General features: G+C 44.6%; 3 protein-coding genes and 1 long non-coding RNA gene across 4 annotated transcripts in view; 1 reads left to right on the forward strand and 3 right to left on the reverse strand.

The window, feature by feature from the left end:
• Positions 1-6,649: 6,649 nt before the first annotated feature.
• Positions 6,650-9,871, reverse strand: LOC123047123 (zinc finger BED domain-containing protein RICESLEEPER 2). Its single transcript, XM_044470616.1, has 5 exons — positions 9,584-9,871; positions 8,586-9,320; positions 7,186-8,456; positions 7,022-7,086; positions 6,650-6,917 (listed from the first exon to the last, which is right to left on the reverse strand). The coding sequence occupies exons 2-5, from the start codon at positions 9,293-9,295 to the stop codon at positions 6,885-6,887; spliced, it is 2,079 nt and encodes a 692-aa protein (XP_044326551.1). The 5' UTR covers positions 9,296-9,320; positions 9,584-9,871; the 3' UTR covers positions 6,650-6,884.
• Positions 9,872-10,805: 934 nt separating this feature from the next.
• Positions 10,806-11,905, reverse strand: LOC123047124 (uncharacterized). Its single transcript, XR_006422797.1, has 3 exons — positions 11,309-11,905; positions 11,136-11,236; positions 10,806-11,048 (listed from the first exon to the last, which is right to left on the reverse strand). It is a non-coding gene; the product is annotated as an uncharacterized lncRNA (long non-coding RNA).
• A 5,618-nt stretch (positions 11,906-17,523) lies between these two features.
• Positions 17,524-24,112, reverse strand: LOC123047125 (crossover junction endonuclease EME1). Its single transcript, XM_044470617.1, has 11 exons — positions 23,503-24,112; positions 22,533-22,693; positions 22,375-22,440; positions 22,129-22,282; positions 21,919-22,022; positions 20,559-20,725; positions 20,057-20,120; positions 19,867-19,985; positions 18,942-19,031; positions 18,179-18,293; positions 17,524-18,087 (listed from the first exon to the last, which is right to left on the reverse strand). Exons 1-11 carry the CDS (start codon positions 24,014-24,016, stop codon positions 17,932-17,934), a joined length of 1,710 nt encoding a protein of 569 aa, XP_044326552.1. The 5' UTR covers positions 24,017-24,112; the 3' UTR covers positions 17,524-17,931.
• Positions 24,113-71,608: 47,496 nt separating this feature from the next.
• The window catches only part of LOC123042430 (uncharacterized), a 1,280-nt gene continuing 799 nt past the window's right edge, over positions 71,609-72,089 (forward strand). Inside the window, exon 1 of the mRNA XM_044464884.1 lies at positions 71,609-72,089. This exon is cut by the window's right edge and continues 120 nt beyond it. Within this exon, the coding sequence (XP_044320819.1) occupies positions 71,702-72,089 (388 nt within the window). The 5' untranslated portion in view covers positions 71,609-71,701.

Consider the following 72,089-nt stretch of genomic DNA (forward strand, 5'->3'; position numbering starts at 1 on the left):
GTTTAAGAAAGGATAAAATTTCCGGTTCAAATTTAAGCCGGAGGAAATGTCAACATTCAAGATGGCGGCTTATCTAGGGGCCTAATGGTATGGGGATAATTATGGCAGATTCCTTAAGTCGCCACAAGCATCATTGACAGTTCAATTATATAAGCCGCCATGGGCGGTCAAGATTATCAACTAAAGCATTATCTTTTAAGCCGGTGATAAGAGTCGCCATGGCTAGGGGAATCTAAAAGATACAAATTTTTGCCTAAGTGTGGCACAAACAAGTTTCACAAAGTACAGTTGCTATTTGGGATCAAACAGCTGTTCAAAAAAGAAAATATTCTAGACCTAATAACAGAGTACAGATGGGTTCATTAGTTCTAGAAGGCCTCTTTGCAGTATAAAGGGATCTGCTGATATCAAAAATGCGTGTGAAACAGTTATCGCATAAGTTTTACACTATTCTTGGATCAAAGGAGGCTGCAGTATAGAGCTATGAAGAACCAAGATGAATAGCAAAGAACGCAAGAAAAATCTACGAACCCTAATGCAGATCTGGAGCAGGGGAAGAAGAAAAGCTTACGGCTGCAGGGGTATTGCGGAGGTTCGCCACCGTTTTTCTGGACAGACTCAGGTCAATGCAGCGGCCAAAGTCGACAAAGACGAGGGGCGCGGCGGCGACGGCGGAGCTCGAGCAGCAGAAGGGTGCGCGAGGAAGAAGATGTGGAAAGAAGAAGAATGAGAAAGGACCCGATCAGGTCTATTTATAAGGGAAAACTGATGACTGGGCGCAAAAAACGAGGAGGCCAAAGACATAAGTTATCCAACTACAAGGACGTCTCGATTTTCAAGATGGTCTTTAAGATAAGGATCCGTTGAGATATATTGGATAAAGCATAAATTGATGATAGATGATGTCATGGTGGGTTATCCCAAATCCGGCGGATGACGTCACGGCGGGTTAAAGTTATCACACAAGCAGGGAGCATAAGATTTTTCTTAAGTGTTGAAGATTGACATGAACCGGTTCAAATCAATCTGGGGCCTAATGTTGGGGATATAACTATTAGGCATGACCCGCCCAGGAGGGTGTTGGGGAACGTAGTAATTTCAAAATTTTCCTACGCACACGCAAGATCATGGTGATGCATAGCAACGAGAGGGGAGAGTGTGTCCACGTACCCTCGTAGACCGAAAGCGGAAGCGTTAGCACAACGTGGTTGATGTAGTCGTACGTCTTCACGGCCCGACCGATCAAGCACTGAAACTACGGCACCTCCGAGTTCTAGCACACGTTCAGCTCGATGACGTCCCTCGGACTCCGATCCAGCCGAATGTCGAAGGAGAGTTCTGTCAGTACGACGGCGTGGTGACGATCTTGATGTTCTATCGTCGCAGGGCTTCGCCTAAGCACCGCTATGATATTATTGAGGTGGACTATGGTGGAGGGGGGCACCGCACACGGCTAAGAGATCCAAGGGATCAATTGTTGTTGTTCCTAGAGGTGCCCCCCTGCCCCCGTATATAAAGGAGCAAGGGGGAGGGGGCGGCCGGCCTAGGAGGGGCGCGCCAAGGGGAGTCCTACTCCCACCGGGAGTAGGACTCCCTCCTTCCTTGTTGGAGTAGGAGAAGGGGAAAGAGGGGGAGAGGAAGAAGGAAAAGGGGGTTGCGCCCCTTGTCCAATTCGGACCAGAGGGGGGGCGCAGGCCTCCTTCCTTTTGGCCTCTCTCCTCTATTCCCGTATGGCCCAATAAGGCCCATATACTCCCCGGCGAATTCCCGTAACTCTCCGGTACTTTGAAAAATACCCGAATCACTCGGAACCTTTCCGAAGTCCGAATATAGTCGTCCAATATATCGATCTTTACGTCTCGACCATTTTGAGACTCCTCGTCATGTCCCCGGTCTCATCCGGGACTCCGAACTCCTTCGGTACATCAAAACTCATAAACTCATAATATAATTGTCATCGAAACCTTAAGCGTGCGGACCCTACGGGTTCGAGAAAAATGTAGACATGACCAAGACATGTCTCCGGTCAATAACCAATAGCGGAACCTGGATGCTCATATTGGCTCCCACATATTCTACGAAGATCTTTATCGGTCAGACCGCATAACAACATACGTTGTTCCCTTTGTCATCGGTATGTTACTTACCCGAGATTCGATCGTCGGTATCTCAATACCTAGTTCAATCTCGTTACCGGCAAGTCTCTTTACTCATTCCGAAATACATCATCCCGCAACTAACTAATTAGTTGCAATGCTTGCAAGGATTATAGTGATGTGCATTACCGAGTGGGCCCAGAGATACCTCTCCGACAATCGAAGTGACAAATCCTAATCTCGAAATACGCCAACCCAACATGTATCTTCGGAGACACCTGTAGAGCTCCTTTATAATCACCAAGTTACGTTGTGACGTTTGGTAGCACACAAAGTGTTCCTCAGGTAAACGGGAGTTGCATAATCTCATAGTCATAGGAACATGTATAAGTCATGAAGAAAGCAGTAGCAACATACTAAACGATCAAGTGCTAAGGCTAACGGAATGGGTGAAGTCAATCACATCATTCTCCTAATGATGTGATCCCGTTAATCAAATGACAACTCTTTTGTTCATGGCTAGGAAACATAATCATCTTTGATAAACGAGCTAGTCAAGTAGAGGCATACTAGTGACACTATGTTTGTCTATGTATTCACACATGTATTATGTTTCCGGTTAATACAATTCTAGCATGAATAATAAACATTTATCATGAAATAAGGAAATAAATAATAACTTTATTATTGCCTCTAGGGCATATTTCCTTCAGAGGGGCCGGGTCACACCTATGATGAAGCCCACGAAGACACTTGAAGATGACGGCTCACTTAAAGGCCCAAGGCCCAGAGGCGATTTAAGGCCTGTAGAGATAAACCGCCATGTATGCATAACTTGTATTGTAAGAAAGGAATAGAGAGACCAAGCCGGGCGCTGTTTATGAACCGGCCGGGACTCTGTGAGCCGCTGGGCGTCGACCTTTGTATATAAAGGGACGACCCGGTGGCGGTTCAGGGCAAGTAACATCAGATCAAGAACTAGGTCAAGCGGATTCGCTCCCTGGTTATCGATTCATAAGCAATCCCACCCAAAACTGGATCGGAGGCTTTTACCTTCACCGCAAGGGGCCGAACCAGTATAAACCTCATGTCCTTTGTCCCGTTTAACCCCTTTAAGCTTCCTAGTTGCGATGGCTCCACGACTAAGTCCTTACGCTAGGACATCTGACGTGACAATTTCACGACAAACCTTATGGCCAATTGATGTCCAGAGGGTGTTTGCGATCCCCCTCCCCACGTATAACATGTCAGATTTCATAGCTTGGAGGTTTACAAAGAATGGACTGTTCACGGTTCGTTCTGCTTATATGGAGGAATGGAAAAAAGCAACATGGGAGGAAATTGCAACATTCTAATGGCATGGGAGGAATAAATGTCAATACTATTTGGAACAACATCTGGAAATTATCTTGTCCGGCAAAAGTGAAGATTTTTATTTGGCGTACCTTACACGGAACCCTCCCGTGGCGTGTTACACTTGCTAATAGACATATGAAAGTTTCGTCCACCTACCCATCATGTTCGAACGGGCCTGAAGATACTAAACACTTGTTATTTATGTGTCAAAAGGCAAAAGAGGTGTGGGAGAAGTTGGGATTGCACGAAGCCATTAAAAAAGCTCGTGCGGTCGATCGTGCGGGAGAGGCAGTACTCGAATTTTTACTTCTTATGCCGGAGCACGAGCTATCTACAGTGGGCATACAGAATGTTCGCGAACTGGTCGCTATAACAACCTAGTATTTATGGTGAGAAAGACGTTCGCTAGTCCATCAGTGGAAGACCCAAGATACATACCAAATTTTGATGGGAGCACGTGCTATAACGACAAACTATGTTATTGCCCAATCCTCTAAGGCAACAAATAGAATAGAGAGATGGACAAGGCCCCCTCTAGGTTTTGTGAAATTAAATGCCGATGCTTCGTTCGATCAAGACATGCTTAGGGACACAGCGGGAGCTGTACTTAGAGATGGTAAAGGAAGATTTATTGTTGGAGGGAATTGGAAGATGGATTGGTGCGCAGATGTTTTAACAGCGGAAGCCATGGCACTACGTTTTGGCATATTACTTGCACAAAAGGCGGGAAGCAACCGACTTGTTAACTCCAACAACTTGGAAGTAATTGACACAATGAAGAATGGAGGACATACAGCAGAAGCGGCGGCGGCTATGTTTGATGATTGTTATTTTATGGCTTGTGATTTTTTGTTAGTTAGATTTGAACATTGTAATAGGGAGGCAAATAAAGTAGCTAATGAAATTGCTAGAGTACCTAAATTTTCTGAGACGAGGGATTGGTTTGAGGAACCTATGAGTGATATTGTAAAATTTTTTATAGACGATGTAACCATTATTACTAATAAATAAAAGGATGCTTCATTTTAAAAAAAAAAACTAAAGTTGCACCCAAACGACACGTTGTGATCAATCCATTATTGGCCCTCGGGAGTGCACGCAATTATCGCCTCACCTCTCGAGCACAGGAAGGGACGGAGACCAACATCAGCCTGTTCACATTCCTAGAACGTGGGCAGTTACACCAGAATACGAAAGACGAGGAGACTCACACGGGCTCATTTCTGATGTCTGCATGACTGCATATATACAGATAACATGTGTCGGAGTCTGAAGTGTACGCTCTTGGTCCATATTTCCAATCCTCCTCCTTCCACTTGCTGGTTCGTTCATTTGCCATGTCGTTCGCCGGCATATCCTTGATCCGCGACGGCAAACTATGGCCTTCCGGGTCGGCTGCCAACGACGCCCGCGCTGCCAGTGGGTACCACCTTCTTGTGATCGAAAGCTACTCATGCATCAAAGGCATCCCTAAAGGCAATCACATCAAATCTGGCCCTTTCAGAGTGGGAGGGTATCTCTGGTCTCTTGTGTACCATCCTAACGGTTCGTCGTTGGCCAGGGCCGGCTATGCATCTGCTTCCCTCGCCCTCGCTCAGGATGTCGCCAAGCCTGTAAAAGCGCAGTACGGGATTAGTTTCATTGGCCAGTTCGACGAGCAGGAGTCAACACACATTCGTTCACGTCAAGTACGTGACTTCCGTGGCAAATCTTGTGGTGTGTCCTATTCCAATTTCATAAGCAGGGATGACCTAGAAGACTCGGAACATCTCAAGGACGATAGCTTCATCCTCCGGTGCGATATCGTCGTCATCGAAAACGTCGTCAACACCAAGGGAACCGGCGCCGCTTCGCCATACGTTACGGTGCCGCCGTCCGACATGCACACGCACTTCACCCATCTCCTTACCGCCAATGAAGGCACAGACGTGAAGTTCAAGGTTGGCGACCAGACCATCACCGCACACCGGTCCGTCCTCGCGGCCCGATCTAGAGTCTTCAAGGCCGAGCTCTTCGGCCCGATGGAGGGCACGGCGACCACCAGCGCCATACACATACAGGACATGGAGCCTGGAATTTTCAGGGCAATTCTTGCATTCATTTACAGTGACTCTGAACCGGAGATGGGGAAGGGAGATGGTGAAGATGCGATGTGGCAGTGGACGCAGCTGCTTGTCGCGGCGGATAGGTACGATCTGCAGCGGATGAAGCTCATGTGTGAAGCTAAGATATGCGGGTTCATTGGCGTCAACACCACGACCACCATCCTGGAACTAACCGAGCAACACCGTTGTGACGGGTTGAAGAAGGCGTGCTACGACTTTCTAGGCGCACCAGGGAACCTGAGGGCTGTCGCGGCCACTGATGGTTTCGAAGACCTGATCATGAGTTACCCCTCCGTCTTGAAGGAGCTGATCGCCATGCTTGCGCCCTAGTTCATGGCTTCTAGATTTCAGTATCATCTGGTCCATCCGAATTGAAATGAAAGGAAAAATAAACCATCTAGATTTCAATATCATTTGGTATCTCATGGTAGAGTTGTTTTGATGAAACGTCGACTGCTGCAAGTCATCTTGCTTAGTTTCATTTCCCGTATGATGAGATGCAAGATGAGTTTTTATCTGTATTTAGTGATGATGCAAATGATGTGTGCTGTCAAATCTCAAATGGGTAGAATGATCTTCACCAATTCGTAAATGCAGCAATCCTGCAGCACACATCTAGCTAGGTTTACATAAACACCCACACTGTCTCAGGTTGATTTCATAATGCAAGCTTGGTGATGGCCGGGCTATTTTCTTCTAGTTGGTTTTTTGCATACCCCGGGGGAGGAGCTTTTGGTCTTACGCTGGCCAAAATCCCGCAGCTCCGCCCTGGTCCCCGGATGCCAACTCCTGCCAGGACCATCGACGAGCGAACATGAGAGGTTGGACGGCCCGGAGGCCTGGCGGGCAACGCCGAGCAGCCACACTGGCAAGCCCGAGCAAGCACTAGAGCTGGCGGCCGTTCTGGACGCTGGAGCCAACAGAGACGAGACACGGGCCAAAAACTACGACCAAAATGTTTGGATCAGGGCAAGCTTCCAACAAACACTGATGCAGTGAGCCATGGCATCAATTGCAGCTTCCAACTAATGGAGTGGGAAGTCCCTACCAGCATTGATATCTACAGCAGCAGCCTGAAAGCCAAACAACACATTTGGGGCAAAACATAGCAATTCGGATATTTAGCATTTCAGACAATAGCAAATAAGCACGAGTGCGGAACACGTCAATTATCAGTCTCAGTTTCTCACAAAATGACATCGCACACCATCAAATGAGCACAAGTACAGCCGTGAGACAAACATCAAGTGCATCGCAATTCTCATTTATAAATAAAGGACGACAGCAGCTTCTAGGCACCATCTTCGGTTCTTCGCCTCTTGGCAGACTAGTCTTCAGTTATCATAGATTCAGAGTCATTCTTGAAGGAAACATATCAAAAGCACAACAATTAAAATCATGGAAGTAAAAAATAACAAACATTGCAGCGTATACAAAACCAGTGTGAGGAGCGGAATATGTTACCATCATCTCTTCATCGTCGTCAAGAACACTCTGAAATACTGCACAGAGGGTCGAATTGCCGTCCCCTAATGCAAAGATACAAGCGATTTAGGAACAATCATTAACAAATGGCTACAGTGAAAAGTGAAGTAAACAAATGATCGAAATTCAAGAGGATCAATTACCTATCATGTCAGCACGGGACCAAGCTTTCATACACATGAGAGCTTCTACCATGCTTGGCGCAAGTTGGCCACGATGTGGACTAAGCAGTCTGCCATTGGTATTAAAGGCTGATTCTGATATCACCGCTGACGCAGGGATAGGCAGTATATCACGAGCAATTCTTTGCAAAGTAGGATACTTTGCACCCCCATACTTCCACCAAGTTATGATGTCTTCATCTGGTATTCTACGGATAATTTGCTCTTCCAAGTACAAGTCTAATTCTGTCTGCACTGGAGAAGCACCGATAGTAGGCCGTGAGGACATGTATCGATCAAATATGTCCATAATGTCTATTTCTCCACCAGCTTCTGCAGCAGCAGTGCTAACAGGCTCTGATGTAGCCACAACCCCATCAGCTTCTTGATATTGTTTCAGCAAATCAGCCATCAGCTTCCTTGTTTTTTCAACCTCCACAGCTGCATATTCCGTTCCATAGAGAGAACCAAAAATAGCTTGCAACATATGAAGCTTGTACCTTGGATCAAGAACAGTTGCAACAGACATAAGATCAAGTACATCTTTCCAATATTTGTCAAATTTCCACTTCATTTCCTCAGACATTGTTTGCACAAGCTCATTGTCACTAGCAACCCATTTCCGTATTGCCAACTGAATGCAACATATTTTACGGAAGAACATATTTGCAGTAACATATTTAGTGCCTGAAAACGACTCGCTGACATCATAGAAAATTTTAAGCCTGTCACAAACTTCCTTAGCAAACTTCCAATCATCTTTGGTTGGACAACAACTAAATGATTTCTCACGTGTCTTTAGTGTTTCAAAAATCTCGATGTATTCTAATGCAATAGTTAGCATTCTGTAGGTTGAATTCCATCTGGTTTTACAATCAAGAAACAACCTTTCCTTGTATTCAATGTTCAGAGTCCCTGCCATTTTTTCAAATTTCTCATGTCTCCCAGGAGTAGCTGACCAATATGCAACACTATCACGAACCCGCTCTATGCCCTTCTCCATGAGATCCATGCCATCTTTCACAATCAGATTAAGCATATGTGCGCCACAGCGCATATGCAGATATTTACCCTCCAATAGAAGAGATCTCAAATCCAACTTATCTGGCAAATGTTCCATACCTTCATCATTCGGTGTGCAATTGTCCAGAGTCACCGTCGACATCTTTCTCTCGAGATGCCACTCAACAAGGGACTCATGCAGTGCTTGACATATGACTGTGGCATTATGTGGGACAGGCACATAAACAAACCTAAGACAAGAGCAAAGCAAACATTTCAGATTGATAAGATAGTTTTACACTGATTAAAGCAACATCCCAGATTGCAATGAATGAACAAGCATTTCAGATTTATAAGGATTAGAAAAGAATGTTTTTTACCTCAACATAAAGCTCTTGAGTTGCCAAGATTCATCGAGGAAATGTGCAGTGACTACCATGTAACCTCTCTTCTGATGTTCTGCAGTCCACATGTCCGTAGTAATGGCAACTCGACCTTTAAAGTTTGCAAAATACTTCACCATCTTATCCTTCTCGGCTGCATACATACCCAAGATATCTTTTCTAATGTCATTTCTTGATACCATCTGAAACGTTGGTTGTAATGCATAACACAGCTTTTGAAAACCCGCATGATCGACGATAGACAGAGGGTAATCATGGGCACAGATCATCATCGCAAGCTGTTTCCTGGCAACAGCTTGATCAAACAGAACATCCTCCCAATCGGCTTCCCCATCGTCAAAAGCCTTTGACAACCTTGATTCCTGTGGGGCTGCCAGTGCCTGCCAATCAGCACACGACATCAGGTGGTCCTCCAGGTGTGAAGTGCCACCGGCAGCTTCTGCAGGAAGAATTTCGGCGCAATAGATGCAGTCGGCTTTCCATTCCCCGTCAACAAACACGTTCTCAAAATCGCTCCATATGAATGATGGAAGCTTTCTTCTCTTAGTGCCAACTCTGACAGACCCATCAGCGGCACCTTGTGATGCTTCGGCGCTAGTGTCCAGCGTAGCATCTGGAGTTGTTGAATGTCCAGCCAAATCTGAGCTCCGTGCTGCCGGTGCGGCGCTAGTTTCAGAAGATGCCATGCAAACTTGCTCTCAGATATCAACCCTACAAAGAACACATTTAGTAGTGAAGGTTGGTGCTAACACGAATAGGAATCAGACCTAAAAATCGGAAAACAGGAAACGTAAATAAATGGCGTACATTGGCTTCATAGCAGAGGAATCAGATCGATACAAACATGAAGCATACTGATATTATTACCACAAATGTACTTGTTCTATCAAATCGTATCGGATCAGGCTAAAATGTCCTCAGTTAGTAGCACTAATATCAGATCGATGCAGGTGTGAAGGGATGGGGGGACTCACTGTGGACTCCTCCAGTCCGGTACTCGCGGATTGCCGACCGTCGGCGGCGTCCTGCTCCGCCGCGCGCCGCCGCGGCCCTCCTGTGCGGCTGTGCCCCCCGGCCGTGTGCCCTGCTCCACGTCCGGTGGAAAATGAATGGGCGTGGCCGGTGGGCTTCGGCCCTTGCGGCGGCGCTCGTCGGATGGGGAAGGGGAAAAGAAAGAAGAGAATGGGGAGAGACAGAGATGGGTGGCGGCGCGGCGAAACTGGGGGGACTGCCGCGGTGCCGCCCTTGCTGGAGCACTATACGACGAGTCGACGATACATCTCTTGGGGTCCACATGTCATACAAATAAATATTCTTATTGATTGGGAGAGTCCGTTAGATTTCGGTAGACTAGTAAGCTTGCACGTGCAACGCACGTCTAAACTCCATCACATAATTATTAAACAGTTGTATGATTTTATATAGATTTTCATCTGCAAATTTTTCACTGAAAATAATATTTGTTTGGGTGGAAAAAAATCAAATCACATGGACAAATGAAGAAGGTATAAATAATATTAAAGATCAATGGAAATCTCTACTGAACATTGGTAGTCTCATATGCTTCCCATTGAACATCATACATTCTGTGAATTACCACTGCCCTAGGCAATCCACAATCCAGCTGTCTTGATTGTGAAGATCTGATATTGCTCAGTTCATTCTCATATACATCCTAATATACATATGCAGAATCGCGAAGTAAAAGCAGAGAGAAAGATTATACCGAATCTGGCGACCCTAATCAGATAGAGACATGAGAGAACAACTAAAAAAAACAATGAAAGATTTTAATGAATAAAATCTTATGCTTACATATCAATCCATGAGAGATAACTATATTTTTGCAAACTTTCATTACAACATTGTCGAATGTGTGATCAACAAAGACAAACTACAGTAGGCTTGTATCATGCTTTATGATTTAGCAGAGGCAGTCAACAGAGCCGAACTAATGGAGATAATTCATCTAGGTAGCTATAGGATGCATTATGATTTAGTTCTCCCCCAAACATGCTTCCTATTAACTCCAAAATCTGATATTGAAATGACACATTATTTGTCCTATCAGAATTTTTTAGACAGAGGACCATCACATTCTGAAACTGCATACTCATGCTCAACTTTTTCCAGCACAAAGACTAAGTTGTATGTGTTGAAAAATATCAATAGGATAAAGCATGTACGTGTACTAACCTTGACAACATCAATGGCCTTGTCATTCCTTCAGAACAACCATAATGAAACTATTCTTGTCTTCTCTTTCAAATTGAAAGAGATAATATACATGAACAAAGCTTATTTCTGAAGATACATTGTTGCTAACACCCAGAGAGGTTATGGTCCAGATTGAGTCGAGCTGCACTGGGTCGGTGGCTGGACAATGGTGGAGTTTCGGTTGCAGTGATGTGGCCATCGTGGTAGAGGCGAACCTCTGTGCTAAAATGCATTATAATGTCAGGTTAGAATCGAGGATTCTAGCAGATAAAGAAGGGATGGAGAGGGAGAGAGATGTCGGGTCGCTACCTTCTAGGTACCGATGGATGGAGCTGCCCGTTCCGAGGAGATAGGGTGGAGGAGGGCGGAGCTGGCAGCAAGGAGCACACGTCTGGCCTTGTTTGCCGTCTCTACACAGGAATGGTTACTTAGCAAGGTTCACAAAGAAAGAATATAGAGCAAGAACAAAATCTGCTACTTACATAATGTAACACGAATCCTCTTTTGTATGGATATATATAGAGCAACCTGCCACATGTTAATATTTTGACAGAGGCTCCAACTTTTTCAGTGGTATTCTCCTCGAAAATAACCCGCAAGTCAAAAAACTGCTTATGCAAGTAGCATATACTCCCTATGTCTCATAATGTAAGAGCGTTTTTAACACTACATTAGTGTCAAAAACGCTCTTATATTATGGGACAGAGGGAGTAGTTCCTTTCTTTCCAGAAGCTGGAATCACAATGTGCATCAGTTGGTACAATTCTCAATGATTACCTTGACAGTGTTCATAAATGTCTGTATTGATGTTTCCATGACCGTTAGATATAAGTTAATTCAGATAAGCAGTACCACCAACCTTTACCGAAATTCAGAGAAGCATGTACTGAATATTCATAGAATCATTTGTATAGTTGACTCATTGTATCTTTTCTCTCGGGTAGAACATCTTCCATGACCAAGCTTTAGCAATGCAAATAATAGAGCAATGCCACCATGCAAGAGAAAGACACCTGAATGTTCAAATAAAATGAGGATTGCTCCTGTTGATGCATGATCATAATTACATTTGCATTGACATTAAAGTTGAGGAACAAATGCTATATTGTTGATCCAAGAGATGCTAGCTAAAAGTAAATATTTCGCAGTATTACACCTAAAGTTTAATGTGCAGATGCAAGAATCTCTATCTAATATTACCCTCCCCACATTAATGTGACACGGTTGCCTTTTCCCATCTCTGTATATAATTTTTCATACAATCTAGCTTGCAAAACAGGTGCAAGGAACAGACTGTTTCTATGCAATAATATTAGAAAACCATAACCATGGCGGACATATATAAATATGTGATGAGCATTAAAATGGGAAGACAAAAAAGATAGTAAATTTCATGGACAAATTAACCTTTCTTCCAGTCAATGTTGAGACATGGTCCGGTTTTGCAAATTCTCCCAATAGAAAGTGAAAGTGAAGCAGACTACAATATATAGGGTCCACAAATCATGGCTTCTACTCCGATTGAAATATTAATTCAATTTTCCTTCATGTACATATATTACACCGCATATATCAATGCTTAAAGGAACCACTTCACATGAGTGAAGCTTCAATTTTAAAAAATGAAGTTCTCGATGTCCTACAAAAACAAATCTTATCAAACAAATCAAACAAGCTCAATGGGCTAAGAACAGAAGTCCTACAAATCAAAGACGCCAACCCTTAAAAACTCAATTGTACCAAACATCCGAAGAATTTGCTAGCTTAACAGTCAAGACCAAGCTATCAACATTTAACTGCAGTTGGCAAACAATATAGACTATATATCTAGTTCACTAAAATGACCATGCATCCAACGTTGTCAGCTATAATTAATGACCATTTACATCAAAATTTCATAATTCTCTGCCACGCATATACACAATTAGAAGGATGAAAGCTCAAAACAGATTATGAAGCATCTCTTGCATCAAATTGCAAGTAATTAAGCACTCTGGATGGACCCGGACGGCGGCGAGATCATTGCTCTGTCCATCTATGAACCAGACCTACGTACCTCAAGGGTCTCTCTTACTCTATCCATCTCAGAGCGGCTTTAGGCGGGCACTAACATTGATTATGTAATTTCCTCAAGATAAAAGAACATTATTCTGGAATTTAATATGTCATCACTTTTTTTGAGCTGTTAGAGCACCCGGGAGAAAAAGCTTTCAAAATGGTGGGCATTCAGTTGTAGTTCTTTTTCATGCAGATAGGCCTTCCAACTTTCCAAGAATCTTACTCTGGATTAATTACATAACATACAGAAGCAGAGTCATGTTGCTGGTCTATTGAGCATAAAATTAAACTTTGTATAAAAGCAGGGCTGTTAAGCCTATTATTCTCTACAAGATTACCTTCGTAGAACTATTACACACGATCGAATTTTACGCAGTAGAACAATGTCTAATTTCAAGCATATTGAAGTACAGGTATATGTTTTCTTTTAGTGAATATAGTGACACCATTGTTTGGTTTCAAGCTTGGGAGTTACAATGCATATAATCTCTCACCTGAGAAGCCATCACCGAGAGGCCTACCCATTCACAGCTCAAATTTTGACAGATTCATGAATTGCTTAAATTTGTCAAATTTCCCAGTTAGGTCACCTGGGAGGCTGGGAATCCTGAAGGTTAAAGATTATTAAACCATCACAAGTCAAATAGCAGATAAATGGAAAATAAGAAAATATAGAAGTACATCAGCAGTGATTGCAGCTTCTAGTATATCAAGAAAAATACGACGATCATCAGGTCACAATACATCTAAGGTCATACAGTTTGAAGAGTCTAACTGGGACTTGGAAGAATTCAGCAAACTATTATTATGAGCCAACAATTCCGTTTCAAAACATAATTGTTGAGATATAGGAGTATGATACTAAAAATTCCTTTCTTCAAATATCTTTCATATTTAAACTCGAAATATCTAGAAAATGAGAGCTTTGGCCTTCTTGTGATAACATGAAAGTAGCAGCTAGCAGCCATACTGCAACTCCATATTTTAGACGCTTTCAATGAATTCGTAAGACATGCAAGGACCGCTCACAGTTTTGGCGGAAAATGTGAGCAAAGCAAGTCAGCAAGCATATAATGATTTCTAGGCTGAGAAGAGTGTAGATAGACCTGCAATATTCTTATATACGACCCTTGGCCACTTATCCACTTCTCAAACAAACCATATACTAAAAGCTCGAATATAGATCATGAAAATGTTGCGATAATTTTGAACTTTGCAGTTCACAGAACACTATTAGTAGAAAGTAAGTAGTATTGTTCTGTGAGTTTAGTGAAACGGAAGCATGATTAGCATATCAAAATACCGTATTAGCCGACAATTGTATCTGGGAGAAGGACGGCGACGAGGTCTCACGTGGTCATCCATGATCGCAGTGGATGTAAATCGCATGGTGGTCGGTAATGAACTGGGGCAATATGGATGCACCCGATGGACGTTTTGAGCACAATACTTGATACAATAGCCTTGATCTTTGCGACCCCTCTCCAAAGCTGCCTTTCTATCCTGAAATCTCCAGAAAAAATCAAAATCAAAATCCGAGACAGATGGTAGCCGGTGAGGGGAACTAACCACGTGCTGCTGAAGTAAGCCTCTGCTTTTCATGTTCTGAGAGGTCGAATTTCACGCTGGTTCTAGTTATACTTGCCAGCCTAAAACTATTTGGTCACATATGGACATGAAGTCAAACTGATTGTCCGGGAGCTAAGTAGTTCAACACTTTTTCACTGCTAAATAGTTGAATAGCTAAGGGATATGTATACTGTTGTAAAAGTAGTTCAGTTATGGCCTTGTGTTCCTGTTTCTTTCTGAAATATCTGTGCATGTCCAAGTCGCCAAAGCCAAAGGGAAAAACGAAAAGGAATCAAAACGCAGTTAGTTTGAGTGGTACCGACAATAGTCTGGCACATCAAATTCACTACTTTTTTGGCAAACTGATTCACTACATTGATATATTCACAAAGTACAGAATTTTCAAATACAGATATACTACTAACTTCTACAATTCCGTCACAACAAACTGTTGAACCAATATGCATACAATGTTCCTCATACCATGGAGGGGAGCACGCCTGGTCGCGGGCATCGTCAGACTTGAAGTCATAGGAGAGGAGGTCGGAGCAGTGCTCCCTGCCATGGTTGTCGTGGTCGTGGAGGAACGGCTCCGGCGGCCCGCGGCTCCTGTGGCGAAGGGGGCGCGGCAGGCGGCTCCGACAAGCTGAGCGGTGGGGGGCGAAGGGAGGCTCCCGCGGCGAAGGGGGCGGCTCCCGCGGGGCGGGGCGAAGGGCGGCTCCCGCGGGGGCGGGGCAAAGGGCGGCTCCGGCGGCGGCTGACAGCAAAGGGAGGAACGGCGGGGCGGCAAAGGGCGGCTCTGGCGGCGGCTGACGACCACGGGAGGAACGACGAGGTGGCGAACTGCGCGCGGGGGAACTGCCCAGGCGGGAGGAGGAGGGGAGCGAGAGTCGTGCGTGCCGCGTGCGTGCGTTGTTGGTAGATTTCTTTTTTAACAACGGGGCAGGTTAGCGATCGGCTTAATGCGTGGCTTGTTGTGTTAAACACGGAAGGATTATTAGTCATTAGATATTGTAGATGAACGGTTAAAATTGTTTGGATCTGCCCCTCTTTTCCTTTTATAGTGGTAGTAGATAGATTCAGTCCGTAGGTCTAGCAATTTCCGTATTCAGATATATCGATATTCATGGATATAATTGTTGCTGACCATATTGGTCAGATCATCAGAATGAACACCCAAACAACAAATAGCAACAAAATCAAGATAATCAAGACCATACAAGTGTTAGCCATTACCGTTTAGGGACTCTTTGATTTGCATATTGGTCAAACTGAACACACAAACAACAAAGCAACAATTTCAAGATAAGTAAGGCCATACAAGTGTTAGCCATTCTCGTTTAGGGGCCTCTTTGATCTGCATAATTCTTACAACATAGGAATGGAAAAAAATGTGAGAATGTAGTGTTTGATAAGAAGTATGTTTAATAGCACGGTAAACACAAAGAAATTATACCAAGAGGTTTGAGTGAACAAAAATTTCCTTCCAAAAGATGGTACAAATGAATCATATGAAAAAAATTCCTAAGGGTATCTCCAACGCGGGACCCTCAAAACGCCCGCAAACATTTGGATCGACGTGTCTGGATGACGCAAATCATCCATGTGGTGCCCGCATCGGACTGCGGACGCGTCTACATGTTTGAATTCCCATAAACCGGGCGCAAACCAGGGGAGGTTTGCGGGAGTCCAAATGTCTGCCACGTATGTGCCTCATCGGTCGGTCCCAAAATCCTCTCCTTGCGAAAACCCCTCTTGGCCTGAAATGGTTGCCACGGATTCTTGTCGGTCAAGCCTTTCAAAAGCGGAAGTGACTCGACAACTTGATGACGGTAAACCATGCGATCGAACGAGCGGACGACGCCACTTCAATGTTGACGCGGTGACCGAGAAGCCTCCTCCAATCGAGACGCCGCATTGAAGCCGACTGCCCGCAGGTTCGCCGACAAGTGGGTATTTAAGCACGGCTCCGGCGCCATCCACACCACACTCCACCTCTCCTTTCCTCACCGCTCACGGCTGTCGATCCTCCTCTCTTCTCTGCGACGATGCTGAAATCGTGGTTCTGTCTGACAAGAGGTGGCTCCGGAACTCCTTCAAGTTCTGGATCGTGACGCCGCCGTCGCTCTCCAATGCCATCATCCTTCATGGCGACTGGCTCCTCCGGGAAGCAGGAGACACAACAAGAGTCACCCCTCCTCGTGGAGGCCGTCGCGACGAAGGAGTACCTGGCGTTCCTCCTCGAGCGGTCACTCAAGGACCACTGTCCGTCGTCACGTCTCCACTGTGTAAAGGCGGAGCCGCCACCAGCACCTCTCCAATGCGTTAAGCACGAGCCTCCCTTCCCTCAGCACAACCGCGGCGTCCAAATCGGACGTCCCTACCCCGCGCCCTTCCGCCGCTCAAAAGACGACTACGACACGGACGGTGACGGAGCTGCCACCGGCCAGGCATACAAGATCACCGTCCACTACAAACTAGTTTAGGTCTTTTAAAGTTTTATAGTTTAACGGGCAAAATATCAGCCGGTTTATGTAAATTATATTGAATTTATGTCAGTTTGCATGAATTTCATCTTGTTTGCATGATATTTGTCAATCTGGTTTAAATTTTGTTTGTATTGCAAGCAAAGGTTTAGGGCAAGCATTGGATGGCGGGCTTGACATCAATGTCCCATACGCATCCGCAGTCAAATACTATGTCCGTTTTGAGGACCAGGGTTGGAGATGACCTGAGTGTTTTAATCCCGCAAACTAAATGATCACCATAGGAAAAATTCCCAAGGTTGAATTCCTTTGAACCAATGGAGCTCTCTTATGCTCAATGCTGTGCCAACACACATACAAAGGGACTACTGTGCAGCTGCACCATCAAAATCCTGTTGTCTCACAAAATGCGGTACACACAACTTATCATAATACTCCCTCCGTCCCTAAATATTTGTCTTTCTACAGATTTCACATGGACTATTACATACTGATGTATAGACATATTTTAGAGTATATATTCACTCATATCGCTCTGTATGTAGTCACTTATTGAAATCTCTAAAAAGACAAATATTTAGGAATGGAGGGAGTAGATGCTTGACCGTACCGTACAACTCTAGTCTCAGAGACTACTGTGCAGGATCGATGAAGTTCCGCACAGTACAACTCAGTCTCAGAGACTAGCATTAACATACGATTGTTCCGTTTTCAGAGGTTTCACGGAACATGAGCAGCTAATGGCTTCATTACAAAAGCACAGCATGAAACTTGGAATCTCATCTGGGCAGCGCAACACCTAATACATACTCCCTCCGTCCAAAAATACTTGTCATCAAAATGAACAAAAATGAATGTATCTAGAACTAAAATACATCTAGATACATCCCCTTTTATTCATTTTGATGACAAGTATCTCCGGACGGAGGGAGTACTAGTACACGCTAAGTTAACAAGTAGTCCAAGAGACCAAAGGATGCTACTGCATAAACTTAGGGTTTCACAGCTTCTTCTGCTTCCATTGCCCCATTTTCTGCCATGAGCATTCTGTACACCCTCCTAGAGTATACTGGTCCCACCTTTTTGCTTTCCTCGCCAAGGTTATCTTCGCACTTCAGGTCTTTAAGCAAAAGCTCCTTCTCGCGATTCTGTCACATAAACCGAGTTATCAGCACCTGAAGGCATTACAGTCAAGCTATCGCACTGTACTTTAGAACGTGGTAAGAGGCTGGCACTCACACTTTTATTGGGATCCATATATACACTCAGAAGAGATCTCATGGTACGGTACTTCTTCCAGATTGCCAGGGCAAGCCTTGGCTTGACTTTGGGGATAGCTAGTAAAGACATAAACCTGTCGCGGATGAGAAGAATTAGCACAGGATACCCTGCAAACATTTACTCTCATCTAAAAAGTTGAAAGTCAAAACTGGTGAGTTAGTTGGATGGATAGTCAAAGGCTAAGACAAGTTTTGTTCATGCTTAATATGGCCACAACTAACCTTAAGCAAATTACATCGGCCACAAAACCCTTGTGGACTACCATTTATTGTACAAAAGTTCCACCATATGACTGAAGGTTTTTTATTTATTTTATACCCTTGTCCATTACCATTTGTTGTACAGAAGCATAATTCATTTGCCATATTAGTTTAGAACTTCAACCAAAATTCCATTTCACAAAAGGAAAACAAAGGTAAGGACCAACTGCAGGTGAACTAATGCAGAAAGTGAGAGTAGTGGAAATGTGCTCCTTAAAATAGATCAAAAAACAGGAACAGAACAGTTTTAAACTTAATAGGGGCAGCCCGGTGCATGTAGCTCCTGCTTGCACAGGGTCCGGGGAAGGGTCTGACCACTTTGGGTGTATAGTATGCAGCCTTTCCCTACATTTCTGTAAGAGGTTGTTTCCAGGAGTTTTAAACTTAATAGAAAAGGAAAAAAATAACACCGAACATTAAATGGAAATGCCATTTAGTATATGCTTCCAAGCACAACTTACCAAGTATCCTTCTTAAGCTGATCTTTATTCACAAAATCATTTGGGACAATCACACCATTAGCTTGCACAGATAACCATGACAATTGCTTCCTGTGGAACAGTTAAAGGGAACATTAATAAAAACATGCAACTGCTACAAACAAACCTGCACCTAGTGGGGATGAAAGTTATATTTGAATTGAACTATCTGACAGTAGCTGATATTGCGTACCACATTTGTAGGCATTAGGAGGTACGTGTTTCATTTTTTTCAGAGGGAGAACAGTCGACACAAACTGGCTGCTACATGGAACATCAAGGTCACAATAGAGGAGCTATAACAGAGGTCAGAGACTGAGGCACTGTGTTTTGCTATCTTTCTCTACAGAAAGTTTACAGTGTTAGAGGTGTGACTGAAGTGTCTATAGGAACCTTGACATATTTATCCCCTTATTTTGTCAAATGAAGGACCAGCGACTAGCAAAGAAGCATGTGAACTGAAATTAGTGAGGCTGAAGTGAAAAAAGAAAAGGTACCAAACCAGTTCTAATATGAGGCACATCCATCTATAATAAAAAAGCATGTACATGACAGCTGTAGAAATAAAATGACTGCCTTATAAGCAGTTAATAATGTATAATACCAGAATCTAGTACTCCCTCCGTCTAGAATTACTTGTCACAGAAATGGATAAAGGATGTATCTAGAACTAAAATGCGTCTAGATATATCCATTTCTCCGACAAGTATTTCCGGACGGAGGGAGTACATGGCATATGTATACAGGTATACCCTTACTATGATTGAATTGATCTGATATAGAAATGTCTGAACAGGAGCAACACAGAAAGCAATTAAAGAACAGGGAAGTAAAAAAACAGATAAAATTGCAAGAAAGAGCAAAGACCATCTGAAGTTAAACATCCTTATCTAAAAATGCAACTTGCCTGAATTTGCATTTTGCAAGACTAGTTGTCAAGCGAACAACGTGCTCTGCTAGTTGATCCTCATCTGCGCAATCCTTGGAATGAACTCTATCGTAGTGTGTTACTAATTTGCACAAAACCTACAAAATAAATCCATTACAAATTCTAGTTAGGAAAGTTCAGGAAAAATCTAATACAGTTGAAAACTGACCTGTTCCACAGGTGGACGTTTCCATCTATTAGAACTGTCGGAATTCTTATACTGGCTTTGATCTCTGAAATGCCAAAATAAAAGATAAGGCACTTTAGCAAGATTAAACTATGGGAAACTGATATATTTTCTGTACCTAAAAGTTACATTAGAGGAAATATTGAATAACATCATGCAGAACAACCATGCAAGTCAGTTCTTTCCTTCCTCGACTTTTTTATGTATGCATGATGTTAGTTATGGTTTATAGAATAAATAGGATAAAAGGACATTACAACCAAGCTATCAGTGGCACGGAAGTAGCAGTGGGGAACCCCCCCTAGTTTATAGTTCAGGTGAACACACACCAATGAGGAAGTAAAATTAGCATGCCGAAGTTACCAATAATGTTGTCAGCTACTTTCTGCTGTGCACTAAGAACTATCAGTCATTGGCAAAGAAAAGGACCACATAGATAAAACAAAAACAGTTGGCATGGTAATTCAGACTTAGATGAACCAACCTATCATATATGTATTTCATCAATTTATGAGTGACATAGCAAATAGTGAATGTTGGATAGAGACTTCGAGCTTCGAGAACATGATCCAAGAACTTTCCACTGCTTATAAGATCACAGAATTCCTCAGCATGGAGCACAAATAGGATATATGGCTCCAAAGCTGGCTCCTGCATAAAAGACATGTCACTCTTAGGATATACTCCCTCCGTTCGGAGATAAGTGACATGGTTTTAGTTTAAATTTGAACTAGAAGCATGTCACTTATTTCCGAACGGAGGTAGTATATAAACATGATGAGGTCATGGTACTGACATATGCACAAAGATATACCCTCTCCTTCCCAAAATATAAGGTGTGATTGACTTTTCAAGGTCTTTGATGCAGGACTTTGACCATTAATATATACCAAAGTGCATTGATTGAACATGTATAAATGATATCGTCATATTTGTCTTGCAAAATAATTTTAGTTCATGCCTTTTAACTCTTTATACTAATTTTGTAGACATGCAATAAGTAAAAAAATCATAATCACAGTTGCGTGATAAACACGAGAAAAAGTCAAACACGCCTTATATTTTGGGAAGGAGGGAGTACCACTTTAGGGCAATCATGAGGTGGTTACAATGATAATGAATTTTCCATTCCATGTTCCCTTGGCTATATCACTTGTTGCAATTTTGCGCCACAAAACCATGTACAAAGCAAGGCACTGAGAGAGGTGCTTGTAAAAATAAACCATTTTTTGCTTAAGCACCGGTGCTTGTTTTTATAACAGATGTATATAAGTAAGCATCTGTGCTATACAAAGCACTCATGCAAGTTTTGGAAAACACTCCCACAAGGACACAAATGTAAAATTGAACATGATCAATTTCATATTTTGTGCAGTGAAATATTGAAGGAACTGAAGTATGATTAGGCATGGGCAGAATTGACTGAGTACTTAGCTACATGACTGGCAATATCTTAAATCATAAGCATGTTTATGTCAGAGGTCTGTAAGGATAGATCTAATCACTTACCAAGCATACATAAAATTTGACCCAGAAAAAGCAAACAGTATTTTTTTCCCAAGAATAAGTTTTACCATTTTAGAAGGGCGTGTTGTTTAGCATCAACTAAGGGCCAGTTTATTTGCAAGATTCTTCCAGAATCGTACCCCTCCCCAGCTTCTCCCAGAATCTTCAAAACCCATTTGTTTTACAATCCTAGCTAATTAGACTCCGAGCCAACACTAATAAGAAAACCTGAGTTCTGGGCTTCTGGCGCTGGGTCACAATCACAAATCCTTATAAACTAAACTTGGTCAAAGGAAGCAACATCACAATATGACAGCTATCATATGACTGATAAGCACCTGATCACTTGGAGAAACCATCTTCCACAAAATTGATCCCCTCATTGGATTACGTTCAACTTGATAGGTAAGTTTCTTTTCTGAAAACATTGTCAGGAGAGCACCTGGTCGCAAAGGTCCAGTTATCTCAGCAGTAAGAAAGATAAAGACAATGCATGATAATAGATAACATGGCATATGACTATCTTGATTTGTGTTGGTTTAACATACCTGCGATTGAGCCAGTTTCTATGACCTTTGGGTCAATCTTGGCGACAATAGATTCTAAAGCGTTTTTTCCTGAACCCCAGTCTGCTTTTTCTTTGGCCAACTTCTTTTGCTCAGCTTGTTTTATTTTATCAGCTTCTTTTTGCTTCCTTTTTTCCTGCAAATAAATAGCACCCTCTCAATATTCTCTATTCACTGTAAAGCACCACAGCAAACATGTTCCTCTGTAAAATACTTTACAAGCCAAACCTCTCGCTGTCGTTTTTTCTCTTCGATCATTTTGTCTTTCTCTTCTTTATTTAGTCTCTTACGTCCCTATATAATGCACAAAAGCCTCTTATTTAAGTTACATCTTTTGTGAAACTGAACTAATGAGTTAAATGCTCAATCAGCTAAACCTGTTTTACCTTTCTTTCGTTGATCGGTCGTGCATTCTCTTCCATGTTGTGGTCACCCTCTTCTTGTGGAGAAGAATTTCCACCGGGTAAAATCAACTTGGCCAATGGCTCTATGGTCCCAAAGTCATCCAACTCGTCATCACTGTCCAGAGATATTGGACAAGAAGCTCCTGTAAGGCACAAATACGAGTAACTTGGTTACTACTACAGAATTGTAGGCAAATTATGATGCGTCCAGACACCAAAACATGCATTGGCATAGGGCGTCTCCCACATAAGAAATGGAAAGAAAAAAATCTCTCTAAGACCTAGGAGTTGAAATTGTTGGTTTTGGTGTAAATAGGATATAGGTATCTAACAATAATTAGTACATAAGTGAGCGGTTGGATAAGCGGATATACAGTATAAGTGTATCAATAAACCAACATGTTATCGAGAAGCCAAATATAAGAGATGAACTTGAATGGTCAAGAAGCCCAATTATTCTCCATGAAGCCCAGTTATTCTCCATGAATTCAATACATAAGTAGCAATTTTAAGTTCCTTGGTCAGTTAAGTCATCAAAGGAATTTGCGGCTATTTGTCCTGCATGTGACAGATGTTGAAACAAACATGGACCAACAAATCAGCTCAAACTGCGCAGCGGAGCTAACAACTCATAACTTCTCTATCTGGTGTAGAAATTACTGGTCTCAGTACAAGCATTAACTTCCACCAAATAGCCAGCATAGTCCAATATACTCAACATTTTAAGCGGCATACCATTGAATTCTTTAAATGACTGCCTCTCTTGATAAGGAGTTAAGAACAGCTAAATGACTTGCATCGTACCAAATGACTATAACTAATTTCCAACTATTTTGCCACACAACAACTTCCATAAATAAACAGGTGTTCCTAATTCATAGTGATCGACACTCGGTTCTCAGATCTAAAAGGGGGAAACGACTGTATAAAAGCTTAGGTCGAGAAACTTCACCATACGAATCATGCGCGCGGCCAGTCGAAGAGGAGCCTGGGACACTGGAAGGCCCAGACGAGCGCGGGGTGCTGTAGGCTGGCGGTGTCCCCGCGACAGCAATGTCCGGGATCTCCGGAACGAACGGCGAGGGAGGCGTGTCGTCGAGGAGCAGGATGGGCGTCGGGGACGGGCGCCGCCTCGGCGGGGGAGGGGTGTCGTCGTCGAGGACGATCGGGGTCGCGGACGCGGACGCGGAGGCGCGCCGCTTCGGGACGGACGGGGAGGGGGTGAAGGCATCGAGGAAGTTGAGAGAGTCGAGAGCCGCCGCGGGCGAGGGAGCGGCGCGCCTCTTCGGGGCGGGCGGGGAGGGGGAGAAGGCCTCGAGGAAGTCCGGGGAGTCGCCGGCCGCCGCGGGCGGGGGAGTGGCGCGGCCGCGCCTGCCTGAGAGGACCGCGGGAGGGGAGGCGGCCACGCCGACGCCGTCGTCGTCGTCGTCGTCGATGATCTCGATGACGGGGGCCAGGGTCGCCATCGTCGCCGCCGCTTCCCGGTCGGGGTTACCGCGCTCGCAGTTGGATTTGGGGATTCTGGGGCGGTTTCGGGCGGGCTTTTCGATTTTTGGGGTTTCGCGGGTCGGTGGCTTCTCTGAGACGCCAGCGGGCACTTTGGAAGAAAAAAAAAAGACTCTCCGATACACAGCAAAGGTACACGCGTACACGCTTGCTTTTTTTTTATTGTAATATGTGTCTCATTAATATCGTAAAAATTAAAGTGCAAGTCACGTAAAAACTGACATGACAAAACTGAAAAGACAGTAAAATGTCCCTAAGCTTGACACCAACACCAACGCCTGTCACCTGCCTCCGGCACCACCATGGCAGCCACTGAAAGAAAAGAAAAATGACGGATCACCTTTTTACCCGAGCTCGACGTGGTTCCATCGCTGATATGCAGCTTTACGGACCTCCAAGGTGGCTCGCCAAAGATGAAACCATTGTCATTAAACGAATCAGCCCGGGCCAACACCCAGAACATGCCATCGAACTCTAAATCTGGCACCCCCACATGACTAAGACGTCGGAGGAGGAAACCATACCTGTCATCCACGAACTATGAGCCCATCACACGTTCCGTCTTTCATATGTCGTCAATGCAGGTCACAATCTGCATCCGCTCCCCGACTACCTCCCAAACTCCACGCCGACGTTGGAGCAGACACCGTCACAACAACGGAGCCCGAGGACACATGTCCACCATAAGGATATCGTTGCTGCCACGACATCCCCGCTTGAACAGACTGGTTCCCAGATCCTTCACTGGCAATGGAGACGATTGTCTCGCCGGAGAAGAATCCGGAGCTTCTTTATTCAGCGTCGTCGTCGTCGTCGTCGTCGCTGAAGTCAACACGTCGAACAATCCAAAACCCTAAGCTTCTTGGGCCCTATAACCTAAAGCTAAAACGATTGACATGCGTGGGATCCGGCGACCCCCTCACCATAGATGACCAAAAGATCGCCGGCGGAGGAGAGCCGCCGGAAGACGACGCGGGAAGGAGCGGCTCTCCTGTGGTGGTCGCTAGGTTTCGCTACAGGAGGAAAACTTTCTAGGTACACGGTTGCTTGCGTGCTTTTCCTTTTAACACAGTACAGACGCAAGTGCTCATACATATACGTATACACTCATCCTATAAACGCACGCACGCACACCCTACCCCTATGAGCACCTTCGAGAGACTAAACCAGCATACATCTTGAGTTTACAAAGTCATTGTAGGCGCCTCGTCGTTGACGGGAATGTCGTCTCCTCCCACTGAAAGTGCACCGAAAATCCTGAAATAAATCCAGAAATAATGCGAGCATCGGGACTTAAATCCTGGTGGGCTGGGAATATCATTGTCCCTCTAACCATCCAACCACGGGTTGGTTTGCCTGTTGCTTGCATATTTGTTGTCTTGCCTAGTTGGTAACCGATGTATGAACCTATCCTGTTGACTTTTGGTTCAACACGTCTCATATCTTCTGTTTCAACATTGCCAGTGGACTGTACATAATTAAAATGTGGTTGATCCCTACTAATCATACTCCTTAAAATGCAACTATATCATCTTAACATAGAAGATAATGGATCATGTGATGTGTTCGTGGTACGTGGATGACATGTATGGTTTTCTCCTCCGACGTTTTAGTCATGTGGGAATGCCAGATCTGAAGTTCGATGGCGTGTTTGGGGTATTGCTCTGGTTGATTCGTTCAACGGTAATGGTTTGCCATTGGCGAGTCACATTCGAGGTCCGCAAAGCTGCATATCAGCGATGGAGCCGCGTCAAGGTCGGGTGTGAAGGTGGTCCGTTATTTTGTTCTTTGGTGGCTGTTGTGGTGGTGTCAAAGGCAGGTGACGGACGTTGGTGTCAAGCTTAGAAGTTTCTTCGGTCTTGTTTATAATTGTACTTCTTGGTTGATGTTCCTTTATGCAAAGGCTAGCCTTTTGCTATTTGTTCAGTTTTACCAGATCAGTGTGTATGTGACTTATACTATGATCCTCATATAAACTAGATGATATTCCGCACGTTGTTGCGGGACTTGGTAGGAGTTAGGGGCAACAACGGATGGACTTTTAGTTGTCACAATGTAGAATAACAGGATAGAGAATTATTTGCATGCGTTTTTTCTCATTAGATGTTAGTAAGCTACAAATCAACCATGTTACATATATATACAACCACGAACTGGATAAACTAGATGATGCCCCGCGCGTTGCTGCAGGAATTTTGTATCACATACTATCAAGAAAATAAGTGTAATAATATGGACTTAAATAATATGATGGTATTGGATGTTTTAGATAAAAAATAAATGGCTGACATCCAACTCATACTCGCATATCATATCGCCATCCTGTTTCTCTATTCGGAAAGAATATAAGCATTGTGGAATAGATCAGTTGTTTTACCGAAACAATATTTAGCATTAAGTAAAGGAAGGCAAGGCACTGAAACAGTGCAGGTGCAGGTGGAGGCGCTGACTTCAGGATCGAATCGCTCTGAAGGTGATAGCAAGGCTGCAACTTTTACATAAGTGCCATACTGGCTTGTTGTTGCCAGTGTTTGTTATACTGAACTGTCGATGGTGTTAGCTCGTTTCAGATAAATCTTCATTTGGTAACCTTAAAGTATATAACAAAAATTATTTTTAATGTTACTTCACATATCGTGGTAATTATTCATCTGATTATATGTATAAGAAAAGTAGAACTACTGCACGTCCGATGTTTGGTGTCCAATCCATGTACGAAGGCAAATCTGGTGGATGTACTTCATTTTGTTCTGTGTGTGGATGGTTGGATATGCACTATCGTGCAAAATTCTTAGGGAAAACATCGTATGTATTGCAGCGTTCCATGGAGAGCACGAGATTGCCAAAGTTATTGTGGATCTGAGAGAGCGTTGGCATCTGGCATCATATCCGTCTGGCTTGTTTTCTTTTCAAAGTGTAGAACCACACGGCTTAGCATATACTCATAACAGTAGTGTGATGCTCAAGACATCTTGGCATCTTTTGTGCATATTAGGCTGCTCAAATGTGGCATAAGTCGCCCCTTATGGATGTCTAAAAAAGGGTATAGAAAATCATGGTAAGATAGCCAGGTCCATATGTGTATATGCTAATGTTGCCAAACGGGAAGAAAGATACCGAAAAGAAATATGAGATATTGCAACCAGATGTACAATAATGCCAACTGTGTGCTGGAACAAAACCCTTGTACGTGAACACCTCAATGATCTAATGAAACTTGGAAGAAGAAGAATTTAAGGCTACACAGAGCATGTATCCTAGAGCAAATTGACTATATAGTGATCAATCTCTAGTAAAATCGCTCTATTCCTTATCAAAGTAAATAATCTCCTTTTAGCTTCCGCTTTGTAAACTGTAAGCGTACGTGCACACCATATTGAAATCAAACTCTGATGGTCTGATGTGTAAATGAATCAAGTATAAATCACTAAATGAGTACCGTACTGGATTCTTAGTCCTATTAGTTATAGGGAAAAATTACAACCGCAACTATTTTCTGTTCACATCATCAAAAAATAACAATGAAGGGATGTGGGCAAATCCAAAATGAACACAACCTCTTCAGATAAACCAATCACAGGATCACCTGATCAAACGCCAAATGCTCACGACTCCGCACCAGTCAATACATTGTAGATAAAATCTTGCAATGACCTGAGTAGAATACCAAAACCTGAGGGTGTATAATAGGAGTAAAAGAAGAAATTCATTAGGAAATAGACATATTTTTTGTATTCTGATGAAGGGATTGAAGAGAGAATGAACTGAACTCACGGAGGCTTAAGGGCTATTGATCTTACCGCAGCCGCGCCGAAAAGCTAGTCACTGCTGAATTGCTGATTCCATCGTCATGTCTAGAGGAAACTCACCTAGCAATTTGGGTTAAGATTAATGCAGTCCTTGGTATCGTCACATCCTCGCCATCCTTGTGAAGGCATCTACCTGAATTCATAGAATGCAACAAATGGTCCGATAATTGGATCGATGCAGACGGGACAGGAAGGCCACTACGGGCCTCAATCAGCCTACCTGCCGCCACCTGCTGCGGGGTGGGGAAGATGAGGGGCGGACGAACGAGACGCGCGGCACCGAGAAAGGTTTGCCGCTGCCATAAGAAGCCTTTCCGACCTTCTGCCGAGGCACCCGACGCGCGACCGCGAGGTAATCGTCGAGACTGACCGGGGCCGATGTTGGCGCGGCAGCACCCTTCGCAAGGCGCTCTGCTTCGATGGCGGGGGCACCGGGCACCTACGCCGGGGAAGCCGCAGGCAGGACGAAGCCGGAGGGAGGACGGGGATAGTCGTCGAGGGACCTCGTCGTTGGGAACACCTCTAGCTATCAGTTACCCTGCCAAATTACACGTTCGCGTTCATGCTCTCCATAGAGAAATATCAGATGGGAGAAGCACCGAACTAATTATACCCAGCACGAGAAGGGACGGAGTAGTGGGATTTAATGGAGAATGAAGAAGATGAATAGGAAGGGAAGAAGACGGGGTGGAAGCCAGCGAAAGAATAAGGGTCGCGATAACTATCACACGTGTGGCATGGATACGAACCCGCCCACACGCCTCGTGTGGCGTGAACAGGAACCCGCCCGCACGACCGCGTCCGGGCGCGCAATTGCACAGCCCGCACGTCCGGTGTGTGGCAACCCCGCCCGCACTGCCCCGTCCGGGCCACGCGACCCGCACGACCCAGCTGTTCCCATCCTCCGCTCATTCGCCTTTCTCGACTGCCGCCATCGTCCCCCACCTCTCGAACCCCTACCTCCGTCGCCGGCCTTCTCTAGTTGCCATGGCAACCAGAGCAGATCCGTAGGGCAAACCCACCGCAAACCACACCCCAACCCTCCCCACCCCCATCCCCCCACTCCAACCCAGCCCTTCGGAGACGATCAGCTAAAATCAGGTGAAAATCTCCCGATCTCATCCTTCTCATCTTTCAGGCTGAAAATCTCCCCGATCTTGTACTGGATCCATGCTATAGGGGGGTGGCAACACCAGTAGTTCTGAGATCCAGTAGTTTTGTGATCTACGTGTTGAGATTAACTTAAGTTCCTAGTTTGTTTGACGCAAGTAGTTGGGTAGGCAAATGGATGAGTAGGAATCCCTTTAAAAAGGAGAGGAAGGACAATTTTGGAATGAAGGGGGTGGGAAAAATAATTGCCACTTGTGTATAACGACAGTTGCCACCTCTCGTTGTCAGTAACTGCCACCTATTTTGACATGTTGCTTGCCATCCCTATCTTCTATGTGCAAGCAGCGGAAGAATACAATTCTTGTGGATTTTTAATGCGTTCTTGTTCGTGCAGCGATTGAGAACACATTGGAAAGAAGCGAGACACGGAAAGAATGAATAACGAAGATGGCGCTGATACTTGGGGTTCTCAAAGGCCAGAAACGCCCCCTTGGGATGCATCAGAGTACACTCAACTCATCTCTGCAGGGCCGTTGCTATCACTACTAGAACAGTATGCAGGCGTTGGTATGATGCGTGATAACAAAAGAAGAGAAGAGTTGCCATCTTCGCAACGATGAAGATGACATTCTACTTATGTCGTACACTGTCATTTTTTTGCAGGTTCTTATGACCAAAACACTCTTAGGGGGCCCCCGTGGCAAGTTCAGTCGCAAGGCGCTAACACTGACAAATGTATGGATAACCAACTTCAACTAGCTAATATGGCTAATCAAGGTAACACAAACGAAAAAAGAGCACATATTGGTGTGCGCATGAAAAATGAACATGCAAAAAAGATGGGCAAAAGGACTCACGAGTTATCACGGGTGAAAAATGCAGAGCCTTCATGCAGCACGTGGCATCAGGCAGCACCCATGTATCTGCCATCGACGTCATACACAGGTGAGTCCATAAAAAAGTGAAGTTGCGGATGCGCACTTAGCAGAAGGAGCATAGTTGACAACTGCAATTGCCATGACTGGACATCTATAATTGCCATGTGTAAAAAACTGCAGTTGTCATCCCTGGACAACTGTTGTTGCCATCCCTGGTCAGCTGCAGTTTTCATGGAGAAACAACTGCAGTTGCCATGCAAGTGCAACTACAGTTGCCATGCCATGACAACTGCAGTTGCCATGAAAGAACAACTGCAGTTGCCATACCGGTGCAACTACAGATGTCATGCCATGAAAACTGTAGTTGCTACGCCATGAAAACTGTAGTTTCCACGTCGGGGGCAACTGCAGTTGTCGTGCTAGCACAAAACTGCATTTGCCATGAATTAACCAACCACTACCATGCTTATAGGTTATTACGGTGGTGGTAACCCGGCAAATGTCTCGTGGCAAGCTTCACAAATTGCAGGTGGAGCACGTCAATTTAGTGTCACAGACCACACAAGATGGCCACATGCAGCACAACAAGGCAAGGAAAAAAACTGAACCACAAAACAGCACTACATTTGTTTTTCTGGCAAAAAAAACGCGCGTACCGAAAAAAAAGAATTGAAGCAATGATGGTGGACAAAAACCAAGCATAAAACGTTGACAAGTGGTTGCGTGTAAATGATTCATGTATTGTCTTTGAAAAATTGCCAACTGCTAAAAGCATGTGTGCATCACGAAATGGTTGAACGCATTTCGCCTAGTGAGATCAATCTTATAATGCAGTAGTTTTGTTGCTAGAACACAGTGGTTGCCATTTGTTGGTAGCAGTGTTTGCCATGTATGCAGGACTACACCTGCCATGCATATAGAACCCAAGTTTTCGTACTAAAAATAAAGGAGCTTGTTGTCGTGCGTTGGCAAACAATAGTTGCCATGTTTGTTGAACCATATCTACCATGACTGGACAGCTACAGTTGCCATACATGTCCACGCACAGACTCACGGCTTGCTGTTTGAAATGATGGCATGCCAAACCACTCGAATTTGATGTGATCCGTTGCGATAAACATGTTATTCAAACAAAAATCTTACTCTCATGCCTGTTTTTCTCTATTACAGGGCCTACAACTGCAATGAACAGCGGCGCGGGGACATCTACTACGGGGAGCTCTGAGCGCACGGAAGACGCGTTCAACCAGCCAGCAGACAATCATGCCGCAAACAATTTCGAGTCGGAGTCAGAAATGGCAATCATTCCAGCAATGCCGACAAGCACCCCTTTGAACACAAGCACTGGCAACACTCAAGTAGATGGAACTGCCGCCGATACTGAAGTGAATGGTGAAACTGACGACGACGCACAAGGGGGTGAAGATGGTGGGCAATCAGAGATCGTGGTGCCTCAGCCACCATACGTTGGGCAGAGATTTGAATCGTTCGAAGAAGCAAAGGAATTCTACCAGACATATGCAAAGTTCCATGGATTTGCGGTCAACACCGGATACCATAAAAAAATTAAGAAAACTAACGAATACATCAGAGGTGAGATGAGGTGCCACAAGGCACGGAGGAACAAGAAGGGGAAAGGTGTTGCGCCTGTCGTTCCGGAACGAAAGAGAGGTATCATTCTCAAGACTGAATGCCCTGTTCGGTGTAAGCTAAACGTAGATGGTACACAGTGGGTGGTCACTGAATATTTTGACGAGCACAACTACAAACTCATAAAGAAGTTTGACCTGGTAAAATTTCTGACCGCCCACAGAGGGTTCACCCCCGTCGAAAGGCAATTCGTAAAGCTGCTACATGATTGTAACGTCGGTCCATCAAGAATGGTCCAGATACTATCGCTCATCCACAGCAAAAAGGGGACTCTGAGTAGCATGTCGTACATACTAGCTGACGTCACAAACCTACAGGCCAAATACCGTAGAGAGAGCAAGTTGGCTGACATAGAGGCCACAATGGCCTACTTCGATGAGAAAGCGAAGGAAGATCCAGATTTCTTCTACAGGATAAGGTTGGACGATGAGGACCGTGTCAGGAACATGTATTGGGTGGATGGTGCTGCAAGGAGAGCCTACAAACATTTCCGAGATTGCATTTCATTCGATGCGACGTATCTGACTAATATCTACAAGATGCCATGCGCTCTGTTCATATGAATAAATAACCACAATCAGTCGTTGCAGTTTGGCTGCGGGCTCGTTCAGAAGAAGACATGGATGGGTATGTTTGGCTGTTCAAGACCTTTTTGGAGTGCATGGATGGACTTGCTCCGATGAACATAATAATAGATCAGGATTTCAGCATGCGTGTAGGCATAAAGGAGGTATTTCCGTTGGCAGTGCACAGACACTGTAGGTGGCACATTATAAAGAAGGCTGAAGAGACGCTAGGACCGTTCTTTGCTGAATGTCCAGAGCTCCACAAGGCGTTCGAGCTGTGCGTGGACCACAGCTTGACGGTGAAGGAGTTTGAAAGGAGCTGGATGGCCATGATTGAAACATATCAAGTCCAAGACAACGAGACGCTTGCTAACCTGTGGGAGAAGCAAATGTACTGGGTGCTCGCCTACTTCATGCAGTGCTTCTTCCCCTTTCTGCAGACTACACAGCGCAGCAAGGGGTTCAATGCTGTTTTGAAGCGGTACGTGAGCCCTGGCAACTCATTGCTCCAGTTTACCAAGCAGTACACAGCTTTGCAACAAAAAATTCTGGGATCTGAGCTACATCAAGAAGCTGCCACCGCGCTAAAGCAGCCGAGATTGCTAACGTATTTACCGATGGAGAGGCAAATGAGAAAGATATACACAAACAAGATCTTCAACAAGTAAGTCAGTTGCGTTACCATATTATTTGCAAAAAAAGCACTAAGGCAGTAGGTGCCTTATAGAATGCAATGCAGTTGCCATGTTTAATGAAATACTATTTGACATGCTTAATCAGCTGCAGTTGCCATGTTCAATGAAAATTCTGTTTGCCATGGTTGCTCGGATGCATTTTCAATGTTCAAGGAAGTGCAGTTGCCATGTTTAATGCACTGTGCTTCCCCTTGGGGCATGTTGGTATGCAAATGCCAATGTCAAATGAAAAATGTTATATTGTCGACACTTATGCTGAAATGCAGTTGCCAGGTTTACTAAAATGCAACTGTCATGTTTGTTGAAATGCATTTGCCATGTTTACTCAACTGTAGATGCCATGTTTAATAAAAATGCAGTTGCCATGCTTTATGCAATGTGATTCCATTGGGGAATGTTGGTGTAGGAATGACGATGTCCAGTTGAAAATGTACTGCAATTGCCATGTCTGGTGTACTGCATTTACCATGTATAATGTACTGCATTTGCCATGTTCATTGTGCTATATTTGCCATGTTTAATGTACTATATTTGCCATGTTCAAACAAAATGTATTCTCTATTTCCATGACAACACAAGGTGGTACAAAAAAAGAGTGCACGATGGTTTAACAGAAAACACACGAAAATTGCAGATTCCAAGAAGAAATAAAGCGTGCCAGCATGTTCACAGCTTTACAGGTTGACGAACATACGTTCAAGGTGTGTTCTATTTTGGACATGTCAGATTCAGAACCTGAAGACCCGGATAAAGGAAGGAACTACTTCGTCAAAGCCTCGATAGGCGAAGGCGAGTACTACTGCCAATGCTGCAAGTTCGAACGGGACGACATTGTGTGCTGTCACATACTAAAAGTAATGGACATGAACGCTGTGACACGGATGCCCCGCCATTTCATAAGGCGGCGATGGACTTGGGACGCTGACGACGCGTTTGCGCCCCAGACAACGAATGCAGTTCTGGCTGTGCATGACGAGAGACCTGAGGCAACCATGGAAGCCGTGAGGCACGTTGTGCTGACAAAGAACTATGTTGAGCTAATTGATGAAGCGTGCAAGAGTGATGAGACAGCGAGAGTCGCAGAAAAACACAGGAAGGCACTGAAAAGAGAGCTTGATGAGATCAAGAAGAGGAAAGCTGAGGAAGCCTTACACCGGTTCCCCCGCACATCAAGTGTGCCTTCATCCACGGGGCCATCATCTGAAAACTCGGAGATAGGATCTGGAACAGCAAGCACACAGACCCAGGTCAGGAACCCATCCCGTTCCATCACAAAGGGTCGTCCAAGAGAGATAAGGTACAAGTCGGGATTGGAGATTCAAGTAAAACACAAGAAAACGAAGAAAGGGGCGGGCAATCCATAAGCAAAAATTGGGGCGCTGTGATATGGTCCTTGTGGACATTTTGTTTTGTACCCCTAGATGATGAGAATTTTTTTAAATTTTTTTGGGAGAATGACTCTTGAGGGGCATCAGAAGTGGAAGGAAAATTCATTGAATGGATAAATGCAATTGCCATGTTATGGGTACTTAATATGCCATGTTATGTGTAGTTAATCCGCCATGTTATATGTAGTTAGTCTGCCATGCTATTTTATACTAAATATGCCATGCTATTATGTACTAAATATGCCATGTTAGTTGTACTGGATCTGCCGTGCTAGCTGTACTGGATTTGCCATGTTAGTTGTACTGAATCTGCCATGTTAGTTGTACTGTATCTGCCATGTTAATTATGCTGTATCTGCCATGTTGTTTGTACTGTATCTGCCATGTTAGCTGTACTGAAAATATGCCATGGTATTTGTAATGACTCTGCATGGCACAATTCGATGCGGTTTAGTGACACATGGTGTGTTGTGTGCAATGTGTGGGAAACAAGTTGGAAAAAGCGTAACGTGCATAAACCGCAGCAAAGGTTGTGGCTACATGATCAACCTACCCATGCTAGCCGATGTAGTTAGCGATGAAAAAGAAGAAGCAAAACAGCCAAAATGAAAAACGACGATGACTTTCACTACCCATGTCTGATGAACTACATTTGCCACCTTTTTCAAAACATCAAAGACGCATTCGAAACAGCAAACCGGTGCTAGAAAATGATGAAACCATAGTAATAATGATAAACATGAAAACATATCTGCTGTAACACCTAAAAAGGTACACGTCCACACATATATTACAGAGACTATTCAAATGTCGCTCACACACCACCACTACATAGTAGGATACGCGGGGTTGCAGTCTGAACATAGCACACAAACATAGTTTTCGACAAGAACAAAAGAGATAGTACCTTACATTCCTCGGCAACAGAATGTAAGGTATGCGTCCGGTGTGTAACGCCACGTGATCACTTGTACTTCTTGATGACTTGCTTGACAGCTTCCTCCACGAACTCGCGTGCTCCGGACCGCTTGTTGAAATCTTCATTCGTCAACCAGTTCCATGTGTAGATTTTCCGGAGCTCAACGACCGTTGCAGCTGTGACAGCGGGGACAAGTCTACCTTCCCACTTTGCAAAGTATTCCAACGCGTGAAAGCCATAGTCCGTCCTGCACAAGAAAAAGAGTCAGGTGAACACGCAAAAAGGACAGACATAGCAAAGATAGACTTCAATTCAGATGTGACAACAAATGAGGGGTTGGATTGATGTAAATGGCACATGAAGGAAGGGGGTAAGTAATTACGTGTTCCCTTGCTTCACAGTCGCCACGTACTCAGTCGGGAAATGCCTGATCTGTACCTTTGAGTGTTCGTAGTGACGGTTCCATGTCTCTTTGAGGTTGTTGATGAAGAATTCAGCATGCGTAGTAAGGTCTGCATCAGCTTCCGAACGGATTGAATCAAGCACCTCAAAACGTTGGTTCTTCAGGTCAAGACAGATCGCATAGTGGTGACCACACTTGTCATGTCGGTCATGTGGTGCAAGCTCCTGGAACATGGGGAACATGACCTGCATTTAAAAGTGAATGAAATGAGAAGCAGAGTTCACATGAAGAACAGCAGAGGGACAAAAAATTTATAATCACGTAGAATGTTTGGTTATAGGTGGGGGTAGTTGAAAGAAAGTTGTCCATGTATGAACAAAATTTGCCGTGTATTTTACTATGAAGTTGCCACATGGTTTGCACGGGATGCAAAAATCAAAAAGTCAGTGTGCACAGCAGCTGTTGCCACATGAAAACAACTGTCACATAAACAGAGTACAGATGATGGCAAAAAATCATACCATGTGTACAAACAGTGCAGACAGGGAACGAGTACTCACATATTTCTTCAGTGTGAGCTTGAATTCACCGTGTTGAGAAAAATTCTTCCTCAGGATTTTGTGGTGGAATTCACCATCCCATATTTTGCAGGTCACACTGTAGTGCATGATTATCTTGTCGGCACACACATCGGTGTGATTGTTGATGTAGTCGATCCCGCATGCAACTACATTCATCGACATTTTACCGTTTGGCCTCACGGACTCGGGGAGATCACCCAGGTCAACGTACGTCACTTCGCATTGAATGACCTTGCTTCTGTCCAAACATAAGCTATATGAAAACGATATAACATGAAAGAATCATGCCTACTAGGTAAAAAAATGAAAGAGCTAAAACGTAAGCGGATCGTGTATAGAAAGTACGAAGAAGATGAATGGTAAAAAAGGAGCAAAGCAAAATGAGAGATTATGGGGTGTGGTCATTTACACTTTCAGCTCCTTCATGTGCTTGCTGCTGGCCCTCGCATTTCCAAACCGCTTGACAATATCGTAAAGCTAGGTCTGTTTCTTAGTGGCCCTGAATTCGGGCTCGTAGTATTCCGCGGGAGGTAGGTGAACTACCCTCTGCTGCCTCAAAGAACTAGGGGTGGCACTCGTAATGGTATCCTCAGATACCGTATCTGCAGGCACGTTGGAACTTGATTGCCCTTGCCCTCGTGAGGACCTCCTATGCAATGCTGCCTCCTCGATCATGCGGTAAGCTTCATCAAGTGACGGTGAAATCTCCTCAGGGGTGGCTGCAAGGATAAAAAAATTGAATTAGGATACCTAGAAATCAAAAACAGATGGATTGTGAGAAGGTAGGGTGCATGATGTGAGACGTAGGTACAAAAAGTGGGCAGTTGCCATGTGTGGTACAACTACATTGGCCATGTCGTAGCAACTACAGTTACCATCTAGTTGCACTGTAGTTGCCATCTAGTTGCACTGTAGTTGCCATGTCACAGCAACTACAGTTGCCATGTTGTGACAACTCCACTTGCCATGTGCTTGCCGTATGGAAAAATGCAGCATGGAAACAAAAAATGCAGGTGACATGGTGCGGCAAATCCAGTTGCAATGTGTGATGCACTGTATTTGCCATGTGACAGCAACTACAGTTGGCATGTTGAATCAACTTCAGTTGCCACGTGGTTGCCCAAAAATGTGAAATGCAGCATGGCAGCAGAAAAAATGTAGGTGACATGGTGCATCAAATCCAGTTTGCCATGTCATCACATGTCAGTTTCCATCACAAGTGAGAACCCCCAAAAAATATGATTGGGACAAAAGTCAACCTACAAAGATGTATACAAGAAAATCAGAAGGACATGATAAGTGTACCTTGCACTATCGGCTCTGCAAACTTGACAGCCTTCCTGCCCTCGACCATTGGCTGCGCCATCATTGCGGGCATGCCTCCCGAGAAAGCAAAGGCAACTGGCATAGGATCTTGCGCCAATGGTTGATCTTGACTGACGCCAAGGCTGAAGCTCGGTGGGGTGAAGGCTATTGGGTGCCTCTCATGCCTACTGGCCGGACCACGAATGACTTGCGGGGCGGAATCCAAGGGTGAAAGATCGACAAACATATCTGAATCGGCCGCTACAGAATGATCGGGCCTATTTGCAGCACGGGGCGTGTTGTCAGCGGTATCAGCCGCAGCTTTCATGACAATCTTCTTGTTTGGGCTGTAGGGGACACCCACATTGACTGCGAGCCTGGAAGTGCGCAGATTTAAGCTGGGGATTTCCACTGCGGGTCTCGTGCCCGGCTTGACACCTGCGTCAGTTGTGCTCCGGTCTTCCGGTTTATCCATGACATTGCTTTTGGCAGGTGGAGGGAACAGTGTGGACGCAGGAACATATCCAGACTCATCTCTCCTGCTCCTAGATACAACCGGTGCGTTGGGTATGTCTATTGGTTGCTTGCGGGGGCTACGACGCCTAGGTGGAAGACCAGCACGCGAACCAGTTGCCTTAGCAGTATCTGTACCGACAGGAGCTGGAGCTATTGTTCCAGGACTCTCACCTGTAGATGGCATATCATTGTGAACTGCCGCCTCAGCCGCTTATGTCGTGGACACAGGAGTGCCACCACGCACGCACTTGGAATCAGTGTCAGATGAGCGGGAATCTTCCTTGCTTAGGTTCGTCTCGGGAGCGTCCACTTCAACGCTTGCTGTTGGGGTGGCATGGCCCATAGCAGCATCCTTCATTGCCAGAAGAGTTGGCAATATTTCAGTTGTCCTGGCAGACACTGACTCGTCACTCCCCGATGTACGGATGCATGTTGTTCTAGCCTGCACATCTGCAGCCGGCGGGGATGGTCGGCCACTTGCATCAGAGTTGGTGGGAGCGGTTGACGGTGCAGCAGCAGTATTGTCGCCTGGCGCCTCATGTACATCTGAGTTGCCCCCCGTTGACAACTTTGAATGCAGGCGTTCGAGCGGGTCCTTACTGATATGCTTGGCCCCGCGCGTAGTAGTCTTCTTCATCCTGCAAATAAAAAATAGAGCACATGAAAAAGGTATTAAAATGAACAAATATATGTTTGCCATGGTAGAAAATCTTAAAAAAATGAAAAACAAGTGGAAAAGCTGGTAGTTGCCATGTAAGGGAACGTGAGTTGCCATGTGTCATAGTTAGCAGTTGCCATACAAAATCTAGCAGCAGTTGCCATGTTAGCCCACTTGAAGAATGATAAAAATGTCTGATCTGCCATGAATGCAATTTCAATCCTAGGTGTGGGATGAGCTCACAAGCCAACGGTAAAGATGGCAGTTGCCATTAGGCACAGTAAAGTTACCATTTGGCCTAGATGCCAGTTGCCATGTAAAAACCAATAGGAGTTGCCATACACTTAAAAAAGGAAGGAAAAACTCATTTGGAAAACAGCAGTTGCCACGTGGGGGGCGATGACAGAAGACAATGTGACAAGCTAAACGGATGCATTGGAAAATCAAGAAAATATTAGCGCTATGTCAATGAAATCGCATGGAAAAAACCTACTTCTTGACTGCCTTCCTCAGGTCCGGCAACACGACAGGATCCCCGGTGTTGGTCGTCATCGTGCGAGGAGATGACCTGGTGGAAGGGGTGTCACCGGCAATGGGGGCGCCTTTGTTCAACCGAGCAGAAACACGGGTTGGCGTTGGCGCCTGTTTCTTCGTAACTGCTCGTCCACCAGCTGTCGGCTCACTGCTCGTATGAGATGGAGGAAAAAAAGGTGGCAATTGTCAGAAAGCAAACTCGTTGCTGCACTGGACAAAAACAAGTGCAAAAAAAGGATGAGTCTGTTCAAAGAAAATAGACAAAGCAAAACACTAAAATAAAAGTCGAACCTCTTCCTGGCAGCTACGGGATCGGTCCTAGACCTCTTGCCAGGAGAACCCTGCCCAACACCCTCTGGAGCCCTCCCCTTCTTTGATGGCAAAACCCCCTCGCCTCTCGCAACCGTATGTTCTTTGACTTTCTCCGGTTGGGGGACATATGTTGCATCCTTGCCCTTGTTACCACTTGCGCGAACTTCAGCATGTTCATCATCATCGGTGTTCTGTTGCACATTCTCCATGTCATCGTCGTCATCCTTGCTGAGACCAGCATCTCCACCTAGTTCATCTTGTGTGTCAGCAGGCTCTTGGGAACTGTTATAGTCATACCGGCCACGGCAACTGGTTGGCCGATGTGTACGTTCTGGGACAAATGAAGTGAACTGCCTCGCAACCGCGTCGCCGTCAGAGCCACTGAGCGACGTCCACCCCTCAACCAACTTCCCGAGCAAGCCGGTCATTCCGGATGCAAACTGCCCTATTAGATGCTCAACAGGTGCCCTCGCCTGTGCACAAAACAAAGAAGCATCAACAACCACCCGTATTGCAATCACTTGCACAACATCAAAAAATACTCCACGGCAAACCATAGATGTAGATCTTTTGATTACCTCAGCAGGGCAAGACGGAGCTGAGTGCACGTCCATCCACTTTCCAAAGTTTTGAGGCCCCCCAAACACGCTGTAGTCTATAGCATGCTTGGCCATCAGCTGGAAAGAGCAAAAAAATAGCTAGGATGTAAGAGAGAGAATGTAAGTCTCAGCATGAATGAAAAGAGTTGCCATGTGGAGTGAGACATGGATACAGTACTCAGACAGCCATGGATAACAAAGGTAGTCATATCTTATGAACCATAGGCGGTTGCCTCATGCCAAATTGTAAGCATGCCGTGTGGACAAAGAAACCAGAACTAACCTGCAGTTTTCCATATGTGGTGTCAGTAGCCTTGTCTGCGACAAGCACAGCCTTGGCAGCGTTGATAGTCCATGCAGAAACAGCAAACTTGTGCGCAGGCGGCGGGCCTCCAGTCCTAGTGAAATCCACGATGGACAGATCAAGACAGTCGACATACATGAGCCGATGCAAAACAATTTTAAAAAGAAAGAAATATCAGTTGCCATCATGGGTACTGTGTGGAAAAAACAGGATAATATATGTTCCCATGATAATCAAGTTGATGTGCATGAAGAAGAGAAGAGAAGAAAAAGTTGCCATCTGCATATGCTAATTGCCATCATAGTGTGATAGCAGTTGCCATGTTGCTATGATGGCAGTTGCCATCATAGTATGATGACAGCTGCCATAATAATATGATGGCAGTTGCCATATTGTCATTATGCCAGTTGCCATCTTGTCGTTATGGCAGTTGCCATCTTGTTATGATCAGGTTGCCATCTTGTTATGATCAGGTTGCCATGCATGAATAAAAGTGTGTTAAAAAACAGTGTTCACAAAAAGAACTGGTAAAAAATACCATTAAATGCAGTCGACAACCCTTTTGGTACATCTTGTTTGAGAATGCATCGTGCAGGAAGTCGGCAATAAACTTACACCAATTCATGTTCTTCACATTTTCAGATCCGCCTGCACCACACAAAATTTCAAGGCAAAAAAAGTTACCGCATCAGAAATCAAATGGAAAAAAACATCGAAAAACACTGGCAGTCACTAGCTTTACACATGACATCGGAGCCAAAAGATTGAAGGAAAATAAAGAAGTAAAGATGGATCATTCACCAGGATGGGGAAGCATTTGTTGCTTGGGCGAAGAGAAGTGGTCGGCGCGAAAATAGCTGAAATGAGGTACATGAGTAGCTTCATCTTGAAAACATCTCCATGCGTCGTCATGGCCTGCAGCGAATCTGCCACTGCAGACGTGTTCGGCATGGATTCCAACCCAGGAAACAAACGGGGGAACAACGCTTCCTCGATCTCATTATTGACCTCGTACTGGACTTTGATATGTCCACGAAGCACACCCAAAGTGCAGAACACAGATTCGTTCAACGGTAGTCTTCCACGTCCCGGGATCACGAATTCCCTGGAGGCGGGGTCGTAGATCTCACCAAGCCAGTCGCATACAGGGTTGACAAGGTTCGTGCACCGGACAGCCATCATAGCCTGCATACCCATCTCAGCAGCAGCTCCCTTCTGATCGTCGGTGAATTTGTCAGTCAACGTAGTCAGTCGTTCTTGGGAGGCTCTGTTGCGAATACGTTTCTTCTTCTGCAAAAAACAGACAAAAAGTGATCAGTTGTTGCCGTGTTTTGCGAAAAAGTGATCAGTTATTGCCATGTTTTGCAATGTCATGAAATTTTAGTTCGTGTCAGACGACTGCAAGCTCGAGGTGTCACCCACTAACATAAAGCAGGACGAGGGGGGATGTGTGGACATTTACCTCATCACCCTCTTTTCTCCGTGCAGTTGCTCGATTACGCTGTGGTGGATCCATGAAATCATCATCATCATTTTGATGATCGCCACGAGCCATTCTGCTGAGATAGGAATAGACCAAATTGTCATGGTGGAAATGTAAAAATGCAAATAGGTAAGCATCTAATCAAGAACCTAAAAAAATTGCCACAGTGATAACTGCCGCAGCAGCAGAAATGTGCTAGGGTGAAATTGCCGTACTGAAATGCAACACATACTACAACAAAAGCAATGAAACCAAATCTAATCAAGAACCTCAAAAATTGCCACAGTGTGTTCAGATAGCACAAAGTCTTTGTGGCAAAAAACAAAAAAAAAATTGCGCCTGTAGTACAATGATTTTTCCACATTGTACTGACTGTAGCATGGCAATAAACATGATGTGGTCAGCCAAAAACTTGCCACATGCAAAACATATGTATGGCATCTGACACAATTGATATACAAATTTGGTTGCCACATTATGCAGCCAATTTGCCACAATGGCCTATCTGCAGTATGGCAACAGACAGTATGTTCACATTCTATTTCCCACATGAATATACTATCCAAGTGGCAACAGGCACACTTGATGTGCACATTAGTTGCCGTCCAGTGCAGTTGGCTGCTGAAACTGCATTAACTACCGAATTGTGGCAACTATCACAGCGTGGCAACTATCACAAATCATTCAGAAAAAATTAGTTGCCACAATGAAAAAGCATGTTTGTGGCTACTATCACAGTAATTCAGCAAATTTAGTTGCCACATGGAAGAGCATGTGTGTGGCAACTATCACAGTCATTCAAAAAAAAATAGTTGCCGCATGGGAAAGCTTATGTGTGGCAACTATCACAGTCATTTCAGTAATTTGTTGCCGCATGGGAAACACACGTTTGTGGCAACTATCACATTTGTTCAGGAAGTTAGTTGCCATACAATCATGATAGTTAATCAACCTACCAAGTTCGCCTCATACAACAATTTCAAAACCCAACTACTAGATCTAGGGTTCAATGGTAACTACAGCGACTTCAAATTCAACCTCAAAGTTCTTCCCCGAATTGATTCCAAACACAAATTCGAACCAATGCGCATCAAACAAACCGGGGAACACCTGCCCAATCCAAGGGCAAGACTAGTGCGTGCATCCGGACAGGCATAACCACACCGACGAGGCCGCCGCGGCGGCGGCGACGAAACTACCCGGTGCCACCAAAAACGGCTAGCAGACGACTTCGCCACCGACGGGAACGCCGACACATCGCCGAATCGCCTGAATCTCTATGAATCTCGGTCGATGAATCGAACAGGGAGGGAAGGGGGGAAAATGCAGGAAGGGATTGCGAGAGTTGTAGCGAGCATTACCTTCAACCCACGGGCGCTCCGGCGAAGCCGCTCCGTTCCGGCAAGCACCACCGACGGCCGCGAACACCGTCGATTCTTCCGCCTCCGCCGTCGCCTTCTCCCCTCGCCTTCTCCTCCAATGGTCTGAAGCACGAGTGGGTTCTACCAGTAAATGCAGTGCGGGGTGAGTAAATGGAACCGTGAGGGGAGAGGGGGCAGAGGTGTGCGACGTGTTTGACGTCAACCGCGGTCGAAGCATGGCGTGCGGGCGCATTGCAGTTCCACTGCACGCCCCGAGTGGCAACCGCTGACCACGGGAGGGCAACCAACGTGCGGGCGAAATGTCTCGCCCACCGCACACGCGCTTTGTCCTACGTGACGCAGAAAACCGACTGGATTGTGCCAAGATTCGTGCACAAAGTTGCCAACGGTGATGCTTGCGTGTGGTCGAGATGGAGAACGCCCACACGTGTGGGCGTTAGCATTTCCGAAGAATAAAGGTGTGCCTTTATATTTCTTTATTAGAGGGAAGTACATGGAGTAGTATGTTTTGTTAGAATATTTTGTTTTTGCGGATGATACAGGGAGGGGAAGTGGAGGAGGTCACTTGCTAGTACTGCTTCCGAATTGCAGTCCGTGGGCATTGGATTGGCTTTACCATAGAGAGAGAAAAAATCAAGGATGATTGTGATGACGTGGCAGGCTGGATGGGACGTTTTTCACACACGGGGCCACTTGATGATGTGGATAGTCTGCATGTGAAGATAAATAGAGTAGTGGGGATGAACTTCTTAAGTATATAGGATACATGCATGGGGGTATTTACAGTATGTCTACATATCACCAAGGCAGTTCTTGGCGGTATGTTGACTCACTAATTGTACTTCCATGAATGTTAGGGTTAGCTTCACCGAATCTTGGACATCATTTGCATAATATTTTGACAAATAAATAATAAAGTAACCCAATTATTAGTAAAAAATGCAAAAATAATTATAAATGTAAAGATGCAGTAATGAAGCAGCTATTTTTCAGCTGTAGTACTTTTCTTTTGCGAGAATCAGTTATAGTGCTTTTTATTTCCGCATTTGTCTATTGCCCTCAATAGAAAAAACTAAACAAATTAGTAATATAAGATTGCAATTTTCTCTACTCCTAATGGACGAATTGGTTGAATAGTCCCCCCCACTTTCAACCGGTTTATTTTCAACCGATTTTTCTTCGTCCCACATCCCAGCACCCTTCGCATTAAAAACCAAATCAATTTCCATAACCCTTCCTTTTGTTTTTCCATCTTGGCAATTGTATTTCCTCATTACGAATGATTCTTTCCTTCTTGAAATGAAGATCTCCGTCTTACAGATTTTCTAACAATCAAGCATGGTTGTGGGCCACGCTTCCCAAAATCACAAAAAAGTTATGGCAAAAATCTTAACTTTCCTTATCCCACCATATGTTTTTTGTTAAAAGGTGGAAAGTAAATTACCGCACCGTAAATTATTCCATCAGTCCATCGTATCTTCTCGTCTCCTCTGATTGCCAGCCATCTATAGATACCCCCCATAGATCACCATTCACGATCACGAAGTAATTAACGGCTGCGACGGCAAGCGATCGAGGTACAAGGGTTCAGCAACGACAAGGCAGGCCACACCAGCAAGGCAGGCTCGGAGCATGTACCATGGCGGAGAGCATGGCCGCTTCAAGGACCAGGCTTCATTCAAGGCATGATTCTTGCTTATATTCCTGTAATATCAATACGTAGTAGTACAGATTCGTATTCCTATACTACTGTATGCAAGTACGTGGATCTATCCATGTGTGCATGTTTGGTTAATTAATCGATTACTATCATCTTCAATGAAGATTCAGGTGTTGCATGTTTGCTCGAAAGAAAATTAATTAGTGATTGGTTTGGTACCTATGATTGTGAAGACTATTGTGGGATCACCATAATTCGAGTTTTACATTCTACTTATTTGGTTAACTTTTACTAAAATTGAATACTATTTTCTGTACAATTCTTAAACTTATCTGTTGTGTATTATGTACAGCTCACTGGCTTCTCAAGATGAAGCGCAAGGCTCATCTGTGATATGGAAAGGTTCACTGGCTTCTCAAGATGGAGCGTCTGAATCTCAAGTCACTCCAGCGTCTGAATCTCAAGTCTTACTCCTAATATTTCAGAAGCTCTCAAGTGTACGCAAGATTAGTCTCATGCGGATCTATTAGGTACTCAATATTTGCACTTGCCTCTTATTTTTATTGTGCAAATACCTTGTTATTTATATAATAATTGTTGGTTAGACATTAGGTGATTGGAATTCCACTCGCTTTGCAGAATTTCAGAGTGTTCTAGAGGATGATGAAGAACAAATGGTAAAAAAAATTACAACCTTGTTGTTTGCACTTCAGATATTTTTCACTTAAATTGTAAGATTCTCTGTGTAATTAATTAAATCATGTTCTTTTGGTCTATGGTCTATAACGCGTGTAGGACGAACCTACTTCAGTCATCACTCGAGAATGAAGACCTGGAGCTACTGGTTGGCGGTTGTGTGGACAGTGCACTTTTTATTTACTAAAATCATGTTCGAAGACTTGGCGCTGTACTTTATTTTAAATAATTTTCAGTTGCTATTTGCCCCTTGGTTACACATGTAAACGTGTTATTTACTATGGTCAGGCTACCATTTTTGCAAACATAGTCATGCTATTTATATGTGGTTGTGATTGTGAGCTTGTCAACTGTGAATTAAAATCATTGTTTTATGTTTATTTGCCATTATTGAGGGTATAATATCGCATATTGTCGAGTTGCTCTATGGGTACCTGGTGGGTTTGGGTATGGATGGGATTTCGGGCCCGTGGGCATGGTATGGGTGACGTTTTGTGCCTGTGAGGTACATGGTCATGGGTGAGGTTATGGTTGCCTGGCCGGGGATAGTGGATTCGGCTACGGTGAGCATGGCAACGGCTAGATTGTCCCGACAGGCAAGTCAACGTTAGACGGCCGGATCCCAAGATGAAGGTATGTGTGCTTTCTTGCTAATGTGTGTTTGTTTGATGTGCTTGCTGCCATGGTTGAGATCCATCTGTGTTGACATCAGCTTTCTCGCGACGGCGTGGTCCACGCACTCGACCATAACGACAACTCGGCGGTGGACACACCGAGGATGATGTACGTGCTCATGTAGGGTGACCTCCTGCTGGTCCACGACGTTCTTTCCGGGTGGTGGCGCACCTGATATCATCCACATCGTCTCGCAGAGGGCCGCATCCACCTGGACGATGACGCTGCTGGAGCACGGCGTCTGCCCGAACGATGACATATAACATAAGATAGGTAAAATGTATCTAAATTTAATGTACAGAGTCGCAAAACTAGCATAGAGAGTTGACAATTCTGTTTTCCACTACTTATGTTATTTTCATTGGACCTTAAGCGGCACTCATCGGCTGTTGTTGTGTGTCTGCCTGCCTGGCAAGATTTCACCTATTTTTTTGACCTACTGGTGACTTATTTGAAACCTAAGAAAGAATTATTTTACATGTTAGATTATTCTTATATCCTCGAAGTCATAAAATGCGTTGAGATAATGAAATAATGCGATAGAAGTAATTTGACCGGAAATAAATTATTTACCATAAAAAAAGGAAGTGAAAAACCATATGAAGGATTATCAAGATTTGAAACAAAATATAGTTTCGTAGAGAGTAATTTACACCTATGGAAGTGAAATGTATGATATCTCTACTTTTAAATGGGACTTTGTTCCATCGCCTCCCCTCATTCTCGGTTTTTTCCACCTCACGTTCCCGTCCCCTCTTTGGTTTCCTGTTGGTTCTTGGTATCCCCAACCGACGTGGCACAAAATAAAAACCAACATAAATATAGTAAATTGGAATAATCTACACGAAATCGATACTTTTCCATAACCATGTCTTGCATTAACTCAATCATATCAAATCAATCTTACCAGAATTTTAACTGAATCAAAACTTTTCTTACCTTCTCTTACCATGATATAATCAAATTAAATGTTATCAAAATCTAGAATATGGTGGATGTAAGGTATATGTCGGACAAGATTGATATTGAACCAATAGAATATCTATGCCCCCGTTGCAATGCATGGGGTCCAGGCATGGCACATCGCTCGCATTGCAACTGGCTTGTCTCCGAACTCCCCAAAGTAGGAGAGGGACCAGGAGACGGCGCCAAAATGGGAGGTGCAACATAGGTGTGTTGGATTCATTTTCGTGCCCACTAAAGGTTTTCCTCGTGCAAGTAGAGGCACCATAGCCCTCACCCATTGCTGGAGACGATGTTAGTGGATCGATGGTTGTAGGGAACAACGTTACGATGAGATGCAATAGGAGAGAGGTGGGGGAGAGAGAAAAAGGTGACAGTGATATGATGCAAGGGGGGCAATGATTGGAATGACTAAGGGTGTGGGCAATAGACACTGAATTCGTATTCAGATAAAATTCCTAAACATATAGTTTTTTGTTGTATAATGCGTTGGTCAACTTGATGATCTAGGAACCTGTGGATGCCCCATGCACCCGTCTAGAGGGAGTAGTCATCTTTTCCTCTTGCATTTGTTAATTCAGGGATTCACTTCAATATACGCACATTAGACTTATTTTTCCAAACACGACAACTTTGCTACTCCATTGAATAACATACCATGTGTTGGTATTCATCGTTATAAATAACACAAAGAAATTTTTGTTCATCACTAATCTGTATCAATATGTGTTGTGTTCTCTCTCAAAGAAGTGAACTCTGGAAACCCTCCTCATTCTGAACAATGAAAATTCTGAGGTTGAAAGTACAAACTTGATACAACATGAAAGACATGGAGAAAAAATGGCCGTATTTGGAGCCGGATGGAAACATGGGCGGATTTGGAGTAGGGTGACGATGGAGTAGACTGGTGTTGCAATGACCAAAAGAGCTGAAGTGAAGGAATAGATGGAATGACAATGATGCAACCTTGTCATGTGATTCTTGTATGTATATTTGAGGTCCATAGGAAAATAAGTATTAGTGAGATAAAGTGACGGAGATGCATCTTAGGTGGAGATGAAAGCAGAGCCCAGTTAAACAGAGCATTATTAGTTTGTGAATGAACATGTGGTGGAATAATGTTCTCATGTTCATATGCCACATTTTCTTGTGATTTGTACTAAGGTGAGGTGCCTTGTATCTCATCCTTTTTATCATGTTCCATGTTGCATGACATACGTAGTAGACATAGAAGCCACATGCAGTGTCAAGGGGCAATAGATTGAGAGGATGGTTGATGTATGGACAAAGAGGGCTAGGGAGAACAACTTCAACAGAAACGAGAGGCTAGAGGGATGCATTGCGTTTGTTGGAATAGAGAGAAGATACTTGTGTTTGTGTTGTGGTTGAACATTGCGTGCAATGTTTTCATTCGGGGAGAGAAATATGAGCATCGTTTATAAATTTAATTTTTGGCCCGTGGCAACGCACGGGCAGTCTACTAGTATATATAGAATTGTTATAAAAATGCCATGTACGTGTGTATTGTGCCTTCTCCCGTGCACTGGCGACGCCGTACTTAGCGGCACCATAGGGGAGGCTCCCTATACTGGCGATGGTGTACTCAACGGTGTGTCATGCGTAGCAGCACTCCGAAGGCGGCCACCATGTTGCAGAGGAGGCCACACGATGTCTCCCGGTAGACATCATGAAAGGGAAGTTGACGTATTGTTTCAACACTTAGTGAAAACTTTATTCTGAAATCTAACTCCTGACTAAGGTGAACAAATCAGTAGAAGAAAGGATATGTAACCTGGTCTTTACATATATGTGGAACAACAGTCGGCTTCAGAATATAGCGTGAGCAGAAGTACGCCCCAAATATGGTGTCAGACCAACGCCCATTGAGACCTGCCATCAAGGACATGAACATATACCCGCAAAAAAAAAGGAGATGAACATATAAATTCCATGGAAGCTCAAGCCACGTATTGGCAAGATTTTTTTTTTTTGAAGTCCAGCCGGAGAGCTGCTGGTTATCAGTGATAGAAGAAGAAAACACACTGTACAGAGGCAAGTTACAGGGATGAACGAAGGCTAAGAGAAAAAGAAAAGGAAACTACAGCGGAAAACTATGATTACACGTGAATCCGCAGGTGGGAAGCACCTGCCAACGCCCACATTGTTTTGGAGGGGGCACTTGATTGAAACGACAGTGACCTGCTTGAGCTAAGATGTGCTGCTGTACAAAGCGTCGGTAGGCCTCCACTGTTTGGACATGTAAGCTGTGGCATTGGCCTGCTCAAGTTAAAAAGACGAAACCAAGGGAAACCAATCCATGGAAACGGATGGGTTAATGCCTCAGTCAGTTTCCGTGCATTTGTGGCTTTATTTGCGATCGGAAGTGTCCGTTGGTGCCGGAACATAAGACGATCAGCAGCAAGTTAATGCGATGTTATTTACGTACCGGTTGGCTAGTTCACTGATTTTCTTTCGAAGCTATGGTTCACCGAACTTAAAGCAGAGAAGGTGATGTTGCAAGTTTTTGTACGCTGGTCAAAATCTCACATTCTTAAGAAGTTTCTCCCCACTATAAGGTAAACCTGGGCAAACGTCGGGCCGGGCCGGGTTTCAGGCCGGGCTTGTAAAAGCCCGACCTTCATTTCTCAAGTCCTAGCCCGGCCCGAAGCCCGAAATACTCCATATTTTCAAGCCCGAGCCCGGCCCGAAATCAAGCCCAAAGCCCGAAAGCCCGACCCGAATGCTGTTTTTTTGTACGCACGTGCAAGCCCGCCCGAAGCCCGAAAGCCCGGCCCGAAATATGGAAAAAATGAAGCCCGAGCCCGGTCCGAACTATCTTTCGGGCTGCAAAACAAAGCCCGAGCCCAACCCGAATGTCAAGCCCGGCCCGGCCCGGCCCAGGTTTTTCGGGCCGGGCTCGGGCCGGGCTGCCCATGCCCGGGTTTACTATAAGGCATTCTCTCAACATGTAGATTTTGACCAGCAAAATATTAATAATTAATGACCTGGGAGCATGCATGCAGTAGACTACAACGGTGACATGTCAATGCGCTGATGTGGACAATCTACATGTTAAGAGAATGCCTTATAGTGAGGAGGACCTTCTTAAGAATGTAAAATGAGACATGTATTACCATGAAAAAAAAACTATGCATCATAAAAGGCTCACATTAAAATGCAACCATGCATGCAAAAAATCTTAAGGCCTCCTTTGGTTTAAAAAAATGCAGGAAACACATAGGAACGTAATTTTTTCATAAAGTGGCACTATTCAAGTCTTTGGTTCAAAGGAGTGTAGCAAAGAAAAAAACGGAATAAACTTTCCTTTGGTCTCCGTTACCGGGGAAAAAACTCATGAATTTACAATCTGCTTGGACCTCTCTTTCAAATTCATATGCGAGAAGAACGAGATTGAGATCCTTAGTGGCATAACAACATGCTAATTATCTTTCCATGTGGTTTGACGTTGATTTGACTCTTTTATTAGGATTCTTGTGTTTTTCCTATTTCTATGAACCAAACATCCAAATTTGTGAAATCCATATGTTTTTTTATACATGCATTTCTATCTAATTCATGTGTATGTTTTTCTTTCCAAAGGAGGCCTAAATGTTTTCATTATATTATGTTATTTACATCTAATGAATAATTATAATTATACAATAATCATATGCATTTATAGTTTATGTTCTTTATTATTAATTCCAAGCAATTTTCACGGCAACACGCGGGGTATCGTCTAGTTTACTCTAGGGCCAGAATATTACACAATGCATATCTTGATTCATGTAATGGACAAGTATTTTGGAAAAGGAGATTCCTAGCATGAACGTCAATTATAGTGAAAAGAGGAACACATTATAATCAAACTGAAACACTCGTAGAAGAGTTTGAAAATGTAAGAGTCGGTTCGACAGGTTTCTCCACTTATCCTGAAGAATCCAACAACATGACACAAACATTTAGTGGGAGACCTATATCTGTAATGGTGGTTCCTGATGCGTGTGCGGTGTATGACTATGTGAATGTGTATAATGTGAAGTGTAGACAATGTACAATGCTGCATACCATGCCACGGGGTGGGGCCATTGCCCCCCCCCCCCCCCCCCCCCCGCGCTTTTCCCATCAAACATATCTGGTTAGGGGGGCAACCCATGAAAAAAGCACGCACCTAGCTATTTCTTCGAATATCAGAATTATGCATGCATGATGGTTGGGTGCGTGCGTTTTTTCATGCAAGCCACGGAGTGATTGCACCCACGGTTGCATCGTTAGGTGGATAGTGATGGAAAGCTTGAAGCAATTACTGGTCGAGCGGCCTGAAAACGATAAAATAGAAACACGGGGCATATTTCATTCTCCTGTGTCCTCTTCCACCCATTTCATTCTCCTGTGTCCCCTTGCCTCAATGCCGCACGAAATATGTGGGCACCCGTTGATACATCTCCTATGTATCTATAATTTTTGGTTGTTCCATGCTGTTAGATTATCATTCTTAAATGTTTTACAATTATTTTATAGCAACTTTATATCATTTTTTGGTACTAACCTATTGACATAGTGCCCAGTGCCAGTTGTTGTTTTTTGCTTGCTTTTTACTTCACAGAATACCAGTACCAAACGGAGTCCAAAAGCAGTGAAACTTTTTGGAGAATTTTTATGGATCAGAAGGAAAAACTTGGGCCAAAGAAGTACCAGAGGGGTGCCCCGAGGGGGGCACAACCCACCTGGGCGCGTCCTGGTGGGTTGTGCCCACCTTGGTGGCCTCCCGAGAATTTCCTATTTGACGCTCTCTGCGTCAAACTGCCGGCGCTTCGCACAGGCGAGCGACCGAGCAGCGACGAGATGGGCCGGCCCACTTTTGCATAGACAGTGCACCTACTCCAGCCGGTTTTGGGAACCTTCCAGAAGGTTCCCTGAACCGGTTTTTATCGGTTTTTCTGTTACTTTTTTTTATTTTTCGGTTTCTGTTTCTGTTTCTTTTTATTCTTTCTTTTTTCTTTTCTTTTTTATGTTTACTATTTCTTTTTTTCTTTTTCAAGGTTGTTTTATCTTTTTAAAAAAATCATGTTCGAAAATTGTTCTTGCTTTTAAAATACATTTGAAATTTCAACAAATGGTCCTTTTAAAAATTATTCATAAATTCAAAAAATGTTCGGGATTTTCAAAAAATGTTCTCATTTTCCAAAGTTGTTGCTAATGCTTTTATTCAAAATTTTCACCACTTCCCAAAAAAAGTTGGGCTGTTAATTGTTTTTCCCATTTTCAAAATTTGTTCGCAAATAGCAAAAAATGTTCAAGTTTTAATTTTTTTGAAGTTTTAAAAAATGTCTCAATTTCATAAATTGTTCACAAGTTTTACAAAATGTTCATGTTTTCAAATTTTGTTCAATAGTTTCAAAATATGTTCGCATGTCCAAATTTTGTTTTAGAATTTGGAAAAATGTTCCCATTTCAAGAAATCTTCATGTTTTCTATTTTTTTCATAAAATGTTCATTTTTTAAAAAATTGATCAGAAATTTGGAAAGTGTTACGTCTCCAAATTTTGTTTTGGAACTTTTCATGTTTTTATCATTTTCGAAGTTTCAAATTTTTTCTATTATTTCATAAATTGTTCACAAGTTTAAAAAATGTTCATGTTTTCAAATATTGTTCAGGAGTTTCAAAATATGTTCGCATCTCCAAACTTTTTTTTCGAATTTGGAAAAATGTTCCTGTTTCAAGAAATCTTGACGGTTTTCTAAAAAAAATATGCTTTTCGGAAATGTATTTTTAAAAATATGTTCAAAAATTTGTTCACAATGTATTTTTCAATAAAAATTTTTGTTTTCTTTTTAATTTATCTCTTTTTCCTTGTCAAGTTTATTTTTCTTGTCGATCTTTTTTGCAAATTTCAAATATTGTTCAGAATTTTTTTTTCTCATTTTGAAATTTGTTCACAAATTCTAGAAATGTTTTAGAATTTCAAAAAATGTTTGTGGTTTCAAAATTTTGTTCACAATTTAAAAAAATGTTCTCATTTTCAAAATTTGTTCACAAATTAAAAATTTGTTCGGGGAGCTACAAATAATGTTCAGGCTTTCAAAGTTGTTCAGAATTTAAAAAATGTTTGCTTTTTCAAAAAAAAAATGTTCACAAATTCAAAATACTTTTGTAATTTCTAATTTTTGTTTATCCTTTTCGAAAAATGTTAGAAATTCGAAATTTTATTTGTGTTTTTAAAAAATGTTCACGTTTTAAAAAGAAAGATCTGGAGTTTCGAAAAGAAACTCTACCTTGGCTTGTTCGTGTCATTACACTACACAGCCCGGTCGCTACAGTACATCTTTGAACTGCCCTCTCCGTTGTGATTTTAGAATTCCCGGTGTATATAAATCGCCAACGCGCTCTCAGCTCGAGTGGCTAGCGAGATGCAGTCAGTAGCCAGAGGTGGCGAGTTCGATCCCCCACGCGGGCGCTCTATTTTTAACTACCGCATTTGTGCGCTGGCTGCAGTGCTGCGAATGGGCCGGCCCACTCGGTGGCGCCCCCTGTGCGATACGACGGCAATTTGCCGCAAAAAATGCGACACATAGGACCTTCCGGCCTCCCGCACCATCTTTTTGCTTTATAAATACCCCCAAAATCCAAAAACCCTAGGGGAGTCAACGAAACACAATTTCAACCGCCGCAAGTTTCAGAACGACGAGATCCAATCTAGACATCATCACAGAGGGGTTCATCATCCTCATTGGTGCCTCTCCGATGATGCGTGAGTAGTTCATTGTAGACCTACGGGTCTGTAGGCAGTAGCTAGATGGCTTATTCTCTCTTTTTGATTCTCAATACAATGGTCTCTTGAAGATCTATTTGATGTAACTCTTTTTTGCGGTGTGTTTGTTGGGATCAGATGAACTTTGAGTTTATGATCAGATCTTTATATCCATGAAAGTTATTTGAGTTTCTTTGATCTCTTATATGCATGATTACTTATAGCCTCGTATTTCTTCCTTGAATCTTTGGTTTAGTTAGGCCGACTAGATCGTTTTTCTTGCCACGGGAAGAGGTACTTTGTGATGGGTTTGATCGTACGGTGTTCTTTCCCAGTGACAGAAGGGGCAACAAGACACGTATGTATCGTTGCTATTAAGGATAACAAGAATTCCTACATGAATAGATCTTGTTTTCGTCATGTCATCGTTTTTATTGCATTACTCCATTTCTCCATGAACTTAATACACTAGATGCATGCTGGATAGCGATTGATGTGTGGAGTAATAGTAGTAGATGCAGGCAGGAGTCGGTCTACAAATCTTGGACGTGATGCCTATATAGTGATCATTGCCTGGATATTGTCATAATTATTCGATGTTCTATCAATTGCCCAACAGTAATTTGTTTACTCACCATATGCTATTTTCTCGAGAGAAGCCACTAGTGAAATCTACGTCCCCCGGGTCTATTTTCTCATCATATATTTTTAGATCTATATTGATATTTGCCTTTTTCTTTATTTGCATATTTTATTTTCAGATCTATATTACCAAAAACTCAAAAATACCTCGTTGAATTTTATTTATCGTTATTTTATTTGCATCTACCAATCTATCCCTTTACCAATCTTTTACCCGAGAGGGATTGACAACCCCTCTTACGCGTCGGGTTGCAAGTATTTGTTCTTGCAGGTACCGTTTACATAGTGTTGCTTGGTTCTTCTACTGGTTCGATAACCTTGGTTTCATAACTGAGAGAAATACCTATCGTAGCTGTAAGGGCATATTTATTCCCAATATGTTTTGGTGATTGATGACAATGCTTGTGCGGACTAATCGTGTGCGTTAGTTCTTTCAGAGATTCATCCATTGGCACGAGACGATTTCCTCCCCTCGGTGTTGTAATTCAAGACGGTGTAGCTCCTTCGTTTCGTTGTTGGTGGACTAGTTTTGTATAAGTCACCGTACTATCAAGAGGGGATCCGTTTTGGTAAGACTTGGGTGGAATCACACGTACACATCATTATCACACCCGTCGTCTTTCCTTCCGCATCTCTAGAGCTGCTGTTTTCCCCTTACTATGCTCTGCTTTGCCCTAGCGGTAGTACCGCGTCCACGGTGGTAGTACCGCCGAAACTCCACAGCGGTAGTACCGCTCTCAGAGCGGTAGTACCTCTTGGGTGTTTCGGCCGTAGTACCGTTGTGCGTCTGGGCTAATTCCGCCTTGATTCTCGAACGAATTTTTTCGTGTCGGGTTTTGCGGCATTAAGGGAGGTAGTAGGGGCGGTAGTACCGCTCTAAGCGGTAGTACCGCCCTTCCCTAGCGGTAGTACCGCCCTGGTGACAGGGCCCTGGGCAGCGCGACAGTACCACTGGGTCTAAGCGGTAGTACCGCCTGGAGCGGTAGTACCGCCCTGGGGTCAGGGCCCCAGGCAGCGCGGCAGTACCGCTGGGTCGAGCGGTAGTACCGCCCGGAGCGGTAGTACCGCCCTTCCCCAGCGGTAGTACCGCTCTGTGCGGGGCTGGTAAGTGGGATAACGGTTGGATTGTTCTTCCCACTATATAAAGGGGTCTTCTTCCCCAAAGTTGACCTACCTCTTTCCCCCAAAGCTCCATTGTTGCTCCAAGCTCCATTTTCGCCCGATCTCTCTCCCTAGCCAATCAAACTTGTTGATTTGTTCGGGATTGGTTGAGAAGGCCCAGATCTACACTTCCACCAAGAGAAATTTGATTCCCCCCACTTATCCCTAGCGGATCTTGTTACTCTTGGGTGTTGAGCACCCTAGACGGTTGAGGTCACCTCGAAGCCATACTCCATTGTGGTGAAGCTTCGTGGTGTTGTTGGGAGCCTCCAAGTGTTGTGGAGATTGCCCCAATCTTGTTTGTAAAGGTCCGGTTGCCGCCTTCAAGGGCTCCAATAGTGGAATCACGGCATCTCGCATTGTGTGAGGGCGTGAGGAGATTACGGTGGCCCTAGTGGCTTCTTGGGGAGCATTGTGCCTCCACACCGCTCTAACAGAGACGTACTTCCCTTTAAAAGGAAGGAACTTCGGTAACACATCCTCGTCTCCACCGGCTCCACTCTTGGTTATCTTGTCCCTTTACTTTTGCAAGCTTACTTGAGTTATATCCATTGCTTGCTTGTGTGCTTATTGTCTTTGCATCATATAGGTTGTCCACGTAGTTGCACATCTAGACAACCTATTTCATTGCAAGTTTTAATTTGTTAAAGAAAAGTCTAAAAATTGTTAGTTGCCTATTCACCCCCCCCTCTAGTCAACCATATCGATCCTTTCAATTGGTATCAGAGCCTCGTCTCTTTATTAAGGACTTTGCCGTCCGAAGAGTATGGTTGACGTCAACGACGGTGCGGAGGAACACTCCGGTGTGAATCCCATCTCGTCTTCGGCCGAAGGGGGAACCTCGGTCTCTCGTGAGGAATTCAATGTGGCTTTAGACACATTGAAAACCTCCATGACGGCCGAGGTTAAAAGCATGTTTTCTGAATTCCTAGAGGGACTCAAACTATCTACCTCGCCAATGAAAGTGGGTGATCCCACTAACAAGGTGACGGATGCTAACCCCGACAAGGGGGAAGCTAATAGTGAAAAGAGTCCGTCTACTAGTGGTAGAAATGGCACCGGCATCTATGCCCATGTGGAACCCCCGGTGTATAGAGGACCGATCCCCTCTACTCATTTGAATCATGCCGGTCCTCCTCCTAAATATGTGAAAAATGAAGATTATGATTCTTGGGTTTATCGCTTCAAGCGTCATTTAAAACATGTGAATACTAACCTTTGGAGAATTATTGAAGAAGGTTTCTATCCTCATGATCCAAGCAACTTCACCCCTCGAGAAGAAGTGGACAATCAATTCAATGAGAGTGCTCTCTTCATCATCCAAGATGCTATCCTTCCCGAAGATCTCCCTCATCTTCGACCTCATGTCATGGCTAAAGAAGCATGGAAGTGTGTCGAGCGTATGTATCGAGGAAGTGCTAGCATTCAACGCTCCAACTATGAAGTGGTGCAAGATGAAGCCGATGAGTTTGCAATGAAAGAGGATGAAGAACCTCGTGAGCTCTTTCGAAGAGTGACCAAACTTGCGGTCGCACTCCGAGATCATGGGAGCAAGGACACGGATGACAACTGGATCAAGCGCAAGTTCCTCAAGGCCATGATGCCCTACAACAAGGCCATGTCCTCCGTCATCCGCCAAAGACCGGACTTCCACTCCATGACCTCTGGTGAAGTGTTGGATGAGTTTGTTGCAATGAACATCTTGGATAAGACCGCCGACAATGCGGTGCTCCGTTCCCAAAGGGCAAAGAAGCCCAATCTTGCCTTGAAGGCCAAGGTTAGTGTGGAAGAAGAAGAAGAAGAGGAAGATGAGGAGAGAAACCCCGAGGACACGAAGTATGATTATCATGAGCACATGGCTCTTGCCTCAAGACATTTTTGGAGTAAGAAGACTACAAGACCCAACTTCAACAAGAACAACTCAAGTGGCCTCAAGGGGAAGCAACGAGTTAGAACTTGTTTCAACTGTGGCAATGTCAGCCATTTCGTTGCGGATTGTCCTTACGAGAAGCGGGAAGACAATGGTGGCAAGTTCATTCGAAAAGACAAAGCCAAGTCCTTCCCAACAAGAACAACTTCACCAAGAAGACTCCTCCTCGCAGGTTGGTGGTTCAAGAAGAATACCGTGAGGATGACGATGATGATGAAGATGGTGAAACAATGGCCATGGCATCCGTTGCCATTGTCTCAACTCCTCGGGTGTCTCTTTCGATGCACCTAACGAGAACATCACCGCCAAGTGCCTCATGGCTAAGGCCACCAACAAGGTAACCCCCAACATCAAAACCACCATTATTCCTAACCCTCCTTCAACGGATGACTTTGATAATGGTAAGGGGTCTAATGAGGAGATCAATGAATTTGAGTCCTTCATGAGTAAGCTCAAGGGCAAATCCAAGAAGCACTTCGTTGCTCTCTTGGAACAACTTGGTGAAGCCAATGACATGATCGAGGCTCATGAAGAAACCATCACTAAGATGGAAAGTCATAGTCGTGACTATGCCGATGAGATATCGGATCTCTCTAATGCTCTTGAGGAAGAGCGTGGGCATCGTTTGGCTCTTGAGGAGTCACACAACGATGGTCATGCTAAACTAAAGAAAGATCTTGATCATGCTCTTGTTGTGTCTCGTGTTCTAGCTTCCGAGAAGGCTAAACTTGGGGTTGATCATGTTAGACTCACGGAGGAGTTTGATGTACTTGACAAGGCCCACAAGGTCTTGAAAGGTGCTCATGCCACCCTCAAGGAGTCTCATGCTCAACTCCAAGTTAAGCTAACCAAGGAAAAGGCCACATTTCCTCACATGGTCTTAATTGATAATGCAAATGCTACTAACCCATGTTGTGAGCATGTGCATCTTGTGGAGGAAAATGCCAAGTTGAAGGAACAACTCGAGAAAGGTCTTGTGTCATGCATACAAGGCGAGAAGAACCTAAATGACCTTTTGAGCAATCAAAAGGAAGTTGTGGGCAAGGAGGGAGTTGGGTTCGCACCCAAGTCCAAGAACAAGAAGAAGAACAAGGAGAAGAAGAGCAAGACCAATCGACCTCCTCCGCTCACGCAAACCTTTGTGAAGGAGGGAGAAGGTGCTCCTAAGGAGAAGAAGAACAATGGGAAGAGTGGTGAAGCCAAAGAGCGCAACGCCATCTCTCCCAACAAAGCCGGCGACTTTAACCCCTCTTATGTGTTGTGCCGTGCTAGTGATGGACATGTTTATGCTAAATTTGTTGGTTCTCCTTATGAGTACATTGAATGGTCTATTTGGGTTCCTAAGACCCTTGTTACTAACATCAAAGGACCCATTACTCAATGGGTACCTAAAACCAAGCATTGATCTCTTGTAGGTGTTTGCTTCCGGTGGGGGATCATGGTTGCTCGATAGTGGAGCAACAAATCATATGACCGGGAGCAAGGACTTGGTGGTGGACGTGCACAATATCCCATCTATGCCCACCAATGTCGAATGGGGTGATGCCTCACATTCTAAGGTATTGGGTCTTGGCAAGGTTGTCATTTCTCATGATCTAACGATCGAGAAAGTCATGCTTGTTGAGTCCCTCGCGTTCAATTTACTTTCCGTTCGTCAACTCGCACTCATGGGTTTTGCCACCTTCTTTGATATTGATACCGTGGCCCTCTTGTGGAGCAAGACTCTTAAAGTAGCCTTTGTTGGGCATGTCGAGAATGGTCTCTATGTGGTTAACTTCTCGGAGCAACCCACTAAGACCGCGACATGCCTAATGGCTAAAGTTGATGTGGGATGGCTTTGGCATCGCCGTTTAGCCCACGTCAATATGAGATCTTTGCAAAGTCTTCTCAAGGGGGACCATGTTCATGGACTAACGAATGTTAGTTTTGCCAAAGATCGTGTTTGCAGTGCTTGTATCGAAGGAAAGCTTCATGAGACGGCTCACCCTCCCACGACTATCATCTACTCGAAGAGACCCTTGGAGCTCCTCCACATGGACCTCTTTGGGCCCCCATCCTTTGATAGTCTTGGGGGTAGAAAGTATTGCTTGGTGATAGTGGATGATTATTCAAGATACACTTGGGTATACTTCTTCAAGAGGAAGAGTGAGACTCAACAAACCGTCATCGACTTTGCAAATGAAGCTCAACGTCAACACGATGCAAAGATCTTGACAATAAGAAGTGACAACGGCACCGAGTTCAAGAACTACACCTTGGATGAGTTTCTTAGTGATGAAGGGATCAAGCATCAATATTCTGCACCATATACCCCTCAACAAAATGGTGTTGCGGAGAGGAAGAACCGGACGTTGATGGATGCGGCAAGAACCATGATGGCGGAGTTCAAGTCTCCATACAACTTCTGGGCCGAAGCCATCAACACAGCTTGTCATGCATCCAATCGGCTCTATCTCCGCAAAGGCTTGAACAAGACTCCGTATGAGATACTCACCGGGAACAAGCCCAATCTCAAGTACTTCCGGGTGTTCGGGTGTAAGTGTTTCATTCTCAAGAAAGGTGTTCGTTTGTCTAAATTTGAAGCTAGAGCTCATGAGGGCATATTTGTTGGTTATGCTACAAACTCTCATGCTTACCGTGTTCTCAACAAGTCCAACGGACTCATTGAGGAGACGTGTAACGTAGAGTTTGATGAAAATAACGGCTCCCAAGTGGAGCAAAGTGGTACTTGTGATGTAGGTGATGAAATTCCTCCCCAAGCCATAAGAAGAATGGGTATTGGTCATATCCTACCCATTGAGGAACCCCTTGTGGCCGAAGGAGAAGGACAATGCTCCACTCAAGTGGAGCCATCACCTCCCCAAGACCCACACGCTTCCGAAGAACAAAGTGAAGGCCCTCAACCTAAGGAACAAGACCAAGGGCAAGATCAATCACAAGATGGTGATGGAACCTCCTCATGATGCCCAAGGTCAAGTTCTTCCCCTCGAGCAAGTTCAAGATCATGAGCAAGCTCAAGATCAAGAACAAGCTCATGACGACGCTCAAGATGATCAAGTGAACCCTCCTCCTTCGACATCCGAGGAGGAATTGGAGCGTCGTGCCGCGAAGATTGCTTCCAAACTCACCACCAAAGGCCATCTCATGGAGAATGTGGTTGGAAGCCTAAGAAAGGGGGTAAGCACTCGTAGACAGTTAGCAAACTATTGTGAACATCATGCGTTTGTCTCTTGTGTTGAACCCCATAAGGTCTATGAGGCGCTCGAAGACTCGGATTGGCTCAATGCCATGCATGAAGAACTCAACAACTTCGAATACAACAAGGTGTGGAGATTGGTGCCAAGACCTTCGGGGAACCACAACGTCATTGGAACAAAGTGGATCTTCAAGAACAAGCAAGATGCTCATGGGAACATCATTCGCAACAAGGCAAGATTGGTAGCACAAGGCTACTCCCAAGTCGAGGGTATCGACTACGGTGAAACCTTTGCTCCCGTTGCTCGTCTTGAATCCATTCGTTTGTTGATTGCTTATGCTTCCCATCACAACTTTAAGTTGCAACAAATGGATGTGAAAAGTGCTTTTCTTAATGGTCCCATTAATGAGTTGGTTTATGTCAAGCAACCCCCCGGGTTCGAGGACCCCTACTTCCCGGATCATGTGTATCAACTCGATAAGGCACTCTATGGCCTTAAACAAGCCCCACGTGCGTGGTATGACCACCTTACCGAGTTGTTACAAGATCGTGGATTTGAAGTAGGACAAATCGATCCCACTCTTTTTACTAAGAAGGTCAAAGGGGAGTTGTTTGTATGCCAACTATATGTTGATGACATTATCTTTGGTTCTCCTAACAAAGCTTTCAATGAGGAATTTGCCGCTCTCATGACCTCCAAGTTCAAGATGTCTTCGATGGGAGAGTTGAAGTTCTTCCTTGGCTTTGACATCAAACAAAGAAGAGAAGGAACCTTCATCAACCAAGCCAAATACACTCAAGACATGCTCAAGAGATTCAAGTTAAGTGATGTCAAGCCGGCTTCTACTCCAATGCCCACCAAGTGCCAACTTGACATTGATCCCAATGGTAAAGCGGTGGATCAAAAGGTATATCGCTCCATGATTGGCTCCTTGCTTTACCTTTGTGCATCTAGACTAGATATCATGTTGAGTGTGGGGATGTGTGCACGGTTTCAAGCTGCATCGAAGGAAAGTCACTATGTGGCGGTCAAGCGAATCTTTCGATATTTGGCTCACTCAAACTTTGGCTTATGGTACCCAAGAGGGGCAAACTTCAAGCTTGAAGGGTTTACGGATTCCGATTGGGCGGGAGACAAAGTGGATAGGAAGTCCACTTCCGGAGGGTGCCAGTTTCTTGGGTGCTCTTTGGTGAGTTGGTCTTCCAAAAAGCAAAGTTGTGTGTCTCTCTCGTCCACCAAAGCAGAATATGTGGCGGCCGGTAGTTGTTGTGCACAACTCTTGTGGATGAGGCAAACTTTAAAGGAATATGGTGTCATTTGTGACAAAGTGCCTCTTTGGTGTGACAACGAAAGTGCCATCAAGATTTCTCTCAACCCGGTGCAACACTTCAAGACGAAGCACATTGAGATTCGGTATCACTTCATCCGGGATCACATTAGGCGAGGAGAGATCGAGCTCAAGTATGTCAACACTCATGATAACCTTGCAGATATTTTCACGAAGCCCTTGGATGAAGCAAGATTTCGCGAGTTAAGGCATGAGCTAAATATCATTGATTCGAGCAATGTGACTTGAACCCTGGCACACCCCACCCCACTCAACTTGGTATCCTGCTTAGATGTAGGCATGGACATAGGGGGAGTGTTGTTCTCTCAATGAACTTTCCCTCCCCCCATTATGCATAAAACGATCAACTCTTTCACAATAGCCATTTTTGATGGTACTTGTGCTTCAAAGACGAGTTTTGGTCATGGGCCCAAGGATAATTCTTCGCGGTGCCATACCATTTGACTCAAACATAGGTGGCTCCGGCCACCGCCCTCTCCTGAGAGAGGCCAGAGCTTGCTCTGTTTCGTGTGGTTGTTTGTGTTTGAGTTGTTTCTGGTCTGTTGTGTGTGTGTGTGTGTTGTCGCGTCGGTCCTCTCGTTCTTTTGGCTTTGCTTTCCGTTTCTTTTTGAGCGTTAGTCGTTGGTCTAGAAGCAGCGTGGTTGCTGAAGCGGTACTACCGCCCTCCAGAGCGGTACTACTGCCCTCCAGAGCGGCACTACCGCTCCTAGCGGTACTACCGCCCTCCAGAGCGGTACTACCGCTGTGAGGCGCGGGCTGGGGGTTATATTGGGGGCAGGGGGAGTTTCTTCTCCCCCATACCCATTCGCTCACCCCTTCACCCTGTTCGTCTCTCTCTTCAGCAACCGGCGCCGCGGGAGGGCTCCGACGGATCTCCCTCTCCGGGGCGCTCCTCTCTGTTTCCTTCGGTGGAATCGATCCCCACCTTGTCCTCTTGCCATGGATGCCGGTATTGCCCCTGTTCCCTGTTTCCTTTTGTCTAGGTTTCCAATCTAGCGTTCTTGGGGCAATAGCAGTTGCATCTCTAGATTTTTATCCAGATCTAGGCTTGAGTAGGATGGAGAATGCTTCTAGACTATTTGGATTAGTGTTTGGTTGGAGTATTTTTGAATTTGGTAGGACGGTAGTACCGGATCTGACCACGGTAGTTGGAAACTGCTATTTCCCCGCCTCGAGCGGTACTACTGCTCTCCTAGAGCGGTACTACCGCTCAAGGGTCACGGTACTACCGCCCTCTACCCAGTTCCATCATCCTCCAACCTCTCAGTGATCTCTTTGTTCGTGTTTGTGTCTTACGCTCGTTCTTTCTGGTTGTTTGCGTGTTTGTGTGTGTGGTTCCAGGTGATGAGGTTCCTGAGCATCAGGCTCATCGTGTCAACCCCGTGCGTGCTTCGTCCAAGCGCTACCGCACCACTGAGCCCACTGAGCCCGCCGGAGGATCTTCTAGTGCTCCACCTCCTCCCCAACTGCAGAAGAAGCCTGGGGTCAAGCCAAAGCCAAGCAAAACCGTGCCAGAAATGTCGCCCAAGGAGTTCTGGGCAAGGCGCCGCCGCAACCCGTATGAGGTCGACCAAGATCCCACTTTGGTCAACCGTCCGTTCTGGAACAGGTTCCAGTTTGCCATCTATTTTGATGTCCTCAAAGCCAAGAAGAATCTCTATGTCAACGTGCACTCCATCGACACCGAGCATATGGAGAATGATCCTGACTACTTTGGTGAAGCTCTTCAGATGTGCACTCAGCTGAACATTCTCGGGATCATGCAATTCAACAAGGACTATGATGCTGATATTGTGGCCCAATTCTATGCCACGATTCACCTTGGGACCGATGAGGACAGGACTCTGACTTGGATGACAAATGGCAAGTTGCTGTCAGTCAAGTGGAAAGCTTTCATGCAGTTGATTGGGGTGGAAGATCTTGGACTTGAGTCTGCTGTCGGCTTTCGCCCCCACCGTCGAGCCAATGCCACTCACAAGCAAGCTCTGTGGCCCTACTGCACTCTGAGGATCAACCATGAGACGAAGAAGGAGACCTATGAGCTGCCTGCCTATCTGGACATTCTTCACCGTATCTTCAGAGAAACTCTTTTCCCTCGCATCGGGAATCTGGACCAGGTTCACTCTTATCTCGTGGACATGCTTCTCTTCTGTCAGCGGGAGAAGGGGCAGAGCACCGGAGAGTCCTTGGATATCTCTCATGTTATGTGGTCTGAGCTGGTTTCTGCTATCTCCGAGCGCAAGTGCCCGATTTATGGTCCGTTCATTATGCTGCTCATTGAGAAGGCCTGGGATCGTGTCTATCCCAAGGTGGTGCTGGAGATTGGAGACTTGGTTTCTCACGATGTCAAGCGTCTGAGGAAGAAGGATAACTGGGGCACTCAGGCCCCTAGGACTGGAGTTCCTTCATCTGCTGCTGCCATGGAGACTGAGGAGGAGTTTGGGGCTGAGGCTGAGGATGAAGATGATGACTACGTGCCTTCTGAGGCAGAGCCCTCTTGGGCCAAGAAGCTCAAGATCAAGGTGAAGAAGCTGTTCTGCATGGAGTCTCATGGTCAGTACATGACTCATGTGGCTGAGAAGAAGGCCCGAGGTCGCCACAAGGAGCTCATGCGTCAGATGGGTGCTATTGTGATTAGTGGTTCTGAGGATCAGCTTACCGAGGAGGAGGAGTGGATTCAGCAGCACTGCCCCTGGACTGATTCTGATGCTGAGCACTTCCCGGCTGACGATGGCACCGCAGATGATCCCTCTGAGATCTGATGGGTGTCCATCGTTTACCTTCACCTGGAGCCGTAGCATCACTCCCTCTCCTTTTTGGTGTCTCGATGCCAAAGGGGGAGAGAGTTTAGGGATTTGCGTTTTGTGTCTTCCGTCGTTTGTGTTTGTGCTTTCGCTTGTTGTTTTATTTGGTTTGTGTCTGTGAGACCTAAGTTCTGGTTCTGTCAGTAAGACCTAAGCTCGAGTCATATGGTGTGAGACATATGCTACCTTATCTCTTCGTATCTTTATCTATGTCTATCTAGCTTATGAGTTCCATGCTTATCTTGTTATATATATGTTGCTCTCATATCATGCTTAGGTAGTTGGTCTCTAAAATGTAGGGGGAGCATTGTTCCTGGCATCTGTGCCGTGCAGTCCAAAGCACTTTTCTAGGTAGCACACATCCAGGGGGAGCCCTTCTACATTTTAGGACGGTTGTACTTTTGCGCTTATCCTATATCTTTCATATTGTGCAAATCCCGTATTGTCATCAATCCACCAAAAAGGGGGAGATTGTAAGGGCATATTTATTCCCAATATGTTTTGGTGATTGATGACAATGCTTGTGCGGACTAATCATGTGCGTTAGTTCTTTCAGAGATTCATCCATTGGCACGAGACGATTTCCTCCCCTCAGGTGTTGTAATTCAAGACGGTGTAGCTCCTTCGTTTCGTTGTTGGTGGACTAGTTTCGTAGGAGTCACAGTACTATCAAGAGGGGATCCGTTTTGGTAAGACTTGGGTGGAATCACACGTACACATCATTATCACACCCGTCGTCTTTCCTTCCGCATCTCTGGAGCTGCTGTTTTCCCCTTACTATGCTCTGCTTTGCCCTAGCGGTAGTACCGCGTCCACAGCGGTAGTACCGCCGAAACTCCACAGCGGTAGTACCGCTCTCAGAGCGGTAGTACCGCTCTCAGAGCGGTAGTACCTCTTGGGTGTTTCGGCCGTAGTACCGCTGTGCGTCTGGGCTACTTCCGCCTTGATTCTCGAACGAATTTTTTCGTGTCGGGTTTTGCGGCACTAAGGGAGGTAGTAGGGGTGGTAGTACCGCTCTAAGCGGTAGTACCGCCCTTCCCTAGCGGTAGTACCGCCCTGGTAACAGGGGCCCTGGGTAGCGCGGCAGTACCGCTGGGTCTAAGCGGTAGTACCGCCCGGAGCGGTAGTACCGCTCTTCCCTGGCGGTAGTACCACCCTGGGGTCAGGGCCCCAGGCAGCGCGGCAGCACCGCTGGGTCGAGCGGTAGTACCGCCCGGAGCGGTAGTACCGCCCTTCCCCAGCGGTAGTACCGCTCTGTGCGGGGCTGGTAAGTGGGATAATGGTTGGATTGTTCTTCCCACTATATAAAGGGGTCTTCTTCCCCAAAGTTGACCTACCTCTTTCCCCCAAAGCTCCATTGTTGCTCCAAGCTCCATTTTCGCCCGATCTCTCTCCCTAGCCAATCAAACTTGTTGATTTGTTTGGGATTGGTTGAGAAGGCCCAGATCTACACTTCCACCAAGAGAAATTTGATTCCCCCCACTTATCCCTAGCAGATCTTGTTACTCTTGGGTGTTGAGCACCCTAGACGGTTGAGGTCACCTCGAAGCCATACTCCATTGTGGTGAAGCTTCGTGGTGTTGTTGGGAGCCTCCAAGTGTTGTGGAGATTGCCCAAATCTTGTTTGTAAAGGTCCGGTTGCCGCCTTCAAGGGCTCCAATAGTGGAATCACGGCATCTCGCATTGTGTGAGGGCGTGAGGAGATTACGGTGGCCCTAGTGGCTTCTTGGGGAGCATTGTGCCTCCACACCGCTCTAACGGAGACGTACTTCCCCTTAAAAGGAAGGAACTTCGGTAACACATCCTCGTCTCCACCGGCTCCACTCTTGGTTATCTTGTCCCTTTACTTTTGCAAGCTTACTTGAGTTATATCCATTGCTTGCTTGTGTGCTTATTGTCTTTGCATCATATAGGTTGTCCACGCAGTTGCACATCTAGACAACCTATTTCATTGCAAGTTTTAATTTGTTAAAGAAAAGTCAAAAAATTGTTAGTTGCCTATTCACCCCCCCCTCTAGTCAACCATATCGATCCTTTCAGTAGCTATGATGCATCATCCCTTCCTCTTCGGGGAAATACTGACACGGACACGAGCCATCAAGTATGGATTTATGACGCCATTGTCGGGGAGACATCATCAACATCTATCAAGTTCCTAATCACAAGTCACATCTTCTTGCAATTTACATTATTTTTCATTTGCCTCTCATTTTCATCTCCCCCACTTCACAAAAAATACCATTTTATTTGCCCTCTTTTTCGTTCGCCTTTTTCTCGTCAGATCTGTTTGCTATCCTTGCTTGTGTTGCCATGAGCCTCTATTTGTTTGCATCTTCACTTGCTAAAAATCTATTGATATGGATCCACTTAAAGTTTTCTATTTGGGTCATCTTCGATCCATTTGTGCTCGTGCTGAAACCCCAACTAGTTTAGTTGAGGGAAAATCATTAGATGAGCATGCTCATTTTGTGTGTCATCGTTTGTCTAAAAAAGGAAGCTCTTATGGAATCAAATAAATTGTTTGCTATGCTACTTGGAATCTTTGTGAAATTTGTGATTTTACTTGTTGCTCTAAGAACCCGAGAAAACACCTTCTCCATCTATGTGAGTTTAATGACAATGAAATCTTATCTTCTTATTCCAAGGAAATTTGTAGTTACTATGATACCGAATGAATTGAGGAATTTGTTGCTTTTAAGGGTGCTTATGAAGTTGCTTCTTTGATTGAAAAGTATGATATTACTCTCTACAAATCTAATTTTTTTGACATACTTAAATATTGCTATGAAAATTATGCTCATAATGCCTATGTTAAATAATTTATTGAGAGAAAGTCCTCTGCTTTGGAAGAAAATAATGATATGCATGAAGCTATGGATACTTATGATTCCGTTGATTTTATTGAATTATCCCCTCTTGATGAACATGATGCTTGCGATTCTTGGGGCCTTGATGCCAATATTAATGATGTTTATGGAGATGAACTTGCTATATTTCCTTTAAACATGAAATTATTGCTATTGCACCCACACTTGATAGCTCCTTGAATGAAAAGCGGGATTGCAATGATGTTATTACAAATTTTATTAATGACAATTGTGCTAACGATATGCAAAGCTACAAGCTTGGGGATGCTAATTTTGATATACCCACTACTTATTACAATGATCATGATTGGGGTGATTCTTCTTATGATCTTGAAAATTTATTTAAGCCTCATGATGAATATGTTTGCGATAATCTTGAAAGTGTGTTTGGGAGAGTGTCAACTATAGGTAATAATGATACCACTACTTTGGAGAATGATCAATCTTATGAAATTTTTGATAAAGGTGGGCTTGGAGAGGTCATGACTTTAGTTGATTATAATCCCACTATTTTATAATCAACTATTGCTTCTAGGACTATCGCTACCGCTTAGTGACAAAGTAAAGCAATTACATGGCGATTGCATTTCATACAATAAAGCGACAACCATATGGCTCCTGCCAGTTGCCGATAACTCTGTTACACAACATGATCATCTCATACAACAATTTATATCACATCATGTCTTGACCATATCACATCACAACAAGCCCTGCAAAAACAAGTTAGACGCCCTTTACTTTGTTGTTGCAAGTTTTACGTGGCTGCTACGGGCTTCTAGCAAGAACCGTTCTTACCTACGCATCAAAACCACAACGATTTTTCATCAAGTGTGTTGTTTTAACCTTCAACAAGGACCGGCCGTAGTCAAACTCGATTCAACTAAAGTTGGAGAAACAGACACCCGCCAGCCACCTGTGTGCAAAGCACGTCGATAGAACCAGTCTCATGAACGCGGTCATGTAATGTCGATCCGGGCTGCTTCATCCAACAATACCATCGAATCAAAGTAAGACGTTGGTGGTAAGCAGTATGACTATTATCGCCCACAACTATTTGTGTTCTACTCATGCATATCATCTACGCATAGGCCTAGCTTTGATACCACTATTGGGGAACATAGCATGCAATTTCAAAAAAATTCCTACGATCACGCAAGATCTGTCTAGGAGATGCATAGCAACGAGAGGAGGAGAGTGTGTCCACGTACCCTCGTAGACCAAAAGCGGAAGCGTTATGTTAATACGGTTGATGTAGTCAAACGTCTTCACGATCCAACCGCTAGCACCAGACGTATGGCACCTCCGAGTTCAGCACACGTTCAGCTCGATGACGTCCCTCGAACTCTTGATCCAGCAGAGGGTCGAGGGAGATTTTCGTCGGCGTGACGGTGTGGTGACGGTGTTGATGATGTGATCTGTGCATGGCTTCGCCTAAGCACTACGATGATACCATCGGAGGAGTAAACGGTGGAGGGGGGCACCGCACACGGCTAAGACAATGTTGTGCCTTTGGGGTGCCCTCCTGTCCCCGTATATAAAAGAGGGAGGAGGAGGTCGGCCACCAGGGGCACGCCAAGGGAGGGGGGAGTCCTACTAGGACTCAACTCCTACATGGAAAGGGGAAAGGAGAGGGAGTAGGAGAAGGAAAGGGGGTGGCGCCCCCTTTCCCTAGTCCAATTCGGCCTCCTCCCTTGTAGGGGGCGCACAAGCCCCCTATGGGCTGATTAGCCTCCCTCCCATGGCTCATATGGCCCATATCTTCCACTGGGGGGTTCCGGTAACCCTTCTGGTACTCCGGTTTATACCCGATACACTCCGGATCCCTTCCGGTGTTCGAATACCACCTTCCAATATATCAATCTTTACCTCTCGACCATTTCGAGACTCCTCGTCATGTCCGTGATCTCATCCGGGACTCCGGACAAACTTCGGTCACCAAAACACATAACTCGTAATACAAATCGTCATCGAACGTTAAGCGTGCGGACCCTACGGGTTCGAGAACTATGTAGACATGATCGAGACACATCTCCGATCAATAACCAATAGTGGAACCTGGATGCTCATATTGGCTCCTACATATTCTATGAAGATCTTTATCGGTCAAACCGCACAACAACATACGTTGTTCCCTTTATCATCGGTATGTTACTTGCCCGAGATTTGATCGTCAGTATCTTCATACCTAGTTCAATCTCGTTACCGGCAAGTCTCTTTACTCGTTCCGTAATGCTTCATCCCGCAACTAACTCATTAGTCACATTGCTTGCAGGGCTTATAGGGATGAGCATTACCGAGAGGGCCCGGAGATACCTCTCCGATACACGGAGTGACAAATCCTAATATCAATCTATGCCAACCCAACGAACACCTTCGAAGACACCTATAGAGCATCTTTATAATCACCTAATTACGTTGTGACGTTTGATAGCACACAAGGTGTTCCTCCGGTATTCGGGAGTTGCATAATCTCATAGTTAGAGGAACATGTATAAGTCATGAAGAAAGCAATAGCAATAAAACTTATCGATCATTATGCTAAGCTAAAGGATGGGTCTTGTCCATCACATCATTCTCTAATGATGTGATCCCGTTCATCAAATGACAACACATGTCTATGGTCAGGAAACATAACCATCTTTGATTAACGAGCTAGTCAAGTAGAGGCATACTAGGGACACTTTGTTTTGTCTATGTATTCACACATGTAGCAAGTTTCCGGTTAATACAATTCTAGCATGAATAATAAACATTTATCATGATATAAGAAAATATAAATAACAACTTTATTATTGCCTCTAGGGCATATTTCCTTCATCTGCTAGCTTGAACTATCTATCTAGTTGTTTTAAATTTGCTTGTATGAACTATGGTATGTCTGAAGTGTCCTAGTAGTTTTAATGATCAACTGGATGGCGCGGACTAGATGTTTAAATCGAGTTAGAAGTCCGGCAAAGTTTACGGGATCTGTTCTGCCAAACCGTCCGTCGGATCGCACATTTTGTTTATGGGATACTGTAAACGACATTTGCAGGATGACGGTATACGGGATCTGCTAGAGATGCTCTAAGAATTGGATGGCTCTCTCCCGTATCATGTTCGCTTTTTGAAAAACTACATTTGAACAAGTCTGAGCTTACTGAATTCTAATAATCCCCACGGAATACAAATGAACTAATGACAATAGAGAGTTTGATATGTTGTGTTTTCAACAAAGGTGGCCTTCCGGACTTGAACTTTTCATCTAGATGGTACTAGAGCGGTTTTCACACGAGCACAGTGAAGGTGGCCTTGAACTTTACTCCTTGGTGTGCAAACTTCATGCAGTAGGTGCAAAATACTCTTCTTCTCTTTTTTTTTTGCATGGAGGTGCAAAATACTCGGGTACAATCATTTGAACCCTTCCCGTTTGGCGTGTTTCGATCATACGTCTGTATCTTGCAATTTTGGTATCTTGGATCTCATGAGCGCTCTAGGAAACGGACGACAAAACTCAGTTGGGAAAAATTCGCTGGGTAAATGTGGCAATGATGTCAAAAAATGAGGGTGTAAATTGAGAATTTCCTCAAAAAAGGCAATTCCTGTCAATTTGGTGAATTTTGGGTGTCAAAAGAATTGAAATTAACCCTAACTCTTGCGCTTTTATATTCATGCGTTTTAGGAATCATGTGAATCACCCCTTTGTCTACCTCTTTTGTGCAACTACTTGAAAGAAAGTTGTGATGTGCCTCTTCTCCCACACTCACACACCATCTTCCCTTCCCTCGCGTCTTTTTTTATAAGCTCCCCTGCCTTCCATACGTCTCTGCCATCCGGCCCCGTCCACTCCACCAAACCACCGGATCACCCGAGCCCATGGCCGGCCCCTCACCGTCGCCGTCCGCCAGCAGCCGCCGCCTGTCGGAGCTCCTGGAGGAGGAGCAAGAGCCGTTCTCCCTTCACCTCTACCTCCTCGAGAAGGGCTGCTCCCCCACCACCCTGGACGCGGCCGGAGGCTGCGGCGTTGCCTCCTTACCTTGCTGGCCGAGGAGCAGAGGCACCTCCCCGGCGCCGAGGCGGGTGACGGCCAGCAAGAGAACGCCCGCCACCGCCAGCGGCCTCCTCTCCAAGTTCCTCCGCGGCTCGGCGGCGCCTGCGTCCACGAAAAGAAAGAAGAGGCTGCGGTCGGCCGCCATTGGCCCGTGCTCCGTCGAAGGCGAGAAGACGGCGAGCAAAAGAAAGAACGCCGTCGAGGCACACGGGG

Source organism: Triticum aestivum, chromosome 2B (genome assembly GCF_018294505.1).
Source record: "Triticum aestivum cultivar Chinese Spring chromosome 2B, IWGSC CS RefSeq v2.1, whole genome shotgun sequence".
Lineage (NCBI taxonomy): Eukaryota > Viridiplantae > Streptophyta > Magnoliopsida > Poales > Poaceae > Triticum > Triticum aestivum.

Excerpts from the sequence above, each read along its gene's own strand:
- LOC123047123 (XM_044470616.1), bottom strand. The coding sequence starts at position 9,295 with ATGGCATCTTCTGAAACTAGCGCCGCACCGGCAGCACGGAGCTCAGAT. Across the intron at positions 8,457-8,585 it reads CTCAAGAGCTTTATGTTGAG|GTTTGTTTATGTGCCTGTCC; the intron begins GTAAAAAACATT and ends CTCTTGTCTTAG. Across the intron at positions 6,918-7,021 it reads ACGACGATGAAGAGATGATG|AATGACTCTGAATCTATGAT; the intron begins GTAACATATTCC and ends GTTTCCTTCAAG.
- LOC123047125 (XM_044470617.1), bottom strand. The coding sequence starts at position 24,016 with ATGGCGACCCTGGCCCCCGTCATCGAGATCATCGACGACGACGACGAC. Across the intron at positions 22,283-22,374 it reads AGAAAAAACGACAGCGAGAG|GAAAAAAGGAAGCAAAAAGA; the intron begins GTTTGGCTTGTA and ends ATTTATTTGCAG. Across the intron at positions 19,986-20,056 it reads AACGTCCACCTGTGGAACAG|GTTTTGTGCAAATTAGTAAC; the intron begins GTCAGTTTTCAA and ends TTTATTTTGTAG.